Genomic DNA, 72,089 nt, shown 5'->3' with positions numbered 1-72,089 from the left:
GAAAGGGGACATAATATAATTACAGGTAAGAAAGTAGGCAAATCAATATTGAATACTTTATAGCTTTGTTTAGTAGTGACCAATTTGTATCAGTTACCTCCTTTTGCTCAGGTACTTTGGTGAAAATGTATAAATGATGTGATTTATGGTAAATTCTTAATTAGAGGCCATAGGCTTAAAGAAATAAGTTTTGCTATGTGGCCCCGACCCCTTTAATACTGAACTACCCAGCCATTTGCATTCCATATTAAATATTGTATCATGAAATTACATTGAAATGTGTGTAAAGTTTCTTTTTTTGTCAAAACAAAAAAATCCTCCAGATTTCAATGACAATGACAAATATATGAGTACCAAAAGTAAGTATAAAATGAAAGACTGTATGCACACCGTAATGGTGGTATTGAGGATTGAATCATCTTCTCCATAATAGATATATTCAAGCATAAATCTTAACCCATTTGTATATAGGACATTTTGAAGATGTAGTAGTAGTTAAGGTGTGGAGAAATTGAGTAAAGGTAGATTTTAATCCATATGACTGGAGGACTTATAAAGATAAGAAATTTAGACTCACATAGAGACAAGAAGCCAGATGATGCCAGGAACCAGAGGACACTAGAATCCTGAAGTTAGAGAAAGCCACAAAAGGTCCAAGAACATCTCCAAGTGGTGAAAGATTGCCACCATCAAAACACTATGACTGACAGAAAGCATGGCCTTGCCAATGTCTTGATTTTGGACTTCTAGTTTTCAAAGGAAACAGTTTTTTTTTTTTTAATTGTTTAAGTCAACTCTTTGTGTGATATTTGCATAGTAGTTAAGGAAAATTAAGATAGGTGGTTCTTATTTTTGCCACTGTAACATTAAATATGTTAAAAATATTTGGAGTCTTTTCGAATTTGATTTTTTTTATTAGAGTAGTTGTGGATTTGCAGAATAATCATGCATAAAATACATGATTCCCTGTACCACCCTATTATTAACATCTCGCATTGTTGTGGTTCATTTGTTACAATATATGAAAGAAGATTTATATCATTGTATGATTTAATATTGTTTTCTGTTACATTTAGCCACTGTAGAAGTTGCCATAATATTTTTAAAAAGCATTATATTAATTTTAAATGATTCAAAGAGTAATTATCAAGGATTCTAGAGTATTTTGGTATGTTAAATGCCGACAAGAAATTTAAGTCTATACTACCCTCTAAATTCTATTGATTATAACTTTTTATGTGAAATCACTCAATGCATGTTTATTCCTACATTCTAAACTTATTTTGGTATTTATTAATAAATATGTGTGACAGTTTGAAGTTCTTTTATGAATCCCAAAATAGATAGATTATATTTTTGAACTAACCCATTTCCATGGGTGTGAGACCGTTTTGATTCAACTCTGACAGTGAAGTGTGAATCAATTTGAGATTGATTCAATTGATTGTGAATCAATCTACCCTCCTACTGGGTCTGATATAAACTAGAGACACAGAGAGAGACACAGAGAGAAAAGAAGCTGCCATGTATGATCTGACCAGGTGATAGAAAGGACTCCAGTTTAACCCACAGTTGATCTCAAGAAGAGAAGTCCCGAGAGGCTCAAGGAGAGGCTCAGGAAGAGATGACTAATTTGTCACAGTTGAGATCAAGGAGAAAGTAAAGAGAGACAGAGAAAGAAGGCCCAGAAAGAGACAAGCCCTATGCCTGACCCAAGAGATGATAGATTCTTGAGGGGATTCTGTCTTTAACAGAGATCAGCTACTATTGTGCTTCACCATGTAGCCAGACATCAAATCAGCAGCAGCTGACTTTGGTGAGAAAGAATCTTAGAGTGCCTCAATTTTGACATATCAAAGATTTATTTGGGGGTAAAATCTTAATTGTTCCAAGGCCATGAATTGTCAACTTATAGCCATTGGCTCACATGAATGTAAGGATGGGCAACTCCAAATTCCATAGGGCAGAAAACAAGTTGGGAACTCCATTGAAGGTTTTTGTTGATGAATTCTCCAGGATAAGCTTTCTGGCTGAAGTAGAAATGGAAATTATCCCTTCTGACTGCTGAAAACATTACTTCTCATTTTAAGGCATCAGGTGATTGGGTGAGACTTCTCTCACTATTGAAAGCAACTTCTTCAGTTGATTGTAGAGATAATCAGCCATAAATGCAACCAACTATTGATGATTTAAGTCCATAAAATACCCTCACATTAACAATCAGGCCAGTGCTTACTTGACCAAACAACTGGTCACCATAACCTGGCCAAGTTGACACATAAACTTAACCATCACAGTCTACCCATTGTAAACTTACCAACCATATACATCTCCTTAAAACATACTTAATCTCTAAATAAAAACAATAACTGTTATATTTTCATGTGACAATACTCAACTATCCTGCATCTAATCATTATACATCAATTCTCCTAAAATAGGTTGCAAGTCCTTCACTCTTAAACTTGATATCCTACAACTTAAACACTGGGACATGAAGCTAATACAATTTATGTCATATGATAAGAGGATGAGATAAGGAATAACTCAAAGATATCTGCTTTATATATATGCTTTAGTTTCCTAGGTTGCTCAAATAGATACCATGAAATATGTTGGCTTAAACAAAGTGAATTTATTAGCTTAGAGTTTTGAGACAGAGAAAATGTCCAAATCAAGACATAATCAATGTCTTCCCATAGACCAACTGCTGGAAATCCTTGGGTCCTCTGTCATATGACAAGGAACACATTGGCATCTGTTGGTATCTCCCTTCTCTTCTGGATTTTGTTGCATTCAGCTTCTTGCTTCTGTGGCTTTATTGCTCTCACTCTCTTTGTATTTATATTGTTTATAAAGGACTAAGAGGATTAAGACCATACTGAATGTCATGGGTCACCCTTAATTGAAGTATCCCCTCTTTCAAAGATCCTACTTACAGTGGGTTTATACTCACAGGAACAGATTAGATTTAGGAACATGTTTTTCTAGGTTACATACAGCTTTAAATCACCACACTCCACCTCTGGACCCCAAAAAGACAAAGTTCTTTCCATATGCAATACATTTATTCCATTACAAAATCCCTAAAGCCTTTAGTCATTGCAGTAACAATACTAAGTGCAAAGTCTCAGTCAAATCCATTATAGGTGTGCTCTGTTCTGGGGCACAATTCCCCTCTGCCTATGGACTGAAACCTAGAGAACAAATTATCTGCTTTCAATGTACAAATGAAGGAAATTCATGGGATAAACATTCCCATTCTCATAGGGAGAAACTGGAAGAACAACAGGGGTTCCTTATTCCCACCTAAATTCTGAAACCATGCAGGGTATATTCCATTAAATTTCAAGGTCTTAGTGACATTTATGGAATGATGTTTTGTTCTCTGGATCTGATGGAGTGGCAGCCCCATCCTTTCCAAGTGCTTGTGAGGCAAACATGTTCTCCCTGAACACTGGGATAAAGAACCCAACCTCTGAGGTGTCCAGGATCTCTACATACCCAGAGATTAGTCTCTAGTCTCTGAGAAAACTGATTCGGTGGCCAGACTCTCCAGAATCTCTAGGAAATATGCTCTCTGGATGACAGAAATATCCCTGAATAATGGGGCAGAAGGCCTGCCTCTCTAAGTGTTGCGGTCTACACAAACTTTCCAAATACATGGGTGGCCTCACTCTTTAGGCCCAAGTTGTCTTCAGTTCCAGAAGTCAGTTTCCATGATTCTGCCTTTAAAGTGATTTTCCTTCAGTCTGCCCCTTTGCTATCTCATTTTGTCTGACTGGCAGTGGTTCCAGTCATGAAGATCTTGCAAAGAACTTGTTGGTTTCACATACAATATATACAGGTCAAGCCATCAGACAAAAGAACTTTCCACAAACCACTTTTGGTTAACTGCATTTCCAATCTGACTTGGACTGAAATTGATGACTGGTTCCATATTTATTTAAACCTTACTTGAAGAACTATTCTCTGGGGACTTTCTAGAAGCTCAGAATTTTCCAAACCATCAATTTCTGATTTCTTTGTACCCAGGAGTTTAGCTCTCAGGTTATTTCTTTCTTTTTGCATTTTACTGTAAGCTGCAAGGGGAAACTAGTCTGCACTTTCCATAGTTTGCTTGGAAATCTACTCAGTCAAATATCCAAGCTAATTACTTTCAAATTTTGCCTTGCATTTGATGTTAGAACTCTGTTCTGTAACTCTTTTATACAATGGTCATCCTTCTTCTAGTTTCCAATTACACATCCATCATTTCTGTCTAAGGCCTAATCAGAAATACCTTTCATATCCTTATTTCTACCAACTGTCTCTTCAAAGCAATCTAGGCCTTTTCTATTAAATAGCTCACAATTTGTCCAGTTTTACCCATTACCCAATTCCAAATCCATTTCCACATTTTTGGTATTTGCAATAGCAACACACCACTCCGGATAATAAAATGTTTTTCATTTCCTAGTCTGCTCAAAGCAAATACCATGAAATGCATTGTCTTAAACAATGGCAGTTTATTAGCTTACAGTTTTGAGGCCGTGAAAATATTCATATCATGGCATCATCAAGACAATGGTTTCTTCATGAAGACTGGCTGCCAGTGATCCATGGCTCTACTGTCACTTGACAAGGCACATGGAGGCATCTGCTGGTCTCTCTTCTCTTCCAGATTTTACTACCTTCAGCTATTTGCTTCTGTAGTGCTCTCTCTCTGTTTCTGTCTCTCTCTCTCTTCATTCCCTTTATAAGTCTCTAATAAGAATTTTAAGGCCCATTTTGAATGAGGTGGATCACACCTTAATTGAGGCAGCCTCATCCAAAGATCCTACTCACAATTGGTTTACATTCACAGGAATGGATTATATATAAGAACATGTTTCTCTGGGGTAAATATAGTTTCAAACTAACACAGTATATATACAAACATACTGATTACAAAACACGGAAAGACTATTCACAGCTGCTACAGTCCTCACTTCTATAACTGGTCACATGATCATAGGTCATATTTAGCACTACTTCCACTACTCAATGCATGTTCCCTTTACCCTCAGCAAGCACCACAGCTGACAATGGTTCTTTTTCTGGTAGGGTGATGCAACTCTTCATTCCTGAAGATTCTGGACCATTGGTATTCCTGCATAGATTGGACTGTTGCAGTTTTCCATCGACCTTAATCACAGGGCATGGTAGTACTAAGATACACCCTAGACGATCTTCTGTATTCCAGTCAAACTCTTCTTTACCTCCATTGTTTAGTTGCAGTCCTATTTCCCCTTGATTTTCAGGATCAAGCACCCCAGCCAAATACAGTATACCCTGTCTGTGTCTGTTGATTCAGAGACCTGAGGTGTACAAACAGGTCTGGTAGCCTTCTTAACTTCCAGTTCAGTGGAATCATTGTTGTATCTCCTGGTGGAAGCACTCATCCTTTTGGAACTAAGACCTGTAGACCAGCAGAATTTAAGGTTGCTGGTACAGGAAGCAAAAATTTTCCCAGTGTATCACTAGGGGTAAGTGAATTGATACCAATCCCATTTCCACACCTTGCTACCTGGACCCATGATTCCTGGCTATGGGAGAAACAGCACCACAGAATGGATGCTGACTTATTGAAACTACCGTGTCCTTGAAAACATTGTTCCAGCCTTGCAAGGTATTGCCACCCAGTTGTTACTATAATTGAGTCTTCAAAAGCCCATTCTGTCTTTCTATAAATCTAGAGCTTCAGGATGATGGAGAACATGGAAGAACAGTGAATTCCATGAGCATATGACCATTCCTGTAAACCATTATACCTGGTAACAGAAATAATTCACAACAGTGTCAAACAATTAAATTTGAAATTTCCTCTGAAAAATTATTCTATGCTTCATTTTTGTGTTCTTTATCAAGAATTGAGATTTCATATACAGCATTATTAATAGTAAATAAAATCACAACATCACCACTGAGTAATATAAATGCCATAAATTAGTTCATTAGATTAATGAGCCAATGACTCCAACCTTGATGTCTCTTCCAATTACATACAATGTATCATTCTTTCAAAAGACATCTAGTTAATTAATTACAAATGTCATCAATAAGTCATTGACAAGATGATTGCTGATGATTCAGGACATTCTGAGTCAATTTAATACTCCTGTAGGATTTCCAACAAATACCACTTTTGAATCAAACAGCTCTTCTGTAGCTGAAGGACTATAGAAAAGACAAAAATCTTTAAATCCTTATCTTTATCTTACAAAGTCACTTTTTCTAATTCTATAGAGAAAAATGCAACCATTCATAAGTGTGAAGATTTTGTCTTAGTCATATAAAGTTATTAGGTGTTCTTTAGAAGTCCACAAAATAAAGCATGAACTTGAAATACAAATTATTTTTCATTATCAGCATTTAAAATTTCACTTTTCTTCAGAAAAATAAGATTATCAAATTAATTTGGCAAAAATTAATTTGGGCAATCAAATACTGGTGAAAAAATAACTTTACAAATTTTGATTAGCCCCATATATAGCTATATTAAAATTCTTGAATGTTACATTTACAACTGATGCACTAGAAATAGCAGTTAAATATGTACTTTTTAAAATTTAATAAAATAATAAAATAATAGTACTTCAGTTGGAAACAAATCATGAAATACCTAAAATCCCTGTATTATTTAAAGAAGTATCATGAAATGATTAAAATTAGGAACAGACCAAAAATGCTTCACTCTTTTCCCAATCTTGTTTATAACAATTATCCACATACCATTCTATTTCAACAATATTCTTTATAACAAAAATCCAAATAGCATAAATAAATATGATTACTAATATTATACACTCAAATTTTTTGCATCTATAGTCTTTTCAGAATATTATCAAAATATTTTAAACTTGTACTTACAGCATCTTGCAAACTCTGAAAAGTAAAACACTCTTTATAAAATTTGTCATTTGACAAATGAGGTTGCACCCAAACATACTTATTTACAAAATTTAAAACTTCAGATATGAGACTTGGCATAATATAATGAGTTTACTCCAAAGAGAAATTTTCATTTTTCCTCAGTGTTTTAATATTCTATAAGAACAACATAGTCTTACATTATTTGAGAATTTAAATTGTAAAAATCAGAAGAGATACTATTACATTTATGTTTTTAACACTAATTTTAAATAATTGGCTCAATAAAAAATATGATGAATTATTTATCTGTTATTCTAAGATAAATTGAATTAAAACTTTTATATTCTGATCATTTCTTCATCAAAACTCCAGCTTTAGTACCCTTATATGTACAATGAATGAACTTGAACAAAACACTCCTATAAGTAAACATTGCTATATATATCAGGTAATTTGATTCTTCAGAGATTTATAAATTCTAGCTAGTATTGTCTACCATTTACTATTTTCATTAATTTTTCTTAAGAATCTACCTGTCTAAATAAGAGATTGAGAGATATGTTCTTAAAGGGAATATGGATGAGATGAGAGTATTTTTCATGGAATGTTTTCATGGGAGTTACTATTTAGAGGACTCACTAGGCATAAATATATTTAGTTAAAATACCAGAGTGTATTTTTAAAGCATCATGACAGTTGCAAGCTCCTGGAATCAGGGAAGATATGATTAAGGAATAAAGTGACATTTGTCTTGGGCCTTGAAGAGAGGTTGTTACAACTTGTGATAGCATGTGGAGAATAATCTTGGTAGAGAGCTGCAACCTAAGTAAAGATATAAAATGCAAATGAGAAGTGACATTTTAAGCAAATGGCAAGCATTACAAAATTTTGCTGGTGTCTAGAGTAAACAAATAGGAACATGCAAGAAAAAAAATTAAATGATGTTGGATCTAAATAATTAAGCTCTATAAATAACTGTTAAAAAGTTTGACTCTATTTTGGTCCAAGAGTTTTCATCAAGTAAATGATTCATTCAGAGAACTTTTAGAAATTAATCTCACAGCACTCTGCATGGACAAATTAGAGTAAATGAAATAAATGCAGTAATTTTCAACCCTTTCACTTTATGTAGACCTTTCTAATTAGTTATAAACACTTCTGCCTTTCTTTTTAGTGTACCACTGACATTTATTTTATTTGAAATTTCAAATGAATTTTATAATTAAAAAGAAAACAAAAACAACAGGAAAATAAACAGAATTACACATGCAAAAAGATAGTTTTAACTAGCAGTTATAGAGGTTATCACTTCAGAATAACAGAAAGATACTTTTCAAATACCACTTCTATTTACATTTTTATTCATTTTGATTTACTAATGTCAGATCTATTCATGTATATGTGTATGTGTAGATGTTTGCATGTCCATACGTTTTTTCCAAGATAAGAATATTAGGATATTTTTCAAAAAGTGTGCATGATCAATAACCTTATTAAATGGTATACTGTTTCATTTTACCAGTTTTAAATTCTATCATTTTGTAGTGGCAGAGAGAAGCCGGGTGATCACGGTATTGAAGGCCAGGATGTAAGAAATCTCTAAGAAGGAAGATTTATTATGACTGGCCAGGCCCAGCGGACTCCTGTTCAAAAAGCCGAGCCTGGAATAGGATTTTTGGGTCCCTTTTAGACAGAGGACATAGGAGTGGGGAGTACAGTGCTTTTATGCAAAAAGGATTTTCTTTGTTGGTTTCTAAGAGTTGTAAGTGTTTTTCTAAGTACCAGATAGGTTTTGAATTAACATATCCCCCACATTCCTGGTAAACTTGAATTAACAATTTGACTTTACTATGGAATTAATTATTTTTGAGCACCACCAATTATATTTTACTTATATGGAATTTCATATCAAGAACTATCCAACATAGATTATATTCATTCATTTATTGAGCAACAAGTATATTTCTACATTGGTGGTCATTAATAAGAACATAGAGAGCAAAGAGGCAGAATCATTTTTTTCTCAGAGAGTATACTCACAACTGTTATGCTTTGAAGAATAATAATAATTTAAAATTCAGACATTATTCAGAGAAAATATGGAATATTGGACATATATAACAGAATGTTTTAATCAGCCGTAAGTGGCCCAAGAAATCTCCGTAAATCATAGTTAAGCTGAAACCTAAAGGAATGGTTTTCAAATGATTCTTTGGGCAGGAGCTTTGGTATCACCTGGGAATTTGAGGGAATTAGTGAGGAATGCAAATTCTTTGAGTCCCACCCCAGCCCTACTAAGTCAGAATATCAAAGCTGAGGGTTCAGCATTATTTTTCCACAATATTGCTGCACAGTAAGATGTGAGAAATATTGACCTAGACTTCTAGAAGAATAAGAATTAAGCAGCAGGGGCCAGGAGAGGAATGTTTGAAGCACTGAACTACAGATATAAAGGGTATGGACTGACCCGAGCTGTTCTGGTCAAAAAACTGGAAGACAGGGCACACAAACAATGGCAAAAAGAGGTAAGAGGAGGCTGTGTGCACAGGCAGAAGCCAACTATAAAGAAATGTGTATTTTGTACTTTAATTTAAAAAGGAGCCAATCATACATTCAGAGTATGTCATTTTACACAAAGTTACAAATCTTTACTCCTCACAAGAACAATATCAATAAGAAGTTTATTAAGGAGTTCCTATATATTCTCATTATGGCACCAAGAAATACTTCCTTTTATTCTAAGACATTCCTTATAGTTTTCTCTCTTTTAAGTCTTACTGTTAAGAAAAAACAAACGAAAAACAAACCTAGTAGGTAGGATCTTAAAAGTACTCTATTTTCAACAATATTGTACTACTGATATGTATAGAAACAAATGAGCAAATAAAAACCATTAAATCTATACTTAGAATGCCTTACTGTTATCACTTTAGATAAGTGCATTTTTGTCTATATCATTGAATTAAAAAGCATTTTTGTCTGTAGTATTGAATTAAAAATGTCAATATCCATTGTATAATTTTGTTTTCATTTATGGTTTAAAAAGCTTTATCCAAGATTCCACACTACTAACTAGTATCTCTACCGAGCATAAGTATAACACAATTAGTCTGTTTTCTTTAAATATACCTCAAGCTCTTAGAAGAGTGAATGAGTTACACTAGGTATTCAATTGGCATTTTCTGGCTGAAGGAATGAGTAATTTAACAAGTAATTGTATCACTTTAAAATTATCAGCTATAAGTATTTCTAGATTTTATATGCCAAAGCATTTATTTGGTCATGCATTTATAAAATCTTCCCTTACAGATGATCATTGGACCCATCCCAGTCTTTTTCCACATCTTAATTTCCTGGCACCTAGGACAACAAATAAACCCCAGAGGGTTGGCTATGGCGACAGGAATGATGCCTCATGGTTTCTAAGCCTAGAAGTCTTGCTTCCTCCTGCAGTCTGGCGTGGTCCCGCAGGCTAGCCATCTTCGGGGTTCCCCTTTCTCTTCCAGGTTCTGGCTGATTTCTGATTTCTGGCTCCTTCCTGCAGCTTTCTTTCTCTAAGTCTGAATTTCTTTTTTTTTTCAAAGGACTCCATTAGTCCAACTGAATTAGGTTGGGCCACACATTAACACAATAACAATTTCAGGAGATGCTGTTTACATTGACCATTAAGAAAGCAGATCAAGATTAAGAGCGGGAAGCGGACTTGGCCCAGTGGATAGGGCCACCACTGACCACATGGGAGGTCAGCGATTCAAACATCGGGCCTCCTTGACCCGTGTGGAGCTGGCCCATGCGCAGTGCTGATGTGCGCAAGGAGTGCCCTCCCGCATAGGGGAGCCCCACGCAAGGATTGCGCCTGGCAAGGAGTGCACCTCTCAAGGAGATCCACGCGCTTTGCAAGGAGAGCCACCCAGCGCTAAAGAAAGTGTAGCATGCCCAGGAATGGCGCTGCACACATGGAGAGCTGACACAACAAAAAGAGACACAGATTCCCGTGCTGCTGACAACAACAGAAGCGGACAAAGAAAAACATGCAGCAAATGGACACAGAGAACTGACAACTGGGGGGGGGGGGGGGGGGTGCAGAGGGGAAGGGGAGAGAAATTAAAAATAAAGATTAAGAGCATATTTAATTTTAGGGTACATAAATCGACCTACCAGTCTCCACTGATCTAGTAAATTACATAAATTATTATGTGGAGTGATACATCATATGGGCACTATGCATGTAAAAAGGCATATAGAAGCTATGTTTATTTTTTTTCTATTTCTTATCATCTGATCCTTATATAAGTTTTTATTGGTAGAGGTTAAATAGCACTCAAATTTTCCTTAGTAGTTAATGTGGATAAATAAATAAATAAACAAAAAATATATATCTATATATAAGTTTAGTTTGTTTTGGGCAATCATACCGAGTGAAATAATCAGGTTTCATGCATAAAAATCAAGCAGTGCATACTCTTTGTGACAATATGTAGAGGCAGCTATTTGTTCATCCTTTTAGCCATGGAAAAAGAGAGGGATTAACAAAGGAAGAGTAAAGTTGTACATTTTTCCTTTATAAGTTTTTATATAGCCCCAAATCAACCAGTTACAGCTAGAAGTTTGGAAGAAAAGCATTTTCCCCAATATGCTTTGCTTATATTAAAATGTATGACTGCCTTGGCAACTTGCTACATATTTATATGTCACTTCATTGAGTTGCATATGTTCTCAAAGAGCAGGTAACAATACAATATTGTAATATGTCAGATGAAGCCAGTGAACAGAAATTTTCTAAGTTTGAACCATGTTAGGTACATTTTACGTAAATTATTTATTTTGTTGTTGTTCTGAAATAAAATGTATATATTTCAATGGAAGGGATGATAGAAAACTAAAATATAAGAACAGATATACAGGAATATTAGATAATGGAAACTCAATTCACATTTGACAAGATCATTCGCAAATCCTAAACACACATACCATCTAAACTCCTCACATGATATATACCTCTTTTCTCTCTCTCTCTTGTCTTTCTGTCACACACACACATAAACCTACATTTGTTCACTCCCTTACACTACCTTCTACATTTCTCAGGACCTGTAAGTGAGGAGACGCAAATATTTTTGTCACAAAGTACCTTTATTTCATAAAAAGAAATAGAAATGCATATACATGTGAAAAAGATAATATATTTTCATTGTTTCGACTCTCCTGTTTGCCACCATGGTGGAAAATGTATGCAGATAGCTTACATAATAAGAAAACACAGGTTAAATGCTAAGCACATTTATCGCATTCTAATTTACTCTTTAACAATAGAATTCCTCAAGCACATCAGTAGGAAGTTTAGTCCTAAAGTATCTTTACTTGGGTTCAATTCTCAGTTCTATCACATCCTTCTTAGTAAACTTGCACAAGGCTAATAACTTCTCTGAATTTCAAATCAGGCATTCTGAGGAATAAATGAGTTTTCAGGTATAGCACATTTTGCTCAGTTTCCATACTCAATAAATGTGAGTAACCTTTGATATTAAAGATGAAAATAGAAAAACACATAAGATATACTATAGTTTAACTCAATTAGATTCTCTATTGTTTCTTTTATACTAATCTCTAAATTAAATTAATTGAGTTTTTTTAATAAAATGTAATAACTTTATCAATAAAGCAAATATAATGTTATGGTACTTTTGAACAGTATAAAAAATACCATAGTGTAAATCTGTGTAAATTTTTTTTCTTTTATATATTGATTTATGCATGTTTCCATTTCCATACCTCCTAAAGAATCAAATATTTTAATTATTTTGAAAAAGTCAGATTCTCTATATTTCCATAATTGTGCTCTTCTGACATGTAACACTGTGACCACTGTTGAGCAACATAAAAATATAATTTCAATAAAACTATATGTGCATCATCTCCTGCAAATTGATTTAAATCTGGTATTTAGTGTTTTCAACTACTCATATTCATCTTTTTGGTCTGCTATAACCCATTGTTTTCTACATTTTCATCTATTTCGTTAGGCACTTATTCATTCTCCAAAAGTTTAATTTCTCATTTCTATTTCTTTGTTTCTGTTCCCTCGATGCCCTGATTATTGGTGTGACCCCTGGTAATTCGCTTCATGACTCTCCCCTTCTCTGTTTACTTCTACAGCTATATAGAGGTGTCCTATAGGTGTCCTATGTTTCTAAATGAAAACTCATATGTATGAGGCTTTAGTAATGTTTAAAAGACATAATTCTGGTTCTATAAAGTAGAAGTACTTATTGGAAGCATAAATGAACTTCTGTGGATCTTTGCAACACTTTTCAAGAATGCAATTGTTTTGTGAAGTTGATTGATTGGGTTCGAGTGAGATCCGCAAATCAGTTGTAAAAAGAACACTTCATATTTTGTAATCTTTGAAATGAATTCATTGACCAATTTCAAGGTTTAGAAGAAAAGAATCAGAAACGATGCTGCATTTGTTTAGAAATGTGGAGCATGTGTTAGGTAAACCAATCAATACTTAATTACTAGTCTGCAGCCTTCTCCATTTTAATGCTCAGACATTTACAGAGATAAACCACCTGCTGTGTGACCTGATGTATTTATTTTGACAGCACTTTTAAAGGGACAGTTCAAAGTCTGGCAAGAAAAACGTTTTTCCACTATTGCAGAAGAAATAATTTTCCAAGAGACTTATTTCTACACATGTAGAAATAAATGTCTAAAGCCAAAGAAACTCATGAGCAAATATGTATACAATGCCAAAATTCCCTTGTTCTATATAAAATATGAAATATAATTTTTAAAAAGCATTTATTTCTCATCATAATTAATAGAAAAAGTACAAAGATATTAGTCACAATATATGCTTCATTCTATGACAATATGTAGGAAAGTTGATGGGTAAAAAATATTTCTTACTATTACATTTGCTCAAACTTCACTGTGATCAGTCCACATAGCACTAAAGGTTTTCAGTACTTCTCTCAGTGATTCCACAAAAATATAATTTTAAAAAAGCAAATAACTTATTTATGTTGCTGCTTCTTTGACACCTATTGTCACCCATGCCTAATGCTAAGCTCTGAGTAGAATTCAAGTAGTCATAATCCATAGCCTTTATAATCTATTAAACAATATAAATATGTATCCAGAGTATTTGATTACAAGATAAAGTTCTCCATCAAAAAAAAGAAAAAAATAGAAGGGTGCCTTGAGATAAAGAATTGTTTGGGAACAGGGAGTGAGTGTGAACTTGGAGAATGCATTTTAGGAAGCTTTCCTTCTCTAGGTTAGTTTGAACACATCTTTATTGATTCAATGTAATTTACATACATTACATGCAGAAGCTGGAAATAAAAATATACTCCAGCTAGAACTTATGTCAAAATCTTGAGAAGGCTATATCATGAATATCATTAGTTTAAAATGTTACCATGAAATTTACAGATGCATTTTGAACGGCGGAGGCCACAACAATTTTCAGTATCACTGCTCCATATTATTTTATTGGTGTTTAGTGCAATATTTGTTTTGGATTTATTTTTAAAAGGAAATGTACCACACGTTATATTTCATAATATCGTTCTTTTCAATTTTCAATTTTTACCATTTTTTTTCTTGTCCTTTACTTTTGGAATAACTTTGTCTGCTTTAGACTTGATTACAATCTTCATAATGTAAATTGTGCCATTAATTGCTACAGACATGAAATTCAATTGTATTAAATCATTTTGGATTTTGACAAATTCTTTTTTCAAATTCACATAACTTTATTTTAAATTCAATGTCAAACTGTTTTATACATGTAGCACCCAGAAAAGCCGTTTAGTCCAGTATCTATTGACAGTATGACATAAATACTCCCTAAACTTTCATTCTGTTTAGTATAGAAGCACACTTTTGAGAGTTTTATTTTTCCTCTGAGAATCCCTTTGTGATGCAGATTTGTTCTTTTAGATCATTTTGCTTTATTGTTTTGTTTTACTTATTTTAAGTGAGGAGAGATTTAACTAGACCCCATATTTAAGTAATTGTAGGTAATGAGGACCCTCTTCCTCTTCACTGTTTCAATTTTCTTTGATTTTATATCTCAGATTGTTAGTTGAAGCAGAGATTGAATTCTTGACCTTCCAGTATAGTTTCAAGGTTCCACAGACTTTGATCTAATGTCTGTCTGGTGGAAGATAGCGAAATGAGCTGTCAGCTCCCAGCTTTGATTAAATTTGAAAGTTAGATGTAATGGGTAGGCATTTTATTGGAGCAGAATTTACAAAATTAGTCCACCCCTATCACCAATGCACCTCAAAGTGATCACTTTCTCTGATACTTTTCCTAGCACCATCAATATATACAATCATTTTTCTAAGATAAAAGAGCCCATGGCTAGCCTAGGTTATAAGAAGCAAGAACCTATCCTCCCCTAACTCTGGAATGTGTTTTATGCAGCTGGCTATACGTGTACATAATCAATATTTAGAAGTGAGACGTGGTCCTATGCAGGTTGTGTCTCTTACCACTATAGACAATAGTTTAATGGGACATGCAGAAATATGTGTGTGTTCTTTGAACTATTCTGGACTTTTTAAGAGTGCATAAACTTTTTTTATAAGATTAAACATTTGCATGGTTATATGTATCCATATGCATATAAGGATATGTGTGTGTATTAAACACATGCATATATATGTGCATATCTAGGCATCTATATATATGAATATTTAAGTATACTCATAAAATATCTGTATATATATATATATATATATATATATATATGTACAAATACATTTTGTGTGCCTATTGATACATGTATTGGTTTAATTAATATTAAGAGTATGTTCTGAAAGAATGCCAGGCTGCATATTACTTGTGTGTGTGCATGTGTGTGTATCTTGGATATGCTTTTTTGCAAGGTGTACACAAAAATGAATTTCTGTACTGTTACAATTGGTGTACTAAATTAAATTTTCGCTCATCATTAATCACAAAGTTTCCATTTTTCTTCATAAAGTTTTTAAAATTAGAAACACCATATGCTTCCTATTGGTGGAAGTGTGAAGATTCAAAGCCCATTTTAAGTCTTAAATATGCAAAGTTTTTTTCCTTCTGTCAAGGCTCATAGTATTATTTACTCTTTTGGTATTTGCTTCCAATCAATTTCATGTGCCAAAAAAGAAAAGAAAATACATTCCTCAATAATATTTTCAATAGTGATGTATTTAATGCTTTCTTCCTCCCATGCTTCTCTCCTAGTTTTTAACTGTGCTCATCTTCATGCTATCAGGATTGGGTGAAGTAGACACAGACTTAATCTGTGTTTTGTTTCAGGGTTGTGTTCTTTATGGGCTTTTGTCACCCTGGGCTTTTGTTACTCAAGGTTTCAACCATATTTCATTCAGACTTGGGAGAAGTTGGTTTAACGGTCAAGAGCCCATATTTCTGGATTTTCTCTATCCTGATCATTTTTCCGTGCAAACCACTTAGTTTTGCCATTGCTTATTTCCTTCATTTAAAATCCTTCCGCAGGCTGTTAATAGGACCAACACATACACTCAGTCTGACTCTTTGTTGCCATTTCACCCAGCCTGTCAGGCACATTTAAGCATAGTCTGTCCTTCAAGTAATTGTAGGCAACAGTTTTACATATTTTTCCATAGCAAATTAGGTCTCCAGCCTTTCTGACTCTGGTCTGTGCCCTCACTGCCTAGTCACCTTGGCCCTGAGCAAAGGACATGTATTTTATGTATTTTTATGCCAGTTTTGTGTAAAGATAAAATAGTCATAATGTACAACACCAAAATAAAGGTGGGTTAACACAATGGAAATTTATTACATTCAGCTATTTAAGGGTCAAGGCTCCCTCCATCTCGTGGCTTCAGCTTTCTCTAGGTCCAGGGATTTCTCTCTTTTTTGGCTGCAGATGGAAAAGAGAGGGAAGATAGTACATGAAAGATTTGTTTGGCACACATTCTATCAGCCAGAACAAAACAATGTGGCCACGGCTCATAGTAAGGGAGCCTGCAAAGTGTGGGCCAGTTGTGTTCCAGGAAAAGGGAAAACAGAGATGCTGGTGAGCAAAGTCTCTTCCACAGGTGTGCTAAGAGAGAAAGGCCCAGGAGGCCAGGCTCTCTTTATAATCTTGGTGCCAACCAAGAAAGGAGAATCATTTGTGCTAGCTCATGAAAGGAGACAACTTTCTAATGAGCAATGAGTGTCATAGTGATCTCAAGTCATCTGTCATAACTTGACAAGTTCTCACAAAATTACAAATTGCTAAATTATTAGAAATCAATGCTTAGGCTTTTATCTCCTATTTCAGGCTATACCATCATGCCATTGCTAGTTCTGTATGTACATTGACTCCAACCTCTAAACTTCATCCTGGTTAGTTTATTAAAATTCATTGGTATAAGGAGCCTTCCTTAAGCAATATTTTACAGAGTATTAATATATTAGAAGGTCTATGTGTAGAGAAGCATATAGTTATTTTCTGTATTTTCACTCCCTGCACAAATAATTTTAAAAACCTTATTTGCATAAGATTATTACAAAATTCCTTACCAATTATCATATATTCAATACAAATTAATGCGATGTTTTCCAAATGGAAGTTCCCTCCATTCAGGGCCAACTACTATATTCAGAGGAAATTTAAGAAGAACTCTAAATATGCTACTTGATTTCTCAGCATCCCTAGAACACACAGGCTTGTAGAGCCATGCCTAAAAGTATTCTTCTGGGAAGCAGCAAACCAGAACTCAGCAACCATAGGATTTATTTCCTAATTGAACTTTTCTGAATCATTGAAGTCTCAGGACCATTCAGGGAACATGTTGAAACATCCTCTCCCATAGGACACTTTTATATCATAATATTCACATTCAAATACCAACCTGGAGATTAACTCATTTATTTAACTGTATCTCTTTTTTTCTCCCTCTCCATCTCTCTCTGACTCTGTATGTCCTAGTAATTATTTAAAGATCATGATTCATGAATAAAATAGTAAGGAGAAAGAAATAAATAGGTCTGCGGTAGAGACCACTGGTGGCAATCAGAGGTTTTAAGGAACCCAGGAAGCAATGCTAACCTGAGAAATATCGATGAATTGTCCCAATCACACACTTGACAAGAGCATAATTTTGAGCATTAAGAAAAAGTGTAGTTGGGATTCAAGAATATACTGAGGTAGGCCAATTTTGACTTTTAGCTCCACCTAATTTCAGGCAGCCTGCTCTAGGCAAAAAAAGTTCCCCTACAACAAGGTCACATTTTAATTGTGTTTTTTGATATATGTACTTTTTTGTCCTCAGAATAACTTGAGATCAAGTTTACTCCTTTCTTAATTTACTTAATCTTATCCAGAATAAGTAAACAACCCCAGCTTTTCATATGGTTACTAAATTCCTCCAAATTTGTATTGTTTTCAGGGAATACCACACAGATCGTTTCACAACTCTATTAATTTCCAAACTACTTTCTCATAAAGTGGAAGATATTTACCTGCTTCTAGAAAAATAATACAATATACACTTCCATGTTTTCTCTGAGGGGCTACTATATGTTGTTCTATTCCTGGTATAACAATGTCTTGCTAAAAGCTTAATTGAGTTGCATGCAACAGAGTTCCACTTAGGTTCACTCAGAATTAAGGCACTCTCTAAAAATTCAGTAGCTTATTATTGATAAAGAACATTCCACATACAACTGAGCTTTATTTTAACTAGAGCATGGAGTCCATCACAGCTGTGAAAATTCTCTGTCTATGTCTCTGGGCCTCAGTGTTCAAAACATTTCTACTTCTGTATATCTTTTTCTTTAATTCCTCAGCTTCTATTGCACATGGTCAAATATATTTTACATGTTCCTTTATAATATGAAAGCATTCAATATTAATAATTATGCTATATATATTTTTCATTGATATTTCTTTTTACATATATCCATGCTACTAACAAGTTCAGGATCCTGGCAGTCACAATTTCAAAATTTTCACATAGAAATATGATGACCTCAGACATTGGTTTTGGGAGATCACCAACTATGTGTGAGCTATAGTTGTCAAGTTGACAACTATAGTTGTCAAGTGTCCAAATGTGGTCTAATCATCTGTATCTAGGCAGCTGAAGAAAAATGAAAGTAGAAGTATGTTTATGCACTGTTATCATGCTATATAATACGGTTCATCAGACAGACCTTTAGTTTTCTCTTGTTATGTAATACATTACCACTTACTGGCTAAAAAAAGCCAAATTTATTATCACACAGTTCTGCAGTTCAGAAGTGTATGCAGAGCTCAGCTGTGTTCTCTGTTCAGTGTGTCTCAAGGCTGAAATTAAGGTATCAACAAGCTGCATTATCATATGGACCTTGAGGTCCTCCTCCAAGCACATGCAAATTACTGGCGCAATTCAGATCCTCGTGGTTGTAGGACCAAGGCCCCTGTTTTCTTGTGTGGGTGGTTGAGCAGAATTCACTCTCAAGTCCTCGAGATTGTTCTCACATCTTTGTTAGGTCGCCCTGTCAAACTACAAAGCCAATAGTGGTGAATCTGATATACAACAAGTATTTTAACTTCAGGAAATGTAATCCATTTAAGGTTTTTTTCTGATTAGGTTATAGACACTGAGATATGTCTCTGATTAACTCAAAGCTAATTTATAAGTCACCTGAATTAGATCTAAATAATTTCTTTTGCCATTTAATGTAGTCTAATCACAGGAGTGAAATTTGACAATATTCATTATTCCCACTCATGCTCAAGGGATGAGAAGTATACAAGGATTATACTAGGGGATAGGAATTCTGGGGTCCATCCCCTGGACCCTAACACTGCACTTTTTTCCCAAAGGCAAAACAAATTCACCCTCTTCCTTTGTCCTAAAAATCCCATTCCATTAGAGCAATAGCTTAAGCATTAAATCACATAATCTAAATCTAAATCTCATTTATCTAATCAGATTAAGCTCATAATCTCATCAGCAACTCATTTACATCAGTTGGTTATGACTCTTCTGGGTACAAAACAGTAAGTAAAACTACTGGGATACAAAATTCTTCCCCGTCTTTCAAACTGTGAAACCAAATAAGCAAGCACCCTCTTCTAATATTTGCAACATACATTGGTGGGCCAATACAGTATAACATTTATAGACATTTGGATTCAAAAGTGGGGAGAAGTTTAAAAGTTGAATGGCTGTTGTCTTTTATGAAATGTATGCTTAAATCATTTCCCCAACCTATTAAATACTAAGGATTTTTTATCAATTCATCAATTCTGGATAAAAGTTCATGGTCAAATATAATATTGTGGATATTTTCTCCTAGTTTTTGCCTTACTTTTCATTTTCTTAATGGTGAAATTTGGAAAATAATTTATTATCTTTCTTTGATGAGTAGTTCGTATAGTATCATGTCTAGGATATTTTTGACTGCACTAAGTTTATGAAAATGTTTTTCTATCTTTCTTCAATATTTGTAGTTTTAGACTTTATATGTAGATCAATGAGCCACTTTAAGTTAATGTCTGCATATGGTGTGGTATAAAGTTTGAGGATTCTCTTTTTCCTAAGAGTGCTAATTTTTTTTAATCATTAAAATCACTTTTGGATCACAGAAGGGTTACAACTATGGCAGGGAGGGTCATTGGTGTGGGGTGTCAGAGATGGGGAATGCAAGGGAGGAGGTTCACCTGGGACATACCTGTAAGGCATATGAAAGAGATCAAGTGTTCATGGGGCATTGTCATGGTGGGTGGGGATTCACAATAATCAAAAGAATATCCAATTCTCATCCTGGGGAGTTCTGCCACATTCTCTAATGGGACAGCAAGAATCCCCCTACTGCAGAGGCAGTAACTAGTGAAGGAGAATGGACCATTGGCGGGTCCTTGATATTGATGACTGTGCTTATGAAACTTTTCTTTCGACATTGAAACTTAGCCTAGTATTATAGATTGTCTAAGAGTTACTTCCTGATAGCCTCCTTGTTACTCAAATATGGCCATACTCTGAGCCAAATTTAGTATTTAAATGCATTACCTTCCCTCCGGTGTGGGACATGACTCCTGGGGATGAACCTCCCTGGCACAGAAGGATTGCTACCATGCACCAGCTAGCAATGCAATTGGAAAAAGACTTTGACCAAAATGGGGAAAGGATAAAGACAAATAAGTTTATATGGCTAAGAGACTTCAAAGTGAGTTGGGAGGTCATTCCAGAGGTTATGCTTATGACATCTCAGCAGGAACTCATTGATTGCCAAAGTAAATATTGCCTCAAATAGCAGGGCTCCTGAGGGCCATTCTAGGCCAATGTTAGTCCTGCTTGGATTGGGTTGTTGCAATTTTCTATTGACTTTAATTATAGGACATGGCAGTACTAGGAGATGCCCTGGAGGATCTCCTGAATTCCAGGCAAACTCTTCTTTACCCCCTGTAGCAGTTTGATATTATTGATCAATTCCAAAAAGAAATATTAGATTATGCTTGCATACTGATCTTCTCCTCTGAGCATATTAGATTATATTGGATTCATTGGTTTACTTGATTAAGGAATTGTGTAATCCTCTTGTGCCATAGGGCATTGAGTCCCCACCCTTTAGTGGGACTCACAGATAAATGTATGGCAAAGGCAGAGTTAAGGGTTTTTGATGTTGGAGTTTTGATGTTGGAGTTTAGATGCTGAAACCTTAAGCTAGAGCCCTGGAAAGTAAGCTCACAGAGAAAAGAGAAGCAAGCCCCAGGAAGCCTGAACCTTTGCAGATGTCAGCAGTCATTTTGCTCCAACACATGAAAATAGCCTTTGGTGAGGGAATTAGCCTATGCTTTATGGCCTGGTATCTGTAAACTCCTACCCCAAATAAACACCCTTTAGAAAAACCATCCAATTTCTGGTATTTTTGCATCAGCAGGGCTTTGCCTGACTAATACACCCCCATTATGTAGATGCAGTCCTATTTCCTCTTGATAGTCAGGATCAATCACCCCGGCCAGTACAGTAATTGCCTTCTTTGATTGCTGATTCAGAGGAAAGAGGAGTCCAAAGTGGCCAGGTGGCAGTTTTAACTACTAGTTCAACGGAATCATTGTTGTGTTCCCTGGTGACAGCACTTCTCCTTTTGGAACTAAAACCTGTAGACCAGCAGAGTTTGACATTGCAGGGAGAGGAAGCAAAAATATTCCTAGTGGGTTGCTAGGGGTGACAATGAGTGGTGCCATTTCCATTTCCACCCATTGATTCCTGGACCCATTGATTCTGGTTATTAGGGAAACAGCACAAATGGTGCATGCTGGTTTAAAGCATACACAGCCTCAGCCCTGCAAGGTATTGCCACTTTGTTGGTGCCATAACTGAATCTTCAAAAGGCCATTCCACTGTTCTTTAAATCCAGCTGCTTCAAGGTGATCGGGAACATGGTAAGACCAGTGAATTCCATGGGCATGTGCCCATTCCTGCACATCATTTGCTGTGAAATGCTTTTCACATTTTTTGCCCACTCATACTGGCCAATCCACACACCTCTTCCCTAGACATCTTTGTCACCAATTTTCCAATCATGTTGCTTCCAAGTCCCTGACCATCCATCCAGCCAAACCATTGGCAACGGCCATGAATCAGTGTACAAATGAACCTCTGGCCATTTCTTCTCCTAAGCAAAATGAACAACCAAAACTGTTCAAAGTTTTGCCCACTGGGAGGATTTGCCCTCACCATTGTCCTTCAGGTAGTCCCAGAAAGGGGCTGCAGTGCATCCACTTTTGGGTGTTACCTGCATATCATGCAGAACCATCTGTAAATCAGGCCCGAGTTTTGTCTTACTCAGTCAACTTATTTTAAGGGACTCCCCAAGAGGCCAAAGCTATGGGCTGGGAAAGAGAAGGTAACATGGCAGGAGTGGTGACCATGGGCATTTAGGCTACTTCCTCATGAAACTTTTTCATGCCTTCAGGACCTGCTCTAGTCCTATCTCATATATACCACTTCCACTTTCTTATGGAATGCTGCTGTGCACACCCAAATTTATGGTTTGGTGGATCAGACAATACCCACCTCATGATAGGTGACTCAGGTCTCATGGTAACTTGATGGCCCATGATTATCCGTTCAGTCTCCACTAAGGCCCAGTAGCAAGACAAAAGCTGTTTCTCAAAAGGGGAGTAGAATCTGCAGAGGATGGCAGGGTTTGCTCCAAAATCCTAAGGGTCTACATTGTGATTCTCTGGAGCAAAGGCTCCAGAGAACATCTCTATTTGCCACAGAAACTTCCAGCACTATTGGATCTGCTGGATCATATGGCCCAAGTCATAGTGCAGCTTGCATAGCAACCTGGACCTAACACAGAGCCTCTTCTTGTTCTAGGCCCCAGTCAAACCTAGCAGCTTTTCTGGTCACCTGGTAAATGGGCAGGGTAGCATACCCAGATGAGGAATATGTTGTCTCCAAAATTCAGTGAGACCAACAAAGCATTATGCCTCTCTTTTAGTCATAGAAGGAGACAGATACAAAAGCTTATCCTTCACATTAGAAGGGATATCTCAATATGCCCTATACCACTGGACACCTTGATCTTTCACTGAGGTGGAAGGATCTTGTATTTTAGTTGTATTTATCTCCCATCCCCTCTTACACAAATGCCTACTAATAAGTCTAGTGTCTTTGCTATTTCTTGCTCACTAGGTCCTATCAACATAATATCATCAACATAATGGACCAGTGTGATGTCTTGTGGGAGGGAGAGATGATCAAGGTCCCTGTGGAAAATATTATGAAATAGGGCTGGAATGCTGATACACTCCTGAGGCAGGACTATAAAGGTATATTGCTGTCCTTGCCAGCTGAAAGCAAACTGTTTCTGGTGGTCCTTACTAATAGCAATTGAGAAAAAAGTATTTGCCAAATCAACAGCTGCATACCAGGTACCAGGTGATGTGTTGATTTGCTCAAGTAATGATACCACATCTGGGACAGCAGCTATAATTGGAGTCACCACCCAGTTAAGTTTATGCTAATCTACTGTCATCCTCCAAGATCCATCTGTTTTCAGAACAGGCCAAATAGGAGAGTTGAATGGGGATATTTTGGGAATCACCACCTCTGCATCCTTCAAATCCTTGATGGTGGCATTAATTTCTGCAACCCCTCCAGGAATCTTGTATTGCTTTTGGTTTACTATTTTGTTAGGTAGGGGAAGTTCTAGTGGCTTCCACTTGGCCTTTCCAACTATAATAGCCCCCACTCCACAAGTAAGGGATCCAATGTGGGGATTCTGCCAGTTACTGAGTATGTCTATTCCAATTATGCATTCTGGAACTGGGGAAATAACAACAGAATGGGTCCGGGGACCCACTGGGCTAACTGTGAGACAGACCTGAGGTAAAACTCCATTAACCACTGGCCTCCATAAGCCCCTTCTCTGACTGGTGGACCGCTGTGATGTTTTGGGTCTCCTGGAATTAATGTCACTTCTGAGTCAGTGTCTAATAATCCCTGGAATATCTGATTATTTCTGTTTCCCTAATAGACAGTTACTCTGATAAAAGGCCATAGATGTCCTTGGGGAAAGGTGGAAGGAAGATTAACACTATAAATTTTGAGCAGTTTAACAGGATCCTCCCTCAAAGAGATCTGGCCTCTTTCTTCCTCATTCAAGGGGCTCCGGGTCTGTAAACTGTGTCAAGTCTGGAACTTGATTAATGGGCTGTGATTCTCCGCATCTCTAATTTGGGTTAGGGTTTCATTCACTAGACCTAGAACTCTTCTGTTTATACAAATCCAGAAGAAAATTCGTAGACTGCTCATCTATTTCACAGTTATATACCCCATGATGTATTAGCCAGCACTGCAACTCTGCATGATTCAGACATATGAGTGTTTTTTTGAATCTGCTTTTCATTGCAGTAGCCATGCCAACCTTGACTTTGGCAATTAACTGCCGATACTTGACTTTTACCAGATTGACATTCAATAATCCCCATAATGTTTAAGGATTCCAATTCCATCACAGTCCTTTCTACAGTAATATCTGGACTACAGAGAAGAGCAACTATGGAGCTTCTCAGGGAAGATGGAGTTAGTTTTACAAATTTATTCCTCACAGTCCTGATTAAAGATGTGTCCTCTGGACATTCCTGGGGTGGGTAGGCAGCTCTCAAATGGTAAATCCATTCTAGCATTCCAATCTCCCTAAGCCTTTGAATTCCCTCTTCAAGTGTGTACCAGGGTAAATCAGGCATCTCAAACTCAGACATGCTAGGCCATATTTTGGCCAATGTTTCAGCCACCCAAACACCATGAGAGCCCTTTCTAACCCCTTGAGCTACAGTATTGAATCTGGAATTTTGGTTTAGTGAGCCCATAGCAATAATTTCAGCCTGATCCAACTTTGTATTACTTCCACTATTATCCCATACACTTAGTGTCCAGTCCCACATATATTCCCTTGAGTTCTGTCTACATAAATTGGAAAACTCATGCAGTTCTTTCTGAGTATACCTTACTTCCTCACGGGTCACCTTTGGGGCTTATTGTGATTTTTGTCTAGTAATAGGTCTTGAAGTCGAAAGAGGTGGTGGAGGTGGGTAAGGAGAAGGTTTAGAGATGCCTTACAAGCTACTGACTTTAGGGCATTCCCTTGCATTTTCTTCTGATGAGACAGGATTAATCTCTTCAGGCAGGGGTTGGAAGGCAGATTTGTTAGGGCAGACTTGATGCGCAGCAATGAATGCTGGAGTTTGAATGGCACATGCCTCAGGCCAGGAAGGAGGCCCAAATTCTCTGGTGCTGGCTGGAGGCTGGGTGATACAAGGCTGACAAAGTGTGGTCTCTAAAGGGCAGGTCATGGCAAGTTTATCCGGTAGTCTTAGCAGAATTTAGTGTTCCAGTGTCACCACCAATATTTCATCATCCCATATGTCTCCTTCCCAGTCCTCTGGGTTCTACTCCTTTCCAATCAATACCTTCACTTAATTAACTGCAGAAACTCTGTAGGGTTGAGATTTTAGATTCCTCTGTAACTCTGCTACTCATACAATGAGAGTCTGAGTTTGGTTCTCAGATAGCTATTTTGAGCCTCTGGAGACAAGATTTTTCTTTCAGAGCACACACAGACACTTTCACATTATCCATTCGGTGTTTAAGTTTCAAATTTGAAGACTTTAACTCATCTCTTTATTTTTTAATCATATCCAGACTATCTAGGAAGAGCCATCCAACATCATTATACCATTTGACTCCACAAAACTTTGTTAACGTGTTGAAGACACTCTCACCCTGATCCTTGCTTCTTATAAGCATGGAAGTAGGGGAATCCAATGATGCTATTTTGTGGATCTCGATTGCCAATTCATGCCTGTTAGCAGCCTCTACATTATTGGAAAGGAAGTTGTAAGTACCCTTGAGTCCAATTAGAGTAGAAAGACAATTGCAAAACTCCTAGAACCAACTCAGACATCCCATGTTTAAGACTCTGTTCCTCAAAAACCACTCCAGGTACCAAGCTGTATTAGTTAGGGTTCTCTAGGGAAACAGAATCAACAAGAGATGTCTGTTAATAGTATGTGATTCTATAAGAGTTTCTCACGCAGCTCTGGTGATGCACAAGTCCAGATTCTGCAGGCAGACTGCAAACAGGGGCTGCAATGAAATTCCAGTGAAAGTTCTTGATGAGTTCTGGGGGATGTCTTTGTCCAAAGATGAGCCAGGAAATTCTTTCTCAATGCTGGAATCACTTCCGCCTTGAAGGCATTCAATTGATTGTGTTAAGCATCACTCATTGCTGATGTCAATCTCTCTGGCTGATGAAATTATAACCAGCTATCTATGATTTATCACTGCAGTAAAGTCAATGGTAACTAAAGTCCATAAATGCCCTTGTATTAAAGTTAACGCAGTGTTTGCTTGACCAAACAACTGGGCACAATTACTTGGCTGAATTGCCACAATAGCCTAACCATTGCAGAATAGAATAAATATATTAGCAATATTGAGTTGTCAGTCAATGAATGTGGTATATATCAATATTAAATTAGATCTTCATTAACATCTCTGAAAAAATGTTTTCCAGCTTTTGTAAAAAAATTGTAACAATTTGGTATTGTTTATGAATTCCAAAAACAAAAAGTGGATTATATTTATAAATTGGTGGGTTCCTCTAGGCATATTAGGTTGTATTAGCTTCAGAGGTTTCATTTTTATTTGATTAAATTATGATTAAGGCTTTGATTGGGTCAGGTCTGTAGGACATTACATCCCCACACCCTTTGTGGGTAGGACTCACAGAGGAAACAACACAGCAGAGGTATTTTGAAGCTGGAGTTTTGATATTGGAGCCCTAGAAAGTAAACATGTAGAAAAGCAGATGTATGAGGTAGGAAAGATGTCTCCTTTAGATACAGCAGAGCCCCAGGGAAGAGAGGTGAGCTATTACCATGATAGTCTACAGCTAGCCAAGTGGAGAGAGCAGAGCAGCTGAACCTGGACAGGAATGAGCCCCAGGAAAAATGAGATTTATCCCAGCCTATCAATGGTATTGGAAGAAGCTGGGATGACAGGCCTTCAGAGGAAGAAAAAGCCTCAATCCTTGTAGACATTAGTAGCCAACATGTGGCAGCAGACTTTGGTGAGGGAACTAACTTGTGCTTTATGGCCTCATAACTGTAATCTTCTATCCCAAATAAATACCCTTTTATAAAACCTAATAGATTTCTGGTACTTTCAATCAGCACCCTTCTGACTGACTAATACAGAATTTTGTACCAGGGTGGGGTAATGCTTTTGCAAATACCAAAATGCTGGAACAGTTTTACAAATGGATAAGGGGTATTTTGGAAGGAATTGTGACACGCTTGATGGAAAAGGCTGAGATTGCTTTGAAGAGACTGTTGGTAGGGATATGGATGCTAAAGAAACTTTTTATGATGCCTTAGAGGTAAATGACGAAACTATTATTGGAAACTGGAGGGAAGTTGATCTGTGTTTTAAAGTTGCAGAGAACTTAGCAAGATTAACTCCTGATATTTTCTGGAAGACAGAATTTGAAAATGATGAGCCTGAACATTTAACTGAAGAACTTTCCAAAGTAAACTCAGAGAATGAAGCTTGGCTTCTCCTTGCAGCTTATAATAAAATGCTAGACAAAAGACATGAGCTGAGGACTGAATTGTTAGGCACAATGAAACCAGGAACAGATTCTGGAAATGCAAAGCATCTGGAAATCAAACTCCCAGGCAATAGTGCCCCATTTGGAGACTTAGATAAATTTGGAACTTGTAAATAAAAATTGAAGATGTAGTTATCTAGGAAGGACTTGTGGAAAATCTTACTGTCTGATGGCTTGGACCCCTACTTCTTATGTGATAAACCAACAAGGTTTTTAAGAGAGCTATATGAATAAGCCTACTGTCAGCCTGGAATAAAAAGGACATAGAAAGGAGAAATGGAAGGAGAAATAGCTTTAAGAGGAAAACCATGGAAGCTGAGATCTGGAATTAAGACATCACCTTGGGCCAAGAGAGAAACACCACCCTTGTGTACAGAGAGGGTGAGTTTGCCCCATCAGTTGAAGAGGGTGAATGTTCCCTCCTGATATTTGGAGATAGTTTTGCCACCCCAGGGTACAGAGAGGTTGGAACACATTCCTCAAGGATTAAGGTCAGAACCCCATAGGTCTGAGAGGAGTGGACCTATCCCCCATGGATTAAGGAAGGCCAGGTGGTCAACCCACTGCTCTGAAAGAGTTGAACTTGTATGCCTAAGGTTAGGGAAGGCCAGGTCGTTGATTCATTGCTCTGAGAGGACTGAGCCTGCAAAAGTTTAAGGGGAATTTGTCTTCACATCACTGTACTAGGGGAGTTAAAACTCTAACCCAAAGATTGGGTAAGGTGTGGCAATCACCCTAATACTCTTCAAGGGTGAGTTCTGGAACTTAGTTGACACACAGATGCTTGAAGAGGATGGAACGAAAAAAATGGCCATTGAGCAAGCCTGTGGAAAGGGTAGGTTCCCATATGGTCCCAAGGAGAAGATACCATTTCCTTAAGAATGACTCTCAGACTTTGAAATTGAATGGAGGATGCCCTGCAGTTTTACTGAACCATTCTGGACCCATAACTCATATTTCCCTCCCAATTTCTCCTTATTGTAATGAAAATGTTTATCCTTTGTCTGTTCATTTGTGTTTTGGAAGAAATAAATTGTATTGTAAGTTTCAGTGGCCTGTAGCAAATGGGACTTTGCCTCAGACAAACTGTATATTTCTTTAAATTGATTGTGATGTGATTTAGTACTTGTATTGTTTACTGATTTAAGGTTTGTTTTAATATTTTAATGTCTTTTTGGAATTCAGAGAGTGGAGTGTAGAATTTTGATATAGTTATGAATTCCAAAAATAGATATTGGATTATGTTTGTAAACTGGTTGTACCTGGGTATGATTAAATTATGATTAGGGCTTTGATTGGGCTACATCAATAGGGTTTTGATTCCCTGCCCTTTGGTGGGTTGGGACTCACAGATAAAAAGGCATGATGAAGGGCAGAGTTGGAGCTTTTTGATGCTGGAAGGTTTTTGATGTTGGAGATTTGATGTTGGAGTTTGATGCTGAAGTCTTAAGCTGGAACCCCAGGAAGTAAGCACATAGAGAAAAGAGAAGCAAGCCCTGGGAATAGAGGAACCCCTGAGCCTGGAGAGAAGTAAGTCTTGGGAAAAGAGGAAACTTGAGCCCAGAAAGAAGCAAGACCTGGAAAGAGAGGAAACCAGGAAGCCTGAACCCTGGCAGATGATGGTAGCCATCTTTCTCCAACATGTAAAAATAACTTATGTTTTATGACCTGGCATCTGGAAACTCCTAACCCAAATAAATCCCCTTTATAAAGGCCAGCAGATTTCTAGTATTTTGCATTAGCACCCTTCAGCTGAATAAGACATATATATTACCTGGTTTTATCAAAGTGAAATTTCATATTTACTATTATTAGTAATAGTAATTATTTTCATTTTTTCAGTAGAAGACAATGATATGCAACCATGCCCTTTCTATTAATCAAGCCATACTTTAATTTTCATTTCAATATTTCTTTATTGAAATAACTTTCATGGGGATTCAAAATATTTATATTAGTTTTCCATGTTATCTCGTCATAAGAAGTTTAAGATATGCACTGCAGAAAATATGTGTATTTAGTATAGGTCTTAACAGAACTCTGTTTTTTCTATTTTTGTACTTGTAATGCAATTTTGAGCTAATTATTTCAATTTTTAGTCCCATTTTTATCATTAACAAAATATGGATATTAGTATCTATAATGTAGAATGTTATTGAGTTTTAAATGAGAAAATGTTTGCTTAAAGTCTTATGAATTAAAATTATTTTGAGGTAGGGTTTATGAAGTTACATTTTAACAACAAAATGGTAGTGGTCAATAATATGCAATGTGGAATCTAAATGTCAATATAAGGCAATAAATTCTATTACAGCCATATTAGTTATTCCTGAATATATTGGTATGTTTAATTTTTTCTTTTTAAGCAAATGAATTTTTGATCTCTCAAAAAGAATAATCATCATTTGGATTTTTTTCCCCACATTTATTTTTTTCCCCACATTTATTTTTTTCCTGTGAAAACAGGTATTTCTGAAAGTCTGGGGACTGAACTCAACTAAAAATTAAAGTACAAACTATTTTTGCTTAAAAAAAAAAAAAGGAATGCTCTACAGAATTATTATTCACTCTAAATTTTCACTCACATATACAATTTTATAAAATTTTCTTAACCTTTAAATATCTGCTCTGGCTCTAGTTATGCAGCCATTTTTAATGTTGTTACAGTTACATGTACCATTACTTTCCTGTAAAAGTTACATTTAAAAGGGAAAAATAATTTTAAGAAAAAAATGCCAGAGAGTATCTCTGTTACTTTGGATAGTAATAAACAAAATACACAGTCTTAACCATAAAAGATAAAAAAAAATTTTTACATTAAAGTTAATTATGTGCGTTTAGAAAATGCACCATTTAAAAAAGTAGAAAGACAGCAAAGCACATACATGGAGAAAATATTCATGAAAAAATATATATCTGAAAATTTTGCTTTAATGTATATTTTTGTATTATGCTAATTTTTATTTAATAATCAGTATTCTAGGAATAAATTGCTGCTAAGCATTGTATTTCAAAGCTCTTTTACTTTGTCTCTTTCACAATCATTTACCATGCAGGATACCTTACAGGCATCCTTACTGGTACCTGTGATAGACAGTCAGTCATTAGTGGAAAGACATTTCCATTACTTTGAACACCTCATGGATTAATTTGTAGATGACCAGCTGCCTAAACGTGACTCTTTCAATGATTATTAATCTTTAATTCATTCTTCAATTTAGTTCTTTTATTCATATCCCTTAAAGGCTATACTCATGAATTTTAGAATATTCTTACATAGCTTGATAATATTTTCATATTTCTATAGGTTTGTACAAACTGTTAGCTCCTTATTTATGTAACATTTCAAATTCAGAACAATATTAAGTTCATATTGGATACACTTTTAAAAGTGCCGGAAAAGATTGAATTGAATCCAAAGGACTAATATACATTTACTGTCTTCCAATATCTTTTCTATTTCCCAATGTATTAGAAATTATATAGACTGTAAGACATAATCTTTATCTGAAAACTGTCTCTATTACTTAGAAATGAGAGCTTGGTCAAATTGCCAAGTCCTCTGTTTTACCCGGATATTTTTATTCAGGCAAATAAACACATACACATCTAATAAGTGAGTTTCCTTCTCTTCCACACATGTAACAGCATCAAATGCAGCATTCTAAAAAAATTATTGGTTCAAATAAAAATATTTTAGATTCTGTTGCTGAGTGGTATGCAATATTCATATTGTTAAACAGATATAAAGCTTATGAGGTAAGTTCTGCAATACTTTTTTTTTATGCCTAAATCTAATTTTTTTTAAAAATCTTGAAAAAATGTAAGATTGTAATTTTGTATTTTTTCATAACTTCAAGTAATTTTGTATTTGCTTTTGACCTTTTTTTCCTTCAATTTTTTGGAGGCTACCCTATTTTCAATTAAATAGGCATTTTAATGATTTCAATTTTTAAATAATTTAATCTACAGCAAATACTGGTGAACTCTGAAGCAGATAACCTCATTCAAACATTAAAAAATGCTGCATAGCATCAAGAAGATAACTCATGTCAAGTGTCAAGAAGCTAGAATCATATGTGACCTAGAAGACAAAGTATGTATAGTGCAGTTGAGGGAGAAAAAAGAAACTATGTAAGTGGGGGATGGGGGGAGATGTGGTTTCAGTATTGTATTTAGAAATTGTAGAAGCAAATTGTATTAAATTTTTAATAATACATACACTTAGTTGTGAAAAAGAAAATAGGATTGGGAAACACCGAGGCTTATCCTGAGATTGGTCTTCTACATGGAATTACAGATTTCATAGGCTTTGAATAACTTTGTGCTTTCATTGCTGCTCTGAGATTTTTTTTGTTCCTTTCTATAATACTGGGAGGACATCAACACCAGTAACACCCTGATTCCATATATGCCCAGACCACAATCCTAATAGTTTGCTTACCACAACTGCTGTGCTCTCATCTTCCTGACTATTGATATTTTGACAAAACATATGTATAGCAATTGAAACATATATATAATCGCCATCATGATTTTAGCAGCTACATATATTTATAATACATTTTAGCAATTATATATATTACAATATATTACAATGTGTATATTACAATCCCAGTCATGATTTTAGTGAAGATTTGGAAAACTTGTGGCTCCTTTGTATCAATCTTCTCTTTAGAAATTTGGATTTTCAAATATTTCTAAGGGAAAAATAAGAAGTATTAATTCAGTATATTCTTTTTGATGATTAGAAAAATTGTTTTGTCTATCATTCCAACTGTTTTAAGAATTTTTTTCATTATTTTATTTGCATAAGCAGAGCAAATTCAGCACATGAGAGAATGAAAGTTTTACAAATGTAAGACTTTCAGTAATAAAACTATCTCTTTTAATTATATTTTTATTATTTAGAGCAACTTTTTTCTATTTTGGAGTTTTTGAATACATATTGTTTACCCTCAGCATAGTAGATAGGAGTAAGTTGTTTAAAATTGTGCTTTCATAAATTATAAACAATTTTTTTCAATACTATTTTAAAGTTTGAGCAGACTATTCCTTGTGTTCTTATAGTTTTTATGTTCTTCAATACTTGCCATCTAAATGGTAAACTATTTATGTTGATAATTCTGAAAATAATTTTCTAAAACTAATCTTCCAAATGTCCTTATTTAAAAACTTATATCAGTTACGATTTGAGGATATTGTAATTTTGATGGAATTCAAATAGCTCTATATTTAATAAATAATATGCAACAGAAAATTTCACTTGGTGGCTATAATATGAGACATGTTTTTGAGCACTCATGATAAATCTTGGACAACAGCATCATCATCATCATAATTATTACATTTCATCCTACATTATTAAAATTAATAATTTAAAAGTAAAATCATATAGGTACTATGTTCAACTTTAAAAGGTACTATATTAGTCAGCCAAAGGGGTGCTGATGCAAAATACCAGAAATTGGTTGGTTTTTATAAAGGACATTTATTTGGGGTAGAAGCTTATGGATACCAGGCTATAAAGCATAAGTTACTTCCCTCACCAAAGTCTTTTGCCACGTGTTGGAGCAAGATGTCTGTCAATGTCTGCCAGGCTTCAGGCTTCTTGGGTTCCTCTCTTCCTGGGGCTTGCTCCTCTGTGTGCTTACTTCCTGGGGCTTCTGCCATGTCTATTTCTCTGTGTTCTTTTCCTGTGTGTTCACTTCCCAGGCTCCAGCTCAAAAACTCAACTCTGTCATTTGCCATATCTTTTATTTGTGAGTCCCCACCCACCAAAGGGCAGGGATTCAACACCCTACTTAAGTGGCCCAATCAAAGCCCTAATTAGAACTTAATCAAGTAAGAGTAAAACCTCAGAATCCAATTTGATCTAATATGCCCAGAGGAAAAGACCAGTTTATAAACATAATCCAATATTTCTTTTTGGAATTTATCAATAATGTCAAACTATTATAGCTACCAACAGCAATCTACTAGTTATGCGAGCTATAACTTTATTTGGGAGAATTTGACATTATCATTTATCAGTTTTCCTAAATGAAAATATATCCCCAGCATTTGGGGGAGGGGAACAGACACAGTTATATGATGAATAAATGTCTCAGATTTCCAAATATTAACATGCTATATATTGCATATTTAATGAGGTCATAAGACTTACCTAATAAAGCTCATTTATGCATTTTTATCATAATTTATGTTTCATTATTTCACATTCTTAGCCTCTCAACTCCAGGTTTTAGTGAAAGGTAATTTAACATGACAAGTTGGATAAAAACAGATCAGTTCTGAATGGTTGAAGGATGTGAAGAGGTAATGATATAATCAGTAACTCATAATTATGAATGTAAATTTTCAAAATCCTTCAGATTAAATTAATGAAACAAAAATTGAAGCTTTTAAAATTTTTTCTAAGTTTCCTTTAAGTTTAATTATTTTTTAGTAGAATTCTTGGGTTGCATTTTAGTTAACTGGGATGCTTAAAAGCAGATACCATGAATTATGTTGGCTTAGAGCAATGGGGATATATTAGCTTACAGTTTGAGACCAAGAAAATGTTCATATCAAGGCACCTTCAAGACAATGCTTTCTTCTTGAAGACAGACTGCAAGCATTCCCCTGCCTCTCTGCCATATGGTAAGGCAAATGGAGGAGACTACTGGCTTCTCCCTTCTCTTCATGGTTCTGTTGTTTTCAGCTCCCTGTTTTCTCTTTCTCCTCCATATTTTTTCCATTTATAAGGGATTCCAGCAAGAGACTTAAGACCCATATTGAATGAGGTGGGTCATACCTTAACTGAAGTAGCCTCATCAAAAGATCTTATGTTGGATTTATACACAGGAATAGATTCAAATTAAGGACATATTTTTCTGGGGTACATACAGCTTCAAATCACCACAACCCACCCTCTGGACCCCAAAAGACATGTTCTTTCCACTTTTGTTCATTACATCACAATCTCCTACATCCCTAAGTCATTGCAGTAACAATGCTAATTACAAGTCTCATCAAAAACCAGCTGGCCCATGCGCAGTGCTGATATGAGCAAGGAGTGCCTTGCCATGCAGGGGTGTCCCCGTGTAGGGGAGCCCCACGTGTAAGGAGTGTGCCCCGTAAGGAGAGCCACCCAGCGCGAAAGAAAGTGCAGCCTGCCCAGGAATGGAGCCGTTCATGTGGAGAGCTGATGCAGCAAGATGACGCTACAAAAAGAGACACAGATTCCTGTGCCAATGACAACAACAGAAGTGGACAAAGAAGACCACGCAGCAAATGGACACAGAGAACAGACAACTGGGTCAGGGAGGCAGGGAGGGGAGAGAAACAAATAAAAAATAAATAAAATTAAAATAAACATTACAGGTGTGGTCGGTCCTAGGGTATAATTCCCCTCAATAGGCAGACTTGTGAAATCTAGAGAACAAACTATGTGCTTCCAATATAAAAGGAAGGACAGACATAGGGAGAAATTGGAAGGAAACAGGGTCATATATTTCTCCAAATTCCAAAAGCCTACAAGGTATACTCCATTAGATTCTAAAATCTCAGAGTCATCTAGAGAATCTAGAGAATGATACTTTGTCTTCCAGGCCTGATGTACAGACAACCCCACCCCATCCAAGCATTTGTGCAGTGTGCATGCTGTCCCCAAAACCTGGGGCTAAAATTTCACCCTCTTCAAGCATTGGGGTAATGGCTAAACTTTCTAACTCCCTTCCCCCAGTGTACAAGATCAACTCCTTATGAACACTGAGGTGATGGCCAGACCCTCTGCAATCTCTGGGACACAAGCTCAACCCGCTCAGAACAGTGGGGTGATGGCCATCTCTCCAAAATCCCTGAGGAATATACTCCACCTTCTGGGAAGACTGGGATGTCAATGCTTTTCCTGAACAATGGGCCAGAAGACCCACCCTCTCCAAGTGCTGGTGAATGTACATCCTTCCATAATAAAGGTGGGTCCTGCTGCATTCAGCTCACAATAGGTTGGCTGGAAGGGAAGGTAACGCAGAAATAAAGGTAGAGACACAAGAGGGGAGACAAACCCGGGACGAGGGGACTCAGCTTTTGGAACTGAGAGCCTCAACCCTAGTCTTCCCATCGCATTTATTGGGAAACTCCTAAGGAGCTGTTTGCTATCTGAACTGCAACATCATTCACAATAACAGGGAACAACTGCAACATCTAACAACTGCTACATCTATAATAGAACAAGTGTAATATTTACAGTAAGAAACAGTAAGCCAGTTTCCCACAACAGGTCCAACTTCATAGCCCAAACAAATGTCTTTGATCCAGACCTCAGTTTCCATCAATTGATTTCTTTTGCAATCTGTCCCTTTTCTGTCTCTTTTAGTCTCTCTCTCTCTCTCTCTCTCTGTCTCTCTCCATTCCATTTATAAATGACTCCAGTAAAAATGTTCAGTGCCATCCTGAATGAGGTGGGTCATACCTTGACTGAAGTAGCCTCATCAAAATACAATGGATTTATAACCACAGGAATGGATTAGATTTAATAACATGTTTTTCTCGAGTACATACAGCTTCAAACCACCACAGGTTGTAAATAATGTTTTCGTCTGGGCCTGAGGTGTTTTACTCTGGCTTTAAACTATTTGCTTGACATTCCAATTTTCTACCTTATATCCCCTCTCCTTTTTGAACTATAGTTTTGTAAAGCTGTAATAGTACCAAGCAATAGAAACTCAAAGAGCTTTTCCATCAGATTGTTATTTTTCTTTCTGTAATAACTAGCATGTTCATAAAGAATTTTTTAAATTAAACTTTAAGTTTGAAAAAATGAGCAAGAAAAAATTATTTGGTCATCAATCTTAAAAAAGTTAGAAAAATTTAAAGCACACTATTTTTTTATTTTGTTTTAAAACCTTAATTTCTCATCTTAAATTTTTTTGAAGAATGAAAATATTTGATCACCTTTCATGGATTATTTACAGGTTATTATATACAAAATAATGTAAGTAAAATTTTTAAATGAGGTATAGGTGTTTTTTGCATTCACTGCACGCTTAATAATTGGAGAAGAGTAAATAAATTAAAGTATGGATATGTTAATCTCCTTTATGCAAAGAAATGTATAAATATTGGTAAATACCATTTTACCTTGTAAAAATCTATAATTTTACAAATTTATTTTTAAAAACTTTTACAACAAAGATATTATGTTTTAATAATCCGCTAATCTTCACAGACTACTTATGGTAGCTACTACTTCCTGCTCCAAAAATAGAGCTAAACTTCAATATAATGCAGTATTAAGTTCTACAAAGATTTTAATGATTTGTTTTTTTACTAAATCCTACCAAAATAGAATAATTGGCTATCATATTGCTAGAAATTATCTAAATTTGCTCACTGGAATCATAATTATGCTTTGTGTCCTTGAGTTGACTTGAGTTTGAAGAAACATTTCCAAAAATAAATCGATATTAGCATACAGATAGAACTGAATAATATGTCAATAGTGATTGACAAAGTTGATATGTTACTGGTTGCCTCATTGTAAATTAGTTCTTAAATTTTTTTCTTGCAGTAGACAATGTAAAATAGCATTTCAATTTTCCAATCCATTTAAACTGAGAAGAAAGTAATAATCTAGAGAAAAGTAATAAAAGACTTTGCAGTAGGGTATGATTGACATATAGATAAACTAAGTCTCAATTGTAAAGACAGGCCATTATCAATAGAACTGTGTTAACTAAGTTGGTATCCTCAGGCTCTCTTTGTCCATTATAATTGATTTTAAAGCTATAAGTAGAAAAAAATTAACACTTTGTTATGTCTATATGGGTTTGCACTGACATGGTGCTATTGCTTTATTTGAAATGTATTTGAAATAAAATGAAAATGTTACCTTGAGCAAGTATAACTAATTTTTCTTAAGCATTTTTCATAATGGAAAATAAACTCTGAAGCTTTCTATGTCATTATAATACAGAAAAATAATATTTATGTGTATACATGTACAATCAAATGATAAATAATACATTACAAAATGGAGTGTAAGCTTAATACAGTTTTAGACATTAGAAAATGAACTATAAATATTTATAAAGGAAAGGAGAAGAGAAAGGAGAATAGGTTTAAAAAGAGGGACGTTATCTGTAGACTTGTAGTAAAGAAAGATAATCAGCAGAGACACAGAAATATAAGAAACTCAGAATAGGAGATTAAGCAAAGTATTAATATAAAACTTCTTTCACCTAACCTGTGAAAGCCATGGATTTAGATAATAGATTAGGTTTTCATTTAAAACATAAATGAGCATGTCCTAATTCTGATTTATTTTTGAACTACCAATGAAAAATTATGAAACCACATCAATTCATGGCACTTCATAAACTACCTAAGATGATTTTTAAAGGTATGAAAACAATCAAAAGATAATGTTGCTAATTTGTTTTTCTTAGTATATTTCATTGCTGTTGAGAAAAACTGTATCCCAATATAATCCCCAGATATGAATTTCAGATTTACATTGTTTTGGATGTTCTTTTGAATGATGGAATTCCAACTGAGAAACAAAAACACACTTTCACAAATTATTTGATAATGACAACTTTTTCTGCTAAGTACTGTGATAGTATTTACCTCACAGGTGGTTACAACCAAGGAATAATACTCTAGTTAAAGTCCTTCTGTGCCCTCTTCCTCTTTGACTTACTGCAAAGTTATTGAGGTTTATGTCGTCTGGCCTGAGGTACCACTTAAGAAAAGTGATTTGCTGTTTAGGATTTTGTTGTTTCTCTTTTTACTTTCTCCCACCACTGGACTTTCTGCACACTCATAAGTCACAGCAGAGCCAGGCATTTCAGGAAAATGATTCATGATAGTAGCTACTGTCCTTGATGGATTTTGATCCTCTCCAGAAATATGGCATCTATCATGTGCTGAAATATTCAGTTGTTGTTTGATGATTTTATATTCCAAATCCTATATGAAAGCAATATTGTGTAATATTTTTCCTAATTAAAAAGAGAACGCCATGCCATTCACTTTCCTATAAATATTATAGTAGGTAACACAGGTAACACCCAGTCTCTCAAGAAGACAAAATTTATTCCATACATCAAATCACATTATGTGTGATGTAAGAAGTGTTACGTACATCAAGTTATGGTATGATAAAGAATAAAAAAATTCATATTTTTAGTATATATCCATATTTCTTTTGTTAATATTTATAAGAGTCTTTCTTCAAATAGTCCAATATGCCAAAACAAATGTAATTAAATATTTTATTTTTCTGTTTGATTAGAAATTTAAAAAGACAGATTGACGAATATAAAACTTTTTTTCACTGAAAGAAGAAGCTCAAAGTTAAGTGAAAATTCAGTGTTATGAATTGATAATGTGTATACTTTATATTTTCCACTGATTTTCTGAATGTTACCTTTGACATCCTTGAAGAAGAAAATCTTCAGAAGATATATGTGATGTATGAGATGTTGGGCTTATGAAAAGAGATCAAATGTTTTATGTATAAGAACTGGTATTAAAGAATTCAAAAGAATTGAATAACAAACTTAAAACAAGGCAAAGATAGCTGTTTTATAACACATTATTTTGAAAAGATTCTTTACTTCAAATTTTTGCAAACAATTTTTAATTTATGATCTTTATCTGGTGCTTCTCAAACTTCAATGTGCCTAAAAATCATTTGGATAACCCATTAAAGCAGATACCTGGGACCAATCTCAGATAATTACTAGGCCCAGAGAATCTGAATTTCTAACAAGCTCCCAGGTTTTGCTAATTCTTCCAGGCTGTGGACCTCACATTGAGTAGAGTTGCTTTAGGATTCAAATATTAAAAATATATAAGCCATCAGATATTAGTACACAGGGGATTGGACTAGGGAAAAATGCAATGACCCATCCTCCTATTTTCCTATGAATCTGCTTTTGGAAAAGTGTAGAAGCATGTCAAAAAATAGTCAAGCCCCATGAGGTGCAGAGGTGTCCAGAGACGTACTTATCAAATGCAATGGATGTGTCATGATGATGGGAATGAGTGTTGCTGGGGGGGGAGTGGTGGGGTGGGGGTGGTGGGGTTGAAGGGGTCCTCATATATTTTTTTTAATGTAATATTTTTACAAAATCAATTTAAAAAATTAAAAAAATAAAATAAAATAAAATCACAATGACATATACCCACTGAATACACCCACCAAAATGGGGACAATTAAAAAACTGAAATAAACAAGTGGTGAAGATGTGGAGGGAAAAAAAAAAAATAGTCAAGCCTACTCTACCCAGACTGCTCTCTCATTCTGCAGACATTTATGCAATAATGCATCTAAATGTTCCAAACATTTTATCAGATATGCCAGATACACCTAGGAATAGAAACAACTACAGTTAAAACCTGAGTTTTAACTGAATTTTAACCTCCACAAGTTTGGCATCCTTGTACTAAACCTAATTTCCAAGGATAGAGCCCTGCCTCTTATGACAAACTTTTCTAATGCTGGGTGCTTCCAGCAATCAGATTTTTTCCTAACTTTTTTTTCTTTCAGTTTCTCCAACCTAGGTTCAAATTCACATTCCTCTTACAAGCAGAGACCATATATCAGTGGCCTCCACTCTGGAGTCTGACAGGGCATGAATTTCATCTTTGCTACCAGAAACACAATCTGAACCAATATCACAACCCCTATTCCAAGTCTGCTACCATTTCCATACAGCATACCTTTCCCCAAGGGTGAGCTCTGGATTCCAAATAGTTCCTTTGTAATAGAACTCAGCGTTCTGGATATCCAGAAAACTATTGAAATTCCCTCTTCATTGGTTTCTTCTTATAACCTGTCCACCACTCTAGAAGTACTCCACCATCTCAGGTGGGCAAATTGGGAACTTAGATTTATAATTATGAATAAACTAATCTGCTTGTCTTAGAGGAGTTCATAATTTTGACAAAAGCTAAAATTGAATTAAACAAGCAAAAAAAAAAAACAAATGCTGGGATTTATTGCAGAAATACTATAAATGATTTCATGAATAAAGATTGCTAGAAAAAAAACATCTAAAATTGTGAGAAAATTTTAAAAATAAGGAGAGAAGGGAAACGGACTTTGGCCCAGTGGTTAGGGCGTCCGTCTACCACATGGGAGGTCCGCGGTTCAAGCCCCGGGCCTCCTTGACCCGTGTGGAGCTGGCCCATGCGCAGTGCTGATGCGCGCAAGGAGTGCTGTGCCACACAGGGGTGTCCCCCGCGTAGGGGAGCCCCACGCGCAAGGAGTGCACCCATAAGGAGAGCCGCCCAGCGCGAAGGAGGGAGCAGCCTGCCGAGGAATGGCACCGCCCACACTTCCCGTGCTGCTGACGACAACAGAAGCTGACAAAGAAATAAGACACAGCAAATAGAAACAGAGAACAGACAACCGGGGGAGGGGAGAGGAATTAAATAAAAAATAAATCTTTAAAAATAAAAAAAAATAAAAAATAAATAAGGAGAGAGAATACAAATCAAGACATCGTTATGAGAATGCACTCGACAGTTTCAAGGAGTTCATTTTCATTGTAGAGCAGACAGAGAATTAGAACAATAGGATTGAAAGATGTTTAGGAATGAATAATGAAGGGGCGTTGAATAGCATGCAAACATCTTGGCACTTATGCTAGAGAATAGACTCTATATGGAAGTCAAGTTTACCAGCATTTTTTGAGTCATCTATTTGTTGAAACTGAAACTTATCAACTTCTGGGAATAAGGATCATGAGTCATATATACATATATGTATACATATTTATAAACATCGATACACATGTGCTATATATTTCCATATTACTGGATATAACAATCTCCTAATATCAGCCAGATATTAGTATAAAAAAGTGGATTTTTTTTCCTCAGATGTATTGTTAATTAAAGGATAGAGGTGTTATTTAATAAATATTATTCCATGAACAACTTTCATCCACTTTAGGGTATCTCAAACTGTAATTATCTAATTCTCCTGAAATGTTACCTTATATTCAAAATAAAGTTGAAATTAAAAGGCATTGAAACATGTAACTTTTACAAAAACTACAAAAGCTGCATTTTTTTTTTTTACAAATTTATGTTAGAACTACATAACAGTCTTAGTGACCCAAATAATGAAATTAACCTTAAAAAATTCTGTAGAGGTATGTTATCATTTTGAAACCTTCTTGCCAATTCAATGCTATTTTAATGGATGCTTTTTTAAAAAGAGCTGTAACACTGTCTCAAAGTGCAGCAAGCTGCACAACCTTGACAAAACTTGTATTGAAGAAATATAAACGATTTAAAAATGAATTAAACCTTGGGACCCTCATAATTTCTTCAATATTAACCCAAAAGAGATATGGGAAACACTTTTAATTTTCAAACACTGATAACTTCAAAGAAATGCCACTGTCAGAAATATTCTAATTGATAGTGTAATGAAAGTGAGCGTGCTATCTTATGGCAAAGATAATTCTGATGAGATCCATAAGAACAAAACTAGTTCTATTATTGCAAGGGAAACTTGTAATGAAATTAAAATGGCAAACTATATTCCAGTGTAAGCGGCACTGAGTTGAACTATATAAACACTGTTAAATTCAAAATAATTATAGATTTTTGTCAGGGAAGAAAAGAATTAATGCTAAAATACATAGGCAAAGATTACTAATTGTCCAAACAGAGTGTCCATACTGGCTGAAAATCAAACATGGGCTTCTCTTCCCCTCAGAGTAGGAACCTTTTTGGTACATTATGAATGGCAGTGTTTGAAGGGACCCTTACTCAAAGCTACTACATTTGATACATCTGTGTTAGTTTTGTCTCTGTTGTGACATATCATTGTATTGGAGAGTATTGTGAAAAAGTAAACTATAAAAAACAGGATATTATTTCCATAGACAAGGGAATGGTTAGATTTATATGCTATTAGGATAAAATAAAATCATACTAAAAATACCAAAAAAAGCAAGAAGCTGGACATGTCCTAACAATGTAAAGACTAGTAACTCCACATATTGCCATAAAATATCAGAAGAAGAAACTGCAAATGAATTTATTGGTATTATGAGTAACATTCTTCCTAAGAATAATGCTTACTACAGGGGTTTATGGGCTTTGTTATCCGGGTCAATAAACTATGGGGAGATTTTGAGAACTGAAACGCAGTTTCGAAAACTTATGCTCCTATTATGTGCATTTAATAACTGCTTAAACAGCTTCCCAGTCACCGTGGACAATTACAATTGATTTCTCTATACTTGCCCGTTCTAAAAATCCAAGACCATTGGCATAGCCTTCTACAGGCTTTACAGTGCCATGGCTTTCCATCCTAGAATCCCAGCCATTCAGGGCATGCAATACACACGTGTGCATACACACAGCAATTAGAAAGTTATGCTTTATCAATTTCCAGAATGTGAAGTTATCTGTGATTCTGAATCTTGACTGTCACCCTTGAAAGGTCATCTTATTAATCTCTCCACCATTGGGAAGGAGCTTACATTAGCCATCACAAATTTTAAAGTATATTGTGTTTTCCCTCATTACTAAGCTGAGTAATTTATCAATGACATAAAAAAGCTCTCTATTTATCTATCTAATTCAAGATAATATTATCTGGGCTTTAGTGGAGGCCCATTGGGGATGGACTATGGTTAATGACTGTGTAATAAATTTGACACCTATTTAGAAACAAAAAAACATTGTAATGCAACTGGTGAGTTACTCTATAAGGCAATAGTTTGAATTTAGCCTTTTCTAGCTAAAAAAAAATCACTTCTTTTCTTCCATTTTGATAAACTTGTTCAAAATATTCATTCAACTTTTGAGAATTTTGAAAATACATATTTTAAATGCTCATGTAGGGTTTGTTTTTCAATAAATTAAAATTTAAACAATGCTTCTCCCTTAAGGCTAGCTAAGAATTTATATGTGTATTACTTCAAAATGATTTAAACATTGAAGACAGAGAAATAATACCATCTACATAGTATTATGAGAGTTTATTTGGAGTTTGTTTTGACTTTATCTGAGGTCAAATAACATTGACACTGCCATGAAGTCTTCTGTCCTTCAATTGGTGTTATCAGTTAATATTTCCTGCAAGGCAAATAGCCCCAAAAAGATAGTGGCCTAAATAAGAAACCATGTATGTAGTTCCTGATTCTCAGGACAGCAATTTGGGCTTTTCTTCTCATTTGGGTTGGGCAGTGCTGATCCTTGCTGTTCTTACTCTTGGGTTGTCCAAGGCTGGTCGATTTATGACAACCTTGGCTGTCACTGTTCAGGTGACTCTCATCCTGCGGCAGGCTAGCCCGCTCTTGTTTTTGTGGTGGTCACAAGTTTCAGGGAGAGAGAGAGAGAGAAAAAAAAAAAACAAAACAAAACAAGAGAGAGCTAGAAAGCACAAAGCCTAAAGACCTGGGCTCAGCATTGGCATAACTGCCATAATGTGGCTCCTTCTGCATTGAGTTTCCCAAAGCAAGTCAGAAGCCATCTCAGATTCAAGGTCTGAAGAAATGGATTCCATCTAATATTAGGAAGATCTGCAAAGTACTATATCCCTTTCTGTAATCTACCACACATACTAAGCTTGTGGGAACAAGTATGCATGATTTTTAAACAACATTGTCCAAGATCCTGGTGTATTTGCCGAAAGAAAGCCTGAAATATTACAACAGAGCAAAAGTACCTTCTTGAACACAGGGATTTCTTTCCCTTATTTTAATTTAAAAACAGAATCACCTTCTTTTACCATGGAACATGGCAGTCCAAGAGGACTTGTGTTGAAATAAAAACTTGAGAAAAATCTGTTAGTCTCAGAGTGTTTTATTAATTCAATTCACAAATTGGGGAGATTTCAATTGCCACAAAGTAGAGAGGAATTCTGCTGAACAAAGAGAGCAATGGGCTTTTAAAGATAGAACAAGTGAGTATGTTGAGAGCAAATACCCATTTCTTAATGAAGACTACTTTTCCTAATGGTTAGTGCAGGTGATTGTTGAGCAATCTGGAAGGTAGCTGGCTAGGATTAGGGAGTTGGTTCTATCTGGTTGGCAGATTTAAATCAAGTTTTCTGGGCTTTTATAGGGAATGAAAGCGGATTTTAAGTAGTTTTGGTTTTGCTGGCATGGGGCTTAGCACAGGTGCCTCCATGTTCAGCTTACTAGATTTTATTTATCACCTTTCGGTTATGCAATGGTATTTCCCATTGTTAATCAAGGTGATTCCCTCCACCCAATACATTAAACACATGTTTTGGCTGTTTTGTGTGTAGCATGAGAAGTTCCAAATGGCTAGAAGGTAAACTTCAGTTTAGGGAATTGATTGTTAAACCCAATAAGGGAAACTTTTCCTCCTTGGATACTAAGGCCTTTAAAAGTGAGAGGCCAAAGTCAGAGGCACGGGAAGAATACCTTTTAGTTTCATGAGGTGTAAATAGTGTGGAGTACCACTCTTATTCTCACCTCTTATCTCTGAATCCTGGTGTACTGGATAGAGTTGAAACAGCAACTACTTATTGTGCTGGCTAATGGCATAGAGAAAATCATGTAGGATAATACCACAAAGTCAGGGGCTGGTATCTCCCATCTGAAATGTAAATTGAATCTTCAGTAAGCCTAAGTACCCTTCATCATGGCCAGCTATTGCTGATGATGAGGGATGATGCAATTAATGATTCTATAATTGTTAGCTTATTGCTTAACTTCTTTGGTTTAATAACAGAATAAGTTCCTTAGTCAGAAGTGGTACTGGATGAGACAACATAATGATCATTATAGCTTTCAGTAAATCTATGTGATGTTTTCAATCAAAGCATAGACATCAAGGAAAACAAATCAATATTATATTCTAGTGAACATGTTAATAAAACATTCCCATGTCTATAATAGGATGACTCTTATATAACCGTCTGCCATCAATATATTAATTTGGGAGTCCATACTTGGTAACTGTTACAGGCACACAGTACACAGCACACAGCACTGACAGTTGCCAGGACAAATTTGGTGAGCAAAAGTTCATATCGTTTAGTGAATGCATCATTTCTCCTCCTCTTCAGTTTGTTTGTTAATATGGCTATCATGCAAATCTTTAATAACTGGGGAGAGAAATCAACTGACATCCACTGAGCAAGTCTCTTACTCACATAGTTATCTACAGTCTCATAATTTTGCCAAACGTTTAGATGGAACACAAATATTGTCAAATTTTACAGTCCCTTTTAAAAGTTATCATATAACTTTCCTCCAAAATTCATTGTTTCAGTCCTATAGTCTAGTTCCTATAAAACCTTGACCAACTATACAAATTATTAGTAACTACCATTGAAGCAGTATAGATCTGTGTTGAGGATCATTTCTTCTTCTGGCAAAATTAGCCATTAGATATACTGCATTGTTATTTTTCTTTAATCTTCAGTGTCTTCACTAAGTTGGCTTTAGCATTTCAGAATATCAGTTATGTAAGACCAAACATAAATCAGACTTGTTACTTTTCCTACTCCATGAATTATTTTAAGGGAAATCCCCATCAATTTAGTCCTGAGTTGAAGTAAAGATGTGGTGCGATAAGAAAATTCCCACTTGCTCTATGATCCACTCGTCAGGCAGCTTACCTGTGGCTATATGAGCTATTCCAGTTCAAGCCACTTACGCTAGAAAATGGACTGATGCAGCACATTCATTTTCATGCTCGTGAGTCAAATAACACCTAGTTCATAGTAAACAGCTTTTCAGTCTCTGTAATGGATAAAAATAAGCCAAAGCTTCTGTCTTTAAAGAAAAATACTTGAAGAGAACATTATTTTTCACCCAAACCCTAACGCTATCTCCTGTGAGTTTCCTATCAAACTTGTCACAATTTGATCCTTTGTATCCGCCTGTATCATTGGTTTCCTGCCTTCTCTTAAGTCAGGTAAAGCCAGACAGCCATTTCTTTCCTGGATGCCCCTAATTAAACTTAGTAACATTATAAACAATGCAGTAAATTGTATGGAGTTATGTATTTCTTCCACATTTTAAGGAGATTCAAACACTGTGCCATTTTCTTTGGGTGCTTTAAGAGGAAGCAATTTGCCTTTCTTTATGAAAGGTATATCCCAACACACTACCGAGCTGCTGCGGAAGTCACAGGCATGCCCTGCGGACATCTCCCAGGCCTGGCCCACCCCTTTCTCTTCTGTGGTGTGCAGAAGTTTCAAAATATTTCCATTCCACAGCCCAGTGGAAACGTTAGATCTAATGGAGCAGCCTGACTGTAACTAATAACTGAAATGCAACAAGAATTCCAGTTGCCGATCATTGTGGGGATTTTTAGTGGTAGGGCCCCCTCCCCCAGGGTTGTATAAATACTCCACTGTTGGGCAGCATGGATTTATATCTCCTTCCCAACATGAAGTGGGATGGATGGAGCCATCCACCTACCCTGTCCTGAATAGTTAGCATCCCTGGGAGACCCACAATGGGATCTTTTTCTCTGCTGTTTTGGACCCTTTGTACTGTATAAGTAATAAAGTGATTATTGGCTGAAAGTCTTTGTTGTGCTTGAGCCTGTGTTTCCATGGTGGATTTATATAGCAACTTACTCCACAGGAGACTGAGATCTTAAGTCAATTTATTGAAATGGCAGTCCCCTTAATTTGATGAGATGTATCTCCTTATGTTTGGAACTAATGAGTCTCCCATGGTAGTGACCAGGTAATGAGTATCCTGGTCACCAGATTATCTGGTCACCATGACTAAATGTAGTGGATCCCAGGGATGATTTTTAAAATGATGGGATTATCAAAGTCTCTGTGCTGTAAATTGTATATCCAGAAAGATGATGGGCTCTGAGGCAAAATGTGGGAGGTGACTTGATATTCTTGCTGGTTCTCTAGGTGGAGTAAGAAATCCAAATCATTTGCTGCCTGCAAAAAGGCAGGACTGTGATTTATTTTTTCAGGAAAGCAACTGCATGAGTCATTGCAAATGGAATCCCAACATGATTACAATAATTCAGTTAGGGGGTTTAAGTGCGGATGGGAGAAAAGGAATGATGCCTGCTTCTTTCAAGTCTTTGATAGATAATTAATTTCAATTATACTTTTAAGGATTAAGCGTTTCTTTGGGTTTTTCATGTCAGTGTGCTGGATAAGGTATAGACTCTTGTACACGTCAGAGAGCCAAAAAGAAGTTGGATTCTGCTCGTAACTTAATATACGCATTCCAAGTATACACTCAGAAATGTGGAAAATAGCCACACGTTGTATTTGCAAAGGTACCCCAACCCATTATAAAATTGAAATAAATCAAATTCAATTTAAACGTTGGTATTCTGGATCTTAATGTATCAATATTGCTTAGAATCATTAATTGCAGAAAGATTTGTATCCCCAGTACCATTAGCCAGGTTGTGGCAAAAAGTCCCTTAGGGAATGTCAGTGAGGAGATGTAAAATATAAATTTTTGCTTTTAATGTACAGTACTTTCTCATGTGTACCTGCCATAATCTAATGGTTTTCAGAAATGTAAATTGACCCAGAACTGGGATTTTTTTTTCACTTTAAAATTTTTTTCAAAAGATATTTAAATTATGTAAATGTTACAGAGACTATATAGGGGATTCCCATATGCCCCGCTCCCCACACCTCCCACATTTTCCCACATTAACAACATCTTTCATCAGTGTGAAACTTTCATTGCAATTGAAAAACACATTTTGGAGCATCGCCACTAAGCATGGATTATAGTTTACATTTTTGTTTACACACTCTCCCATTTGACTCCGTAGGTTGTGGCCAGACATATAATGGCCTGTATCTGTCATTGTAATGTCATTCAGGATGATTTCCAAGTCCCGACAGAACGGGGAATTTTAATTATGGACCATTAATCTATTTGGGATGGTTTGAGTTTATTTATTTATTTTTGTTTGTTTTATTTTTTAATATTTGGGAAGATTAAAAAAATGTTCTACTAAGAATGATTTGTGCTAGTCCCTTATTTTGGTTCTAGGATATAATGATCAATTAGCCAATAGTATAATTGCCTATTTGTTGACACCCTGATAGTGTTTTGACTCCGCTACTTAATGTGATAACCATGCCAATGTCTCTGGTTGCTAAGTGCTGTTTCCTTACTTTGATACTCTGGGACCTCGTCATCCCCGCTGACCTGAGGAATTTCATTCCAGTAGAATTCCAGTGCTTTCACCACTAGCCTGCACGGCATAGGCACTAAAGTTCTTTTTAATGATACTAATGCTCACCTCACTGAAATATTCTTCAGTGATATGGTGCAAAAGGTATATTTTACACAAAAAAGGTGCATGTTGAACCTTCTTGTAGAAATCATTTGAAATCTGTTAGAAAAACCTGGCATGAAAAATCTACCCAACATTTCTGCCCACTGGATTTTAAATTCCCTTTTTTATTAATATCAACAGGTATCTAAGCCTTATTTAGTCTATGATTCTGTTTCATTTATTCTGCATTTCTATTTAATACAGATTTTAAACAATTATACTCTAAAAAATTTTTAGGACTCAGACTAGAACATTAAAGCCAGAATCTCTAACAGTTTTTAAATTAATAATTATAGCCTCATCACAAAACATAGACCATGAGAGAGGTATATAATGTGTAGGTAATATCTAAGCCTTTGAAATCCAGTAGAAATAGTTGAATCTGGACTCTGCTCCTTATTTGCTCTATAAAAAAGCATAAGTTATTGAACCTTTATGATAATCATTGTCATCATCAGAAACATCAATATAACATATTATAAAGCTATATTTCACAGAAAGCTCATGGTTAGAATTAAATGAGATACTATAATCTAATAAATGGTAATGTTATAAAAATATATTATTAAAAAGAGTGGAAATATGGGAGTGGAGGTGGCTCTAGCAGTTGAGTGCCAGCCTCCCACATGTTGAGGTCCCTGGTTCGGTTCCCAGTGCCACCTGAAAAAAACAAAAGTGAACAACAAGCAAAACAAATGAAAAAACCAACTCAGGGAAGTCAATGTGCCTCCATGGTTGAGCATTGCCTTCCCACATACCCCATCCTGGGCTCAATCCCTGGCCCCCTGTAACTAAAAAAAAAAAAAGTGAGAATAAATAAATTGTAAAAGTTGTATTTCAGTGTTCAAATTTTTACAATGTCTACTATGTGGCTACAATGCATGTTGAATACATTGAAACTGGGGTTGTTATTTTTTTATATAAATTTAAGATATAAAACGCTCACATCTAAACCACAACCATGTACATGCTTGCATTTTTATTTATAAATAGTGGCTTAAGTGCTTCTGAAACTGAATTCTGAAAATATATACTTAAACAGTACAGGTATACAGGCAATCAAATCACTACTCTTTAACTTGAATTACAGCACACAAAGCAGTTCAGTCGTGACAGGTAACTATTATTTATGAGAAGATGATATATTACTTTAAGTTCTCCTGACAGTCTTTGTGTATATTTCTTTTACCCAGGACAGTTGCAATTTAATAGTGCATTAAAAGACCATGTGCTATGCCATTTGTCATATGCTATATTTATATAATCTATGCTATTTCCTGCCTGAGTCCTAATTAATCTAGCAAACACTTCATTACCTTTAAAGAAAAAACCAGACTCTATTTTAAGGATTATTATTAAACCACTGCAACAATGTTTCTGACACATTAACTACACATGCATATTTTTCGTGATATGCAGAAAATTCATATGGTTTCTGGGAAACTTTGTACATAATATCATTTTATTCATGTATAATTTTAATCTTTGTTCTTTGAGTTTGGTTTTATTTTTATCACAGTTATATAAATTATATAGGATGATATAGTAATTGAAAGATAAAGTGTAGAAATTAATGGAAGTGCAACTATCTAAAGAAATATATATACAGTATTCTATATTCTATATATATAATACTACGTAAATATTATTAAATAGTAACTAAAGGATAAATTGTGAAAGCTAATGAAAGTGCTGCCATCTAAAGAAAATTCAAAAGGAATAGTAATACCTTTTTTTTTGTTTATCACACAATGACTCACAGATCATCCTGACATTTTCAAGCAAGCGCCCTCTTATTCTCAGGAGGTCTTCCAAATCTTCTGTAATTCCCTGGCAATTGCAGAGATTCTAGCTATGAGCACTCCTAGTGCAAAATACCAGGTAGAAGAATAGCCCAGGTCATGTCCACATATATATCGTAAGACGGGGTATATTGACAATCATTTTCCAAAGGATACTATCTCCCTAACAAAATCAGGCATCAGGCCAGCCTCCAACTTTCACAGAGAAACAAAGAAACAACAAACAAAAAATAGGAATATGGTTTAAATCAGTGGTTGTAACATTTAGTTAATATTTAGTTGAAGTTCCCAATTTAAGAAATACTGCTGCGGCGGGGAAGGGAGTTTGAAACCCAGGAGTTTACATTTTCAATAATAAAAGGAAAAGTTTTCTTAAGACACATTTTGAGGAACAATAGTTGAAACTCTGTCATCAGTTTTCTTCTAGGTTTCTCTGGTATCAGACAAATGGAAACATCTAATTTACATGTTTTTTAAAAGATACCTGATTTTTGCTCTAGGATAACCTTTTGAAAACTTACTACTGTACTGCTTCCAATTAGCTTTTTTACTACCATTTTGGAGGAAAATTCATGTTTTTTAAAAAACCAACTAGATTTCTCAAAACAACAGATCAAGAATGAATCATTCATTTGCCCTGAGTGTACAATTGGCAGTTTAGAGAAAACACAAATGTACAACAATAAATAGGGCTGAAAAGAAAGCCTCAGAACAGTCAAAAGCTGAATGATTGAATATGTGGTTCTCAACAATAAGACTTAAAAATATGTTGTCATTTAGATAATAATTGGTTTCGTATATATTAAGGGTTAAATCCTGAAATATCAATCGATTATTAATTTCCATGGAACAGTATCCTGTGTTGGGCTTTCTTACTCCTTCCATTTCAATCCATAATAGAATTTTGTAAAAGCTCTTCTACTTGTATTTAATTTAGAATTTCAATAAGCTTTGCATTTCAAGGAGGAAAAAAGTATTTTCCAAATGCAATATTTTAAGATCATACTGGTACTACTTGAGATATGGTGTTTTGCTACTACAACTATCAGGGCAGAGGAAAATATAAAAATTGCCATCCTCAGTGAAGGGAAAAATGAACTCAATAAAATTGACTACGTCTTGCTACACAACCAATTATACTTAATAAATATTCTTGAGTCTTTGTAGTTGCTTTATTTATGCATACAACAAATATTTACTAAATGTTTATTTTGTGCCAGGAATTGTGCAAAGTACTGAAGTAACAAGCATTATTAAATCCACTGCCTTTGAAGACGTTACAGACTGAGATTGTTTTTACTGAGAATGATTCCAAAGAAATGGGTTTTCACAGTTATAAATCAGAGGAATTACCTACATTTATATATCAACTAAATGAAAACAAGACAAAATTCAGAGTTGATTATGCCACAGTGTACATGTATTATACAAGTGAAAATAGGATAGAGCCCATGCTTGCCACCTAGGACTTACATACTAAATAAAAGTAATAAAAGAAGAAGGTAAATACAAAACCATGTCATGAAAAGCCAATGCCTAGAGCTATTACAAAAAAAGGAATAGAATAAACAAGGATCATACCTAAGACTTAGATAAATAAAATGATTAAGTTCAATTGTGCTTGAAATAAAAACATTGAGTATGGTAACAAGATTAACTAAACAGAAAAAAAAGAAAATCTTATTGCCTGTCCATTAAAGGGTCATGAAAAAAAATGTCATCTCAAATAGCTCTTAAAAGGACAGATGAGAACATCATAAAATCAGGGGAAAAATTCATATGTAGGGAGCATGTATTGCAAATGAAATAAAAATTACTGAAACAAATTCAGTAGATATGTTGAAGATGATCATGGAATAAGTCAAAATACATGACACTTGCCATGTTAATTACTGTTGCATAGTGTACAACCCTGGTGTTCTCTTACTGTGGAATATGGTTGAGTGGTAGTCATAATTATTGAGGGAGGGAGAGAATATAATTAAATAATATGAAAAAACTTTAATCCTGGAGTAATGAATTCTAGAAACAAATTACGGAGTTGGCTATGGTAAGAAAAACAATTTTTTATATTTCAGAAAAGTCACTGGAGATATAACAAAATCAGCTTTTGTGGAAAAAAAATCAAGAATATACAGTAGTCAAAAGTTAAAAGGAAAAGTGTATAATCATTAAGGTATCAAAAATCGGAGAAGGATAGCCAGTTATTTGGGCAATGGCAGCAGTGGGGCTGGTTTCATTTCCTGAACACCTGGGGAGGTTTCAAAGAACGGGGTGCTCCGTTTTGAGAATTGTCTTTGTTGCTTGACTCTAATTTTCAAGGAAGGTTACAGACTCCATATAATGCATCAAATGACAATGAACAAGTCAGTTTAACAGCATGATAAGAATGAACCAAATGAAGCAAGATATGCAGCTAATTCCACTGAAGCCAAGAGTATAAACTACCTTCTTCCAAAAATTTCAGCCACTTGAGTGTTTAAGAGTAGATAACCATTTACTGACTTGACTATTGAAAAAGGTCTGATATTTACACACAGCATGAAGTAAAGAAAATAATGTAGGTGGCATTGCCATGGGAGACAGAAGTAAGAGTAACTGAAAAGGAGAGAGAATATGAGACTATTACTACAGAAAAGCAAGTCATTTCACAAGGTAAAAACTGCAGTGCATTGGATAAAAGTCAAGCAGTACATTGGATTGTGACATGGGATGCTGGCAGGATTATTGAAAGAATATATTGGCCTTTAATAATGAAACTTTTTCCTACTGTTTAACATTCTAATGACTAATAAAACAGTATTAACACTAATTAGAAGATGTACAAGATAATTTTTAAAAATATATGCTCATTGTGCCATTCCAAAGAAGAAGATGAATTGGCTGCAAGGTTAATATCATACAAAATTGTTGGAAGAATGTAGAATAAAATATAAATTACACATTACTATATACTCCAGGTCACATTTCCTTCCATTTTCTATCCATATTCTAAGTTATGTGTCATTCAATTTTAAATGGAAATATATGAAATAGTACAGTTCTAGTTAGATCATCTACATGTCAAACTATAATTGGTCTCATGAATGATATACAATATCTCTAATGCATTTTCTGCAGATATTTGCTTTCAAGGACAACTGCTCTTCAAGTTTCAACACACTTTCTAACACTAAGTTCTAGAAATTCTTTGTTAATGATTTAAACATAAAAACTTGACCTACTTGAAAAATCACTATTTTATAGCCTAAGGAAATTAGAAAAATGAAATCTTGTTTCTTTCACCTTTTTCCAGTTCTGCTAATACTTGCATTGATGTTTATTTGAAATACACCTTACTTTTCTCAGGTTTAAAAATTTGTTATGGGGAGCAGATGTAGCTCAAATGGTTGAGCACTTGCCTTTCACATGGGGGGTTCCAGGTTCAGTTCCTAGTGCCATCTGAAAAAACAAACAAAACAAACAAAAGTTCAATTCAGGGAAGCTGATGTGGCCCAGTGATTGAGCTCTGTCTTCTCACATACAAGGTCCTGGGTTCAATCCCTAAGCCCTAGGACCTCAGAAAAAAAAAAACAAAAAAAAAAGTCATTATAATTTTTACCTTATATTTATTTCTCTGCTTCACATTTAGTTAACTATTACCTTTTAGATCCTTCATTTGTGGTATAAAATACTTAATCACAAATTTCAAACATAAAAGCCTTCCAACCAAAGAGGGAATTCAGACACTCCTTCCCTGGGGAGAGGGCTAAAATTTCATTTGATTTTATAGTTTGTATTATTTCTATCTAAGCAATGTATTCTTTCTTGGTTACAACTATTAACAACTATTAAGAATCTCAGTGGAATGAACAGGATAAAACCTAAACTAACCCTTTTCTATTATTGAGTTCAGAATTTGAAATACATTGAAATTTAATTGAAATTGAAATACATTGAATTGTCATTTATTCCCCACTGGGTGCTTCCAGTCATCAATAATGATTAGTGGTGCAGACACTGGAATAGAATATTCCAGTTCTTCTGTATGAAGGAAATTGTCAAGTTATATGGACAGCTGCATTAGAAATCAGAATGTCAGTGAGCAACAGAGCACCATGTCAGTGTAACCAAACAATGGGAAGAATGTGCCACATACATGTTCCTAAAATCTTTACTGCCTATTGAAAATTCACATCATGTAGATAAGCTTCCCAACGGATTTTCAGAAATATGTTGGAGTAAGCATCTAGAAAAGACTGAAAATTCCCACTTTTTTGACCACATGGAAATCATAGACACCAAATTAGAGTGCTTATTAATGAATTTTACTTAGAATTTTACGATTACTCATTGGCAAAACCTGGGGCCATTATCTTATATATGCGGTTGTTAGCAGCTCACAAGATAGAATTCAATGGGTGAAGGAAGATAAATGGTTACAACTAAGTTTCAGGTGTCAACTGCAGGATTCTCCAATAATTTCAGTGTATCTTTATTCAGTCTGATTTTCTTTACATGTAGATTCACTAGTCAAACAACCATCATCTAGAATACTCAATATCCATGCTCTCCATTTCCAGTCTTTTTCTGTTCCAAGCCATTCTCCACATTGCAGCTAAGCTAATTTTTTAAACTGTAGATCTGATTGTTTACAAGGCTAATTAAAAACCATCTGTGACATTTCATTTCACTTTAGGATAAAATTCAAATCTTATTATGGTGTATACAACTAAGAATTATGTTCAGTTGCTAGTAACAAAAATCTAAAATAGTAGTCAAGATGTCAGATTTTTTTCAGGCAAAATATAATAATAATCTATGTTTTTACTAGAACCTCATGGGAACACCAAGGAACCAGAATCCTCTTCTAGTCCTGTTCTGCCCACATTAACTCTCGACGTCCATTCTGTCACCTCATCTTCCAAGATGTTTACAAGTGATGCAGAGAATGGGCAAAAGGATGGGAACCAAGGACCCATTTCCATTTCTTAAGAGAATTTACTAGAAGTTCTCCATCTTGAATTTTCTTGCTATCGCTTCTTACAAATGTGTATTTACTGCAAGGAATCCTAGAACATGTGATTATTTTTCTGGGCAGACTATTGTAAGAAAAGACACAAATCTGAAGGACAGAGGTATCTAATGTTATAATAAAAAAGTTTATATAAATATTTCCACCTGCAATTTATTCTTATTTTAGAAGCATTATAATTGCAAATACAATAGATCTTTAAAATAAATTTGGAAACATAGAGCTGCTAAAATAAATGTTTATATTATAATGGATTTTTCTATGTTACGTATTATATACATTTTTGAAGAAGCATATTGCAAGACAAAAAGGGTTCTTCATCTTGTGTTCTGTGTTTTAAGCTTTCAATGGGAAAGTTCGCAATTGTGTATGCAAAGAGAAAACTATTTTTTAGGATCTTTGATAAAAAGTTAATTTTACATATTCATTTAACAATAATTTCAAGGAAAAAATACTGAACAAAAGTAATCACAAATGTTTCAAACAGATAAAATAAATTCATTAGAAGCATTTCCTAGAATTTTTACCAATTAAATAATTCATTTGCTACATAATCTTTGAATGGAACTTAATTCCTCTTGCCAAATAGGAGGCAACTTTGAATTTCATGGGAAGGAACTTAGAGTTAGCAGATATATGCAAACATAAAAATAATGAAATTCTACTTAGGTGTAGTAAAGATTTTCCCTTTTACTATACAATTCTATATGTTTTCATGAACACATTCTCGCAAAACCACAATCCATATCAAGATACAAACAGTTCCAACCTCTAAAATTTTCTTCCATGTCTTTTTTGTAAATGCCTTCCCCTGCTTTCTAGCTCCTGGCAACCACTGATCTGTTTCCTTTCTCTATAGTTTTGTGTTTGCAAAAAAGTAAAACTAATTAATTTATACAAGATGAAACTTTTGAAACTAGCTTCTTTCAATTTGAGATTCATCCATATGGTGGCATGCATCATTAATCCATTACTTTTTATTGCTGAGTTGTATTCCATTATATGGCTAGGCAACATTTTATTTGTTCCACAGCTGAAGAGCAATTAGGCTGTTTTCAGTTTTTGCTAATTTGTTCCTATAAATATTTGCTCAGAGCTTTTTGGTTGAACTTGTGCTTTTATTTCACTTGTATAAATATCAATGAGTGAAATTGATGGGTCAGATAGAAAGTGTAATTTTAAGCTTTATTAGCAATTGAAACATATGTTTTCCATAGTGTCTGTACCATTTTACATTCCTAAAAGGATTGTGACCTCTAGTTGCTCATATTTTTGCCAGCACTTGGTGTGTCATTTAATTTACTTTTTGTTGTTTGTTTTTACATTAGCCAGTCTAATAGACATGTAGTGGTAGCTCTTCGTGGTTTTAATTTGCTTTTCTCCAATGGTTAATGATGTTTAACATATCCTTTTGTGCTCATTTTCCATCTGTAGCCATTTGATATTATTCATGAATTCCAAAAAGAAATATTGGATTATGTTTGTAAAATGGTCTCTTCCTCTGGTCATATGAGGCTATATTGGATTCAGAGGTTTACTTGATTAAGTAATCAAGTACTTTATATTAAGTAAACCTTAATTAACCTTACTTAATCAAGTAAACCTCTTCTGTCAGTAGGGTGTTAAGTCCCCACTCTTTGGTGGGTGGGGACTTACAGATAAAAGGCATGGTAAACCATTGAGTTGGAGGGTTTTTGGTGTCAGAGTTCGATGCTGAAGCCTGAAGCTGGAGCCCCAGGGAGAGAGAGGGACAGAGCCATTCATCTGATAGTCTACAGCTTAAGGCTTCAGCATCAAATTCCAACATCAAAAGTAAGCACACAGAGAAAACAGAAGCATGGAAGAGAGGAACACTGAGATCAGGAAGATGCAAGCCCTAGGAAGCTAGATCCCTGAACCCAGAGAGAAGCAAGACCCTGGAAGAGAGGAACCCAGGAAGCCTGAACCCTCACAGACATTGGCAGCCATCTTGCTCCATCACATGAAAATAGACTTTGGTGAGTGAAGTAACTTAAGCTTTATGGCCTGGTATCTGTAAGCACCTACCTCAAATATCCTTTATAATAAACCAACCAATTTCTAGTATTTTGCATCAGAGCCCCTTTGACTGACTAATACATCATCCATATATATTTTCTAGAAAAGTGCCCATCCCAATATTTTGCCCAGTTTGGGAGATACGTGTTTTTCTTATTATTGAATTTTGAGAGTTTAAAAAAAATCTATTTCTGGATATTCATGTATTGATTTTAATGGATTTTCTCCAACTCTGTAGCCTATCTTTCATTCTCTTGGCAGTATTTTTCTCAAAAATCACAAGATTTTAATTATGAGGAGGTCCAATTTATCAATATTTTCTTTAATGTGTTGTGCTTTTCAGATTATATTTAGACAATATTTGCCTAACAAAAAATCACAAAGATTCTCCCCCATGTTTTCTACTAAGAGTTTTATAATTTTGATTTCACATTTAGGTGTCTGAGCCATTTCAAATTGATTTTTGTTTTGGGTTGTATGTATGCGTACAATTTCAATTTTTTGCATATATATGGCCAATAGTTTCAGCACTATTTATTCAAAAATTGTTATTTCTCTGATGAATTTCCTTTGAGCATTGATGAAAATTCATTGAGCTTATATTTGGACCTATTTCTGTACCCTTTATTTTTTTTTCTATATGTTTATCTCTCTCCACTTCACTGCCATCTTTGATGAGATTGATAGAATATTCCAATATCTTTTAAACAATTAACTTTTGCTATAAATTTTCCCTTGTCATTCTAGCATCACTTTTCTTTATTTATGCTCTTACCTTTGTTATTTCCCTCCTTCAACTTTCTTTGGGTTCAGTTTGCTCTTCTGTTTTCTAGTGCCTTAAGATGGAATCATATTTCAATTATTTGAGAATTTTTTCTTTTCTAATATAAGTATTTAAGGTTAAAAATTTCCCTTTAAGGCTTACTTTTGCTGAATTCCATAAATTTTGCCATGCATATCTTTATGTTCATTCACATAAAACTGTTTTCTTATTTTTGATGTGATATTCTCTTTGACCCATTGCTATTTGGAAGATAGTTAATTTCCAATATTTGCTAAATTTCCAGGTATATTTCTCTTAAGGACATACTTTGTATATTATCTTTTAAAAAATTTATTAAGGGTTACTTTATAGCCCACAATATAATATATCATTGCAAATATCTTATGTGCACTTGAAAAGAATGGGTATTTTTCTATTCTCAGTAAGGAAATGATATAAATGTCAATGAGGTCAAACGGGTTGAAAGTGTTGCTCTGATCTTCAAACAGCTATTGAAAGGAGACTGTCAGTGTCTTCAGATATAATTGTAGTTATGTCTATTTCTCCTTTCAGTTTTGTTAGTTGCTGCTTCAAGCATTTTTTAAGCTTCATTGTTAGATATATGAACATTTAGAATTTGTATGTGTTCTTTATTTGACTATGGCAAGTTCCCTTATTTTGGAGACTTCTTTGCTATTAATATAGTCCTAATTATCATTTGATTAGTAATTACATGAAATAATTTTTCCATCCTATCCTTTCATCATTATTCTGTCTTTATATTTAGTGTGGGTTTCTTGTAGACATCTTTGGTCTTGTTTTTTATTGAATGTGACAATCTCTGCTTCTAATTATCATTTTTATGTAATGTAATTATTAAGATCAGATTAAAATCTACTTCTATTTTTAGCTGTTTTTCATTTGTTCCATCTGTTCATTTCTCCCACAATCTCTGCCTTCCTCTGTATTAATTATTTTTATTATTCTGTTTGCCCCTACTATTGGCTTTTTATATCATTTTATATACATTTTTAATGATTTGCTTAAGATTGAAAGTGTTCACCTCTTATTTATCAGTACCTACCTTCATTTATTATACCAACTTTACATTTACTCTCAGTCCAATACCTACTTTCTTTGTATTACTACTGTTTAATTTTTATATAAGTTATAAATACATAATATATTGCTATTAATTGCTTTAGACAGTCATTTACCTTTTAGGGAAATTCTACTAAAAATGATTTTTTTATTTAAAATAACTTATTCTCTTTCTAGTATTCTTTGTTTCTTTGGCTAGAGCCTGTATCTGATTTGGCTTTATCAGTTTTCTGTCGGAAGAATTTCCTAACATATGGTATATTGCAGGTCTGCTAACAATACATTCCCTTAGTTTTTATTTGATAATATAAAATCACCTACAATTTTGAAAGTTACTTTGCTGATTGTTTAATTCTACTTGGAAAGTTTTCTTTTTTTTTTTTTAAGATTTATTTATTTATTTCTTCTCCCTTCCTCCCCACCCCGGTTGTCTGTTCTCTTTGTCTATTTGCTGCATCTTCTTTGTCCTCTTCTGTTGTTGTCAGCTGTACAGAAATCTGTGTTTCTTTTTGCTGCGTCATCTTGTTGTGTCATTTCTCCATGTGGGCAGCACTGTTCTTAGGCAGGCTGCACTTTCTTTGGCGTTGGGTGGCTCTCCTTACGGGGCACACTCCTTGCACGTGGGGCTCCCTTACGCGGAGGACACCCCTGCGTGGCACAGCACTCCTTGCGCACATCAGCACTGCACGTGGGCCAGCTGCACACAGGTCAAGGAGGCCCATGGTTTGAACCGCGGACCTCCCATGTGGTAGGCGGATGCCCTAACCACTGGGCCAAGTCCGCTGCCGGAAAGTTTTCTTTTCTTTTCTTTTCTTTTCAGCACTTTTAAAAAGTCAATGCATTGTTTTTTGGGTTTTATAGTATCTAATGAGAAGTTTACTGTAATTCCTATGTTTATTTCCCTGTATGCATTGCATCATTTTTCTTTGACAACCTTTAATATTTTCTATTTGTATTTGTTTTATGCAGTTTGAAAACTATATAAGTCTTCTAGTTTTCTGGGGTGTTTATTTCTATTTGGTTTCAGTTCTTATTATGCATAGTGTTATTTGAACTTTCTGGATCTGAGTTTAATTTAATAATTTAGAAAAACATTTTCTCTATTCTTTCTTCAGATATTTCCACTGATTCCTTCTCTCTCTTCTCTGTGACACCAATTAAACATTACTCCATTTCATAATATCGCTCAGCTCATAATACTCTGTTCTTGCTGGCTTTTTAAAAAAACTTTGTGTGTTATTGTGGGTGATTTCATAAACTATTTTCAAGTTCACTGATAATTTTTTCTCAGCTGTGTGAAATCCACCAATGTACCTGTCAAATGCAATTTTGCCATATTATTATGTTTGATCACTAACATTTTCACTTGATAAGCAATTATCCTTACTATCTCTTTGCTGAAATTACTTATCTGATCTTACATGTTATCCATTTTTTCCATTAGAAACTTAAACATGGTAGTCATAGTTACTTTAAATTGTTTGCTCCAACACTCTTTTCACAACTTTGTTTGGTTCTATTGATTGCTTTGCCTCTTGGTGTGATTTTTTCCTTCCTTTCTTGTATGCTAATAACTGTTTTATTGTTATTGAATGTTGCCGTTAGCCTTGTGCCGCTAGAGTGTGTGAGGCAGAGCCTTCCTCGCACCGCCGCCCTCGTAAGTAGCGGGTTGTCGACACACCTCGCCTGCCGTGCACCGGAGACTGCTGGCCGGAGCTGCTAGTCAGCGAAGGGGGACTGTGCTACAAACTCACCCAAACCGCTGGCTGGATGATGCAACGGATTTTATTAGCCGAGTCAGAGGAGCCAGGGTGTGCAAGTTAATGCACAGTCTGCGAGCGAGTCCAGGGAGGGAGCAATGAGCAGGGATTATATAGGGCAAACGCGGAAGCATTACTTGATTGGTCGGGACTGTGGCATATCTCTATAAGGTGGCCTTTCATGATTACTAGTTAGGTTGGGAGGGGGAAGCATGAAGGCAGCTTGACGCATGCGTATTGTCTTTAGCCAGTGACTCAGTGCTCTGGAGGGCTATCCCTGGGCTTACTCAAGGGCATGTAGGGTCTAGAGTTTACTCATAGTCCCGTCTCCTCTAAGGTGAGTCTCATGGCTTGGACTTCAGCAGGGCCAGCTTTCCCTTCAATTGAAATCCAGACACTGTGTAGGCTAACAGGTTAAAGGAGTTTCTATGCAAAGAAATGGTCAGAAATTTCCTTTTGCTAAAATTTTTATGAGGGGGTTAAGTTAACCTATTGAGAAATAAAAAGCATAACCTTGCAGCAAAAATATCTAACGAGCCACTCCTGCACCTGCTTCTGTAAATTAGCCTGTGAGAACATGGCCTTGCAGGAGAATATCAAATGAACGACTCCTGCCCCCTGCTTCTGTAATCTAACAAACCACTCCTCCCTCCCACTTCTGTAATCTAACATACTACTCCTGCCCCTCCCTTCTGTAAATCAGCCTGCAAAAGCATGACCTTGCACCTGCATTCTGCTTCTGTAACCCCACATGCAAAACTCTGCCTAGCAATGCATTAGCCAATGAGCAAAAGTCGTGCTGATCCCACATAAAATCCTATATAAACCTATGAGAACTAAAAACGGGGCTCAGAATTTGGAGATTGACTCTTCTCTGGACCTGAGCATAATAAATCAGTTCCTCTGCCTCTCCGAGGGCTGTTTTGGGTTTTTCTGCTGTTCAGAACTCCTGGCTTTGCTGCAACAAATCTAGCCAGGATTTTGGCTGGATTTGGTATTTTTTATTGCTATTGTTTCCTTAGAAATTGTAGGATTCAAATTCCACTAGTGTCCTCTGTGTTTAGAAAAGGGACTTCATTGCTAGAGGTTTCCTCCATGGCTGTCACACTCTTTGTTTTAAGTCGTCCCTGTGTGCTGAGCCTGAGAGAAGGTCTTTCTCCATGCCTTTAACCCCCTCCAGCTACAGACCACTGATATTTGTTACTCAATGCTTGTGAGCTTTCTAGGAATGGGAAAGGGGGCATTTTCTGTTACTATTATTAACCTCAGTCTTAGGCAGGCAAACTGTCCTAATTTTCAAGGGTGGGGCCTTCTCATTGATCTTTGCTATCCACTAGTTGTAGGATTATGCCCATCACATGTGCTTTACTCTCCTTCAGGTATAGAGGGTGTTTTTCCTCCCTTTTCCTAGCCACAATAGAGTTTCACCAATGCCCTAAGAGTGACAGCATTTGTTTTCCTTCACCTACAGTTTATGAGCTCCTTTTCCGCTGCTGACATAGGGCAGAAAGTTTCAGGTAAAGTTCCTTGCCTTTCTAAAAGGGCCATCATTCTCTGATGTATACACTGAAGGACACTTTCTTAGGATTCCTTTCTTTTAAGATTTATTTATTTTATTTTATCCTCCCCCCCGCCCCTGCCACCCCAGTTGTCTGCTCTCTATGTCTATTTGCTGCATTTCTTCTTTGTCTGCTTCTGTTGTTGTCAGAGGCACTGGAATCTGTGTTTCTTTTTGTTGTGTCATCTTGTTGTGTCAGCTCTCCATGTGTGTGGCGCCATTCTTGGGCAGGTTGAGCTTTCTTCCGTGCTGGGCGGCTCTCCTTATGGGACGCACTCCATGCCCATGGGGCTCCCCTACACGGGGACACCCAGCATGGCATAGTACTCCTTGCATGCATCAGCACTGTGCATGGGCCAGCTCCACACGGGTCAAGGAGGCCCGGGGTTTAAACCGCGGACCTCCCATGTGGTAGACGGACGCCCTAACCACTGGGCCAAGTCCACTTCCCTCTTCTTTATCCCTTTTGTGTGCACTGCCTGAGGTCCATGGAGAAGGACCTGTGCCTCCCTCTAGAGCAGGGCTTCTTAACAAGGGGTCTGCGAACTTTAACTGAAATTCAAAAGTACGTTTTTCTTTTTAAGACATGTTGGTGTGGCTGTGATGTATTTATTAAATAATACATAGTGTAGAGTGGACTTAGTAAGGGGCCCATGGTTTTCACCTGACTGGCAAAGCAGTCTGTGGAACAAAAAAGTTTAAGAACCCCTGCTCTGGAGATTCCATAGTTTGTCACTACCATATTTGTCTTTGTAATTTTATTAAATAATTACCTGAAATTTTCTTTCCTGTGTCTGGTACAGACGGTCTCGGGTAATCAAGTGCTTACATTCTTTCTCTTTGCAGTTATCTGTCTTTCTTTAGTTTCAGGTTAGTTGATTGTCCTGCCATCTCAGCTCTCTGCTGGTTAAAAGAAGCAAATATGCAGATGTCCAGAGTTTATTGTTCTTGTTGTTCTTGTTGCTGTGACTTTTGCTAGGTAGCACTGATGCTAATTCAGGCTTTCTCTATCCTAAGTGGAAGTCAGAAGTTAAAAATATTAATTTTACAAAATTTAATTAAGAAATTTTTGAGAGAAAATACATGAAAAATATTGTGGTTTCTTTTTAGCTACTCATGTTAAATGCAAATAAAGGAAGTTTACCTTATTTTTGCAATTTCATTTCAGAATGGGGATATAAAACAGTTTGTCTTCTCTTTTTAAATTGCCTGGCACTTTCAATAAAACTAAAATTTCTAGGGACTGTATTTATTACATAAACAATGGATTTACATATCATCATACTATAAATATTTCCAGCTTTTAAAATATTCTTGCTTAATATCAAGTATTACAGTATTCAATGTCCTTCTAATTCTTTTACCTCACTTTTCCTCTGAAAAATAAAACCTAAGAATTAATAATCAAGTAATGAAATATAGGTCAGCTCATATTGGATGACATATAATGTTTTGGGGGCATAAAATTTTCCTTAATTCTTGTGGATATTTTGAAACTTTTTAACATGATGCATTAGGATATCTTTACAATCTTAGAAATATATGTTTCATAAGCACAGGGAAATAATAAATATCATTCTTCTTTATCCACATTTTCCCCAATTATATGATATCTTGTAGTTAGTGTCCTGATTAAACAGATTCTGTGTTTTATAATTTTCCTTTCCTGGAACTAAACAAAAAGACAAGAATAAAAACGAGAAAAGAAAAAAATAACAGTAACAAAGAATAGTAGTACAAAAAATCCTATTATCAATGGAATATCTTTGAAATCATATATACTGTGAGTCACTGATTGTTATAAAAATTTTATGAATAACCATAAAGATATAGAAACCTTCATTATTTAAAGCATGGTGGTGACTTCTGCTGAAATCACATTTTGTATCATTTGCTATAAATTCAATAAGCCAAACAATTGTATGCATAGGAGTGTAGTTTATTGAATTATTTAGTATATTATATTCATACAGTCATGATAACCATATGGATGAGTTGCCGTTTTATTTTCCAAACTTTAAGTTTTGCTCTTCAAAATTTTTGTCAATGCCATTTGGTACAAAGAGTTTAAATTGTTTCATTAATAAACTACTGAGGGAATAAATGTTCCACATATTTTACTTGTATTCTCTTAAACTAAACAATAATTATTATACTTCAAATTTCAAAGTAAAAAATGTAGCCTAAATTTTCACAGGTATATCATAAATTATGTCAAATTTATCAAGTGAGATTAGATTAAAAATTTATAGAAGTATATCTATAGATCATTTGGTATTCAAATTTCCACTGAGACTCTTTCTGTATAGTACACAGAACTTTTCTGATTAGGCATAACCAGATGATTTTGATTTATGAAATTCTCTTACATTTAACAGCTGCATCATTTTTAAATGAGCCTCACTAGACACATCAGTTTGAAAAATGTCAAAAGATACTTCATTTTGGAAATTGAGGTTAGTGGTTCCTCTTCTCATAAAGACAAGAGGTCTAATGCAGTTTGAAATATGTATATTTTAATGTTTCTGCTTTGAATAGGTCATAATCTTAAAATGTGGATTTTGAGGGAAGTTCAAAATTTGGGGATGCTGAAAATCACATATAAGTTTTCAAACCTATTGTATTAAAATTCACACCTTGTACCTAATTCCAAGAAGCAAAACTAAACATAAACATTAGTTACTTATTTTATTATCTTTCTGCTAAATTCTAAGTAACTAATTCAGTCATGTTAGTAAAAACATAACTCATACAAACTCAAAAAAAAAGCAAAACACAAAAAAGGAACCAAATAACCAAAATTGTATTAACTGGGTATATGGCCTTGCCACTGCCTGGAAAATCAACTTCATGATAAAGTTCTAAGTACAAGACAAAAATATAATGTGGTAGAAATCTGAAAGGAAAAGGCTATAAATTCAAATGATAAAGCCAGAAGACAAAATAGAACAGGTTTAGGAAGCCAATAAGTAAATAAGAAATTAGGGAAAATTACTTTATATTAGAAAAGACTAAGGATTGAAAGAATTTACTAAATTTCGGGCAGAGTTTATTAGAATTTATATAGTTCTAGGAATATTTTGATAAAATTGCTCTCTTCTATAGGAAAAAAATCATAATAATCACATAGAGTTTTAGGCAGAAATGGCAAGTTAAATACAAAGGAAAAAAAAGATTGGCATTAGACCAATGTTTTCCATCTTGTACTAGAAAATATGCCAAAGAAAGAATAGAATGGCAACACTTAAACCATGATTCCAGCCAAAGTGAGGGCATCTTGGGGATACAAAAGAATTTGGAGAGCATATTGCCCGCATACTACTCCAGAGCCCAAATTTAAGAAATAAATTCTCCCCAAAAATAGTAAGGCAAATGTGAAGGAATGCAAGAGTTACTCAGTTTGGAGAAAAATGAAGTGTTGAGAAATAAATGGCGAGCAATTATGCTTTTAATACTTATACTATTTATATCTAATTTATATACAACCATTTATTTAAAATATATATGTCCACATTCATAAATCAAATGCATAAGAACAGGCTGCACAGAAAATTTTAATATGAGTTCTAAATTAAAACTCAAAAATAGAAATGTTTTCTAAAGGAAATTTTAATAAGTATTAAAGTATCTCAGCAAATCTAAATGGGTATAGGAAAGGACCAATGTAACATGAGTAATAAACTGCAAAGTAAAACAAATGTAGTGATATTAATTATAACAGTCATTTTCTAAAGGAAAACTAAATTATTCTTCCAAAATATAGGCTATTAGGTTTACTCTAAAAATGAAACTGGTTAAATAACAATTACTAAAATCACACTGACAAAATAATAAGGAAAGCTTGAAAATATGATTAGTAATGAGATTTTTAGAACTCAATTAAATAATAATTGAGAAGTAAGCCACCTAATTAATATCAGGTGGAATTTAACATTAAGGCACAAGAAGGAGTAAGAGAGAAAATTTTTACAGAATCTGAACAATAGCTGGCATGAACCAAACAATGTGGCAGTTAAATGAATAAAGGTATCCATTAAAACAGCAAGGGTAAAGTTGATAAATTTATAGAATTTTCAGGGAATTTTTTTCCCTTGGGAAAATTCAATAACACAAAAGTAGACAGAGGCAGTATACAAACAATAAGCAATATAGCAGTAAATGCAATACAAACCTCTGCTTTCAGAAGCTTGTTTTTGTTTAGAAAAAATAGGCAATAATAAAAGTCAGTAAGTATATTGTTCAGTATATCTAGTATTTAGTTTAAACAAAGATCATATTAAAAAGTGTTAAATGCTACAGAAAGTGTATGGGGATATGTTTTAGTTTCCTTGTTGCTGAAGGAAGCACCATGCAATGGGCTGGCTTAAACAATGGGGATTTATAGACTCATTGTTTTGAGTCTAGGAAAAGCCCAAATCAAGTCCTAATTTAGGCTCTGTGTTCTGGGACTGCTGACTGTGATCCTTGTCTCTGGCTTTTCAGTCACATGGAAAGGCACATGGTGGCCTTTCTGGGCCCCTCTTCCAGGTTTTGTGACTTTCAATTTCTGCCTTCCCCTTTGGCTTCTCTTTGTGACTTTCACTCTGCTGCTCAAAATCTCCAATAATCTGAATTAAAGCCCAACCTGCCTCACATCTTAACTGAAGTAACATATTGAAGACATCTTATTTACAGTGGGTGTACAGCCACAGAATGGATTAAGTTTAAGAACATGTTTTTCTGGGATACAAAGTCCAAACCACCATGAAGTATCATTGAGGCAGGGATGGATGCAGTTTTCTATAAGGTCGACGAGGATGCCTTTCCTTGAAACTGACATTTGGGCAAAGATTTTAAGAAGTGAGGGAGGAAATTATATGGAATCTTGGGATCAATTCTCCAGGAAGAGGGGGTAGATGGCAAGTGCAAACGCCCAGATGAAAATCACACCCATATGGTTAAAGACACAGCGGAGATGCCAGAGTCGCTAGAGGGGAAGAAAATGAAGGAGAAACTACAGCAAATGAGGCAAAAGCTTAAAGGAAATCAATATCATATCAAACTAGTAGGTTATTGTAATGATTTAATCTTTTAACTTGAATGAGGTGGAGCTAGAGCAGGTTCCTGTGCAGAGGTATGATATGAGCTGTATTATGCTTTAAAAATAATACTGTGACATAATCTGACTTATTTTTTAAAGGTATCCTTCTGTTGAGAATAAACTATAGGAAGGCCAGTATGGAAGCATGGCAAACAATTATGTGACCATTATAGAGTTCCAGGCTAGAGAAAACTTTCACTTGGATTGGATTGGTAACAAATGGTGTAACCAAAAGGAACCATGTCATAGAAATCTTTTGAGTGTAAAAACAACAGAATTTGCTAAAGAATAAGATTGTTGAAGTTATTACTATATGGAGACAAATCAAACGAGCTAGCTGTAGTTTTTTACTGTTCAGAGGGTGGAAAAAATAGAAGGAACTGGGAAAGGATATTGAAAACAGGTAGCCAGTGTGACTGAATGGAAACAAAGGGAAATTGTTTTTTCCAGGAAGTGGAAGAAATCAAAACTAAAAGTTTCACCTGGTGGGTCAAGTATGATGAGGACAGAAATTCATCCTTTGATTTAGCAACCTTAAAGACAATGGTGACCACTAACATAGGTTTTTGTTTGTTTAAGTGGTAGAGTTTGAAACTTGACTGAAAAGTATTAAAGAACAATGAGAGAGATTTAGAGACAGAAAGTATGCATGTATGTGTATAAACCCTTTTTTCCTTTTTTCTGTAAGGTGGTATAGAAAAATTGTTCTGCAGCAGAAACGTGAAGTGGACTAGAGAAAGGTTTTAAAGACAGTTTAAAAAAACTAACAGTTTTCAGTAATGATGGAAGGATTCATTAGAGAATGACATTTTTATGATACAGTAAATAGGGAGAAGAATGGTTAAAGCAAGTCCTTATTTGCATTCTAGTTGGGGCGGTGACACATACACACTCATCAAATGTATAACTAAATAAATTGCACTCTATAGTAATTGTTGCTACAAATAAAAAAGGATGAAAAATCCAGAAGGTTGAGGGGTACCAATGTGCTGTAGGGCGAGTTATTACAGGTGTGTCATGGGAACACAGGCTCAGGCACAAGAGATACTTTCAGCCAATGGCCTCTTTATTACTTACACAGCACAAAGTCCAAAAGAGCAGGGGAAGAGATCCCGTTGTGGGAGGTCAACTGCTTGGGTTGGTGTTTGTGGCAGTGGCAGTGGCAGTGGCAGGGCAGCTACCCATGCCCATTCACGTCAGAGAAGAGAAACCCTGTGCTGTTTGAGTGTTGAGGGTTGATGCACCCAGAAAGGGAAGCTCCTGTCCCCTGAGAGTTCCTGCCCTGATAAACAGCTGGAATTGCTTGTTCCCGGTTACTGGGTTTAAGGTATGACTAGGCCTTTTCATTAGACTTCATTTGCTTTGGGCTGTAGAAAGGAAACATACTGAAACACCCGCACATAGAAGACAAGACGAGATGAGGGTGGGTGAGGCTGGTCGATAACAGCTAGGTGTGCTTCTGAATGCCTCAGCAAATACAGGGGAGTGATAGGATCGTGCAGTTTCAAATAAGGTGCTCCAAATTAGGCTTTGTTGGGCAAAAAAGACATTTGACAAAAGGCTCAAAGTAATGAAAGGTTTAGCCCTAAGGGTATCTGGAGAAAACTTTAGAAGCAAAGGAACACCAGTGACATTCTGAATAGAAAAAGTAATAAGGAAAGTCATAAAGGATGAGGTGTTAGTGGCTACTGGAGGAGAACAATGCAGAGAGCTTTTTGTGGGGGTAACTACAGAATAATTGGTAGAGGCTTATGGACTATTATAAGAACATTTAGGCAAAAGAGAAATATGCCGGATAGAATGAATATACTTTTTACATATCATTGTTTTAATCTGGCTTTGGGGAGAGGTTGTATGGAATAAAGTTCAACATTGAGTACACAGGCAAATAATAAAATAAACATTCAAATAGTTTGACAAAATATTGTACATTATTAAGTGTTTATAGAGTCAAGAGAAAATTTCATTATAAATGTTGGAAAACTTAAGATTTATTTTTGTCTTAGTAGAGTTGTATTCTTCTTCATTATCATATATACTGGCTTCCAAGCAAAAGAAAATACTAATTTTTAAAATTCTAAGCCAAAAATTATATATTCTAAAATATTTACCTTTGTGTGCATTTCCTAAAAACCCCCTTTTAAACAACAAATTTTTAGAATTATTGAAATACATCATTTGCCATATTAATCAAAAAGTGGAAATCAACTTTTTCCTGCACAATGTAATAAACTCTCTGCCCTCCAAGGAAAGCTCCTATTTCCCAGAGACTTTCTGTGTCTGCAAATTTGCTATCTCTACATATCTCATGTAAGTAACATCATATAGTATTTGCCTTATGAGCATTGCTTATTTCACTCAGCATAATATTTTCAAGGTTCATCCATGTTCCTGCACAGTGAGCTTTACTAAAATATTTTCTATGATTTGTAATTTAAATATAAGGATTATTTTAAACTATTGCTTAAAATATTAGTACTACAGCATCATATATATTTGTGAGTGTGTGACTCCATTGGTTCATGGATTCTGAAAAAAAGAATCAATGTTCATTCTAACAATTCAAGGTACATTTTATTTTCTGATTCTAGCAATTATATTGTATAATAAATTTCCCTATATTGCAGATAGGGAAACTTGTGAGTAACTTGTTAAGAACACATGACTGTGCATTGCAAACAGATTCACGCCTTGCTCTGTGCACTTTCTCTGAAACCTTACATGTGTAGGTTAACTAGTAATGCAATGATAGAATAGTAGCCATGTACCTTCTAAAGAAGTACTTAAACATATACCTTGTTTTTAAGTAAGTGCCAATAGCATGCTATTTCATCATGTCCTCTCTGAGGTGTATGAGTTCATATGCAACTCGCTGGAGTTGTCAGAATTGTCATTCCAAACTCAAATTAAGCTTGATTCTGAAAGGTTCTATTTTCTTGATTGGATTAAAAAGCTTACTCATGTATATGCACAAACACTGGCTTTTTGCGGAGCCCTCATTACCATGCTGAGAAGTGTGGATTCAAATTAGAGCTGCATGTTAGACAAGGGCTTGCATCAACTCAGGCTTGTTAAAGCAATGTTAATGAGCCCCCATAGTATTAAGCGGCTTCACTTTTCCAATCTTTCATATTTGTTCGCATGAGGCCTGGGAAGACACTGAACTGATTAAGTCTGAAATAGGGCTGGAAACCCTCTTCTAAGCCACTGGGGTGAAGGGAATTAGAAAAATCAGAAACCAGGAGCTGTAAACATTTTGCTTTAGGTTAAAAACTTGGTGATATAACTTTCTCCACTTATCAAAAATTTTAGACTTATTTTAAATATCTGACCAAACTCACCATTTAAAAGACAGTTAAGCTAATAGCTATCCTGATTTTTATTTTCTGGTGTAATTTGGACAGAATTTTCTAAGGCTTTTTTGTTCTTTTGGTTTCATACATAACAATGTTCTTTACCATGAAAACATTTTCATATGGCCAAGAAAATTTTTCTCTCAGGATGGGGCTAGGGGACAACTCATAAAAAATGAAAATGAAGCACCCCTTATCCAGTGGTCATATAGTGTAAGATGTTACTTTATGTCTTAGGAAATTAGAAGAAAGATTTGAAGATAAGTTTAAAAGTTCAAGTACTTTATTAGAGTATTTCTCA

Source organism: Dasypus novemcinctus, chromosome 15 (assembly GCF_030445035.2).
Source record: "Dasypus novemcinctus isolate mDasNov1 chromosome 15, mDasNov1.1.hap2, whole genome shotgun sequence".
NCBI lineage: Eukaryota > Metazoa > Chordata > Mammalia > Cingulata > Dasypodidae > Dasypus > Dasypus novemcinctus.
Note: the sequence above shows the minus strand (reverse complement) of the source record.